Source organism: Clarias gariepinus, chromosome 8 (genome assembly GCF_024256425.1).
Source record: "Clarias gariepinus isolate MV-2021 ecotype Netherlands chromosome 8, CGAR_prim_01v2, whole genome shotgun sequence".
Classification (NCBI taxonomy): Eukaryota; Metazoa; Chordata; class Actinopteri; order Siluriformes; family Clariidae; genus Clarias; species Clarias gariepinus.
The window spans coordinates 6,573,157-6,637,500 of record NC_071107.1 but is presented as its reverse complement, the minus strand read 5'-3'; the positions used below and the strand labels follow the sequence as shown (position 1 = coordinate 6,637,500).

Sequence of the window (64,344 nt, the reverse complement as noted above, 5' to 3'; positions counted from 1 at the left end):
ATTGGCAGTGCTGAAGAAATTTACAGATCAAAGATGCACTAATAAAGAGTGTTACAGATTAAAAATGCAGTGCTGAAGAGAATTATGAATTAAACATTCAGTGCTGAAGAGATTTACAGATTAAATTTACAGTGCTGAAGAGATTTACAGATTAAAGATGAAATTATGAAGTGTTTTACAGATTAAAGATGCAGTGCTAAAGATTAACAGATTAAAGATGCCATGCTGAAGAAATTTACAGATTAAATAAATCGTACTGAAGAGATTTACAGATTAGACGTGTAGTGCTGAAGAAGAACGTTTTAAAGATGTCGTTCCGAAGTGATTTACAGATTAAATATGCAGCACAGAAGAGATTAACAGATTAAAGGTTAAAGGCTCTGAATCAGCCAGGTGTTTGTTGTTACACTTATACTCTGCCATTAGTCTCTCTTGGGAGAGTTGTTATTGTTTTGGAGAAGTCCTGTAATAGAATCTGATGACGTACAATACACGGGTCGAGGTACAGAAAATGCTAATAAATACTGAAGTACACACAACCCACCAAGTCCCTGAAATCTCCTCAGTGACGGAGCACAGTCGTGGTATGGGCTGTATTTAACTCTCCATAACCCTGTGTGATAAATGTGCTGAACAGTGAAGTTTTAATGTATTACACAGAATAGGTGTTTGTGTATGTGTTTAATTTCTGTCAGCAGAGAAAACTCATTTTAATTGCTACCATCAAATTTATAATGACTCCTGTTGCACTTGTTGCAAATATTTTCAAATGATGGTTTACACTGCCAGACTTGGCAACTTGTTTCCCAGTTAAATAGCTGTAAAGAGGGTGGGGCTAAACGATCGATTTCTATTGATTACTCAAAGTGATTAGAATTTTATTGAGTGGGGTGTGTATGATGTGATTCATCTCTTATGGTTCACAATGCTGGCTAATTATTAAAGGAATGTGTGTGTGTTTGTGTGTTTGCTACAGACGTGGTTGCAGTAGGAAAAGAAAGGGAACACCAGTTAAAGTGTGCGATAGAGTCTTTGCCCCAGAAGATGATGAGGAGAACACAGAGCACAATTACGCACCAGGTGAGCAGTGTGTGTATCTAAATCTGTGTGTTAATTGAGAAAGGCTGTGTGGTTATAAAGAATTATTACAAATTGAGTCTTTTAAGACGATTTCTCTACGTCTAAAACAACACCTGAGCACCCCCTGCTGGTAATTTACTGCAGTTGAGATTATTTTTTGTCCTAATAGTGTTGCTGTATTTCTTTTTATTGGTATGCAAGTTAAAAGAGTCATAATGTTTGTGCTAGTAAACCTATTGATTTCCATACAACACACAAACACACACACACAGACACATACACAGTTTATCTGTCATAAATGTTAAGTGATAGTGTTAATAGCACCCATGTAGAAATGCATAATGGAAAAGAGTTAAATTCTGGAATTTGTTCTTTAGTTTTTTAACACGTAAAAAGGTGTTGTTGTTGTTGTTTGCGACATGTCAGTGTCCAGGCGTTCCAGCTGTTAGTTACAAGCTGGAGCAGGAAAACATGTAATTACTGCAATTCCAACATGATGTAAGCACAGCATCAGTTCTGCGAGATCTTCTTGCTTACCGTTTAAAACACTGATGCAGGAACCAGGACATCAGCCTGCTTTAGGGAGAGAGAATGCAGCTCCTATTCTGCAAGTGTGTGTACTTGTGTGTATGTGTGTCGGAGAGAGAAAAAGAGAATGTCTGAAGCATGTAAATTAACCAGGTGTGTCTGTTTGTGTGTGTGTCTGTGTTTCAGGTAATGGTCAGGAAAAAACAGAGCACAAACAAAGATCTGGTCTGTACAGCACGGCTGAATCTGCTCAAACCTGGTGAGTTTGCGTGCGTGTGTGTGCATGTGCGTGTGCAGTTGAGGGAAGATAGCGGGTAATTGTTGGTGTGGTTTTGGGAAGATATGTGCATGTGTGTGTGTGTGTGTGTGTGTGTAGATGTGGGGGATTACTGGAATGTTGGCTGTGTGTGTTTATTGCAATGTGTTTATTATCTTTGGGTCAATGATGGAATGTGTGTGTGTGTGTGTGTGTGTGTCTTTGTGTGAGTGTTTATTACAGTGTGTAGTCATGCAGGCAGTACGTGTGTATGCGTGTCTGTATGCTTGTGTATAGCCACAGTGAAGATGATACTGTATGTTTGTGTGTGTGTGTGTGTGTGTGTGTGTGTGTGTGGAATGTTCCATGTTTATGTGGGGAATTATTGAATTCACATTACCCAGGGTTCATAAAGCAAAATGAGCGTTAAATTAAAAAGTCTCACGAACAGAGCAAAAAAACATCAAATTATAGTAAAAATGTAAACAATGAAATAAATTGACAGGGTTAGAAAATACTAAGATTTATTTTAGATTAAAAGAAAGCACAAGTAACTTTAAAAATAATTTTAACCATCAACACGTTTCTGTATAATACTATAGAACCTTCAAGTATTTTATTTTAAGAAAGTTAAAGTTTATTAGGTAATTCATGTTTTTAATAATAATAATAAAAGTAATAATATAAAAAGTCACACTTAATACACTGTTAGGGAAGGGAATCACCAGTCACCTTTTGATACAATATTATCACATTATTTGGTGCCAAGTCGATTAAAATTGTGATTCTAAAATCACAATTTTAATTTAATTTACATTTTTCTCCGATTTTGTTGCAATTTAAAACCATTAAAAAAGTTTAATGATTAACTGAATGTAGCCTAATTTTAAATACAAACTAACTTTAAATACAAGAGTTTAACATTTAAATGACCAGCCATAGTTATTATTTCTAAACAAACTAAGCAGATAACTCACTCTTAACACACAGAAAAAAAAATGTGGAAATCGTTTAGAGAGCGCCACCTGTAATATTATGAAGAAATGGTAAAGTTTTACCTCCTCAATGCCAAGTCTTGGCACAGAATCGTTTATATCTGTTTATATCTATCACTCAAAATATATAAAAATTTGCTCATATGTGACACATATTGCAAATTTATAACTAAATTGATTATTTTCCCCATCTCTATTACCCTGAAGCAAATATATCTCTGTCAGAACATTTCACAGTGATGCGTTTCAGCATCTTATTAACAAGAACTCCCATCTCAGGAGTTGTGAAGACATCGGTGCACATTCTGGACTCAAAGTCCCAAAATGCACTGCAGTGGAGTTACAGCAGAGACTCAGGAGATGTTGAGGTGATAATGGTTTTAGTGTTGTTAGTGTGAAAGCTGAAGCTTTCGAAACCCGATCTGTTTTGAACAGGGTCTACTGATGCGCAGGAGGAAGCACTAAAGCACTGGTGCATTGCTCTCTGTAGCTAGAGATGATTCAAGGGTGAAATATCACTGCACTACTATAAGCAGGTAGTCGCACGGCATCGTGGGTAACGTAGGAAACTGTAGAGCAGCATGCTAATTGTCCCTGTAAGTTTTTATCTCTAGGTGCTCAGGAGAACCATGAGTTCTTCTCTGTGCACATTGATCAGTGAGATTCAGGAACACACAGTTGTGGGATTATGTACATGGCATTGATTAATCTCTCTCTCTCTTTTTCTCTTTCTCTTTCTCCCTCTGATTACCATCATCTATCTATGCCTGTCTCTTTTTGCTCCTACTTATCTCACTGTTTCTCTCACTCTCTGTATTATTCTGTCTTACCCCGTCCTTTATTTTTCCTCTCTGTCTCCCTCTCGTTCACTCACTCAATCCCTCCCTCCTTCACTGTTTGTCATGTCTCCTGCCTTTTTGCGTCTCCCTCCCTTCTCTCACTCACTCACTCACTCACTCACTCACTCACTCACTCACTCACTCACTCACTTATTCCCTCACTATCTGTTTGCCATGTCTCCTTGCGTTGTGTGTGTCTTTCTCACTTGCCTGCTTGCTCACTCACTCACTCATTGTCTGTCATGTCTCTCGCCTTTGTTTCTTTCTCTCTCTCTTTCTCGCTCCCCCTTTTCATACTTCCCTTAGTGCTACTGAGACAGGGGAACAGAGCTCTAGCAGTGGGAGGGGAGGCGGTCTCTACCCGCCGCCCAACTGCCGAATCCGGGAAGTACACTGTGGCAATCAGGTGCGGCTGGTTGTCGTTGCCATTCGTGACATCACCAAAGGCGAGGAGATCACTGTCGACTATAATCCAAGCGAGTGGGGGGAAAACGCCATGACAAGGGTAAGCATTTATCAGCAAAGCTTTACTGATGCAGATGCAGAACTGTAAGGTATATATATTGTGTATGCTGTGTGTGTATGTGTATGTTAGTAAGCATAGAGATCTAAAAGTTAACAGATTATAGAAGGAGCATTCATACAAAGGGAACTTAGGCTACGTTTACACTGCAGGTCTCGATGCCCAATTCTGATTTGTTGCCTATATCAGATTTTTTTGACCGTCTGTTTACACGTTCTTTTAACTATGACTCATAATCGATACACGTGTTTACACTTGCCATGCCATTTGAAACATAGCGCATACTTAAAGGAAAGTTCTTGCGCTACACACTAGCCAAGATAGACGAAGGTGAAGTATGCTTGACGCTCAGCGATAAATGCAAAGTTCGCGAAACGTCACCATGGTTTTAAAACGGAGGAGGAGAAAAAAACTGCATAATTGCAGCCTGCGCATATGCTTCATTTACCAAATACTGATTTCTTATTTTATTTTATTTAGCCCTAATAAGCATTAAAAAAGGTGGAGGGGGGGCTGGGTGCTTTTCCTTTTCCATGTCATCTGCGATGTTATAATTCCACACGCGCTTCCACCGGAGAATAACATTACTTCATTAAACCAGGAAGAAGTCGCAGTTTTAATGGCGTACAGAATGCAATGCTTCAGAAAATCCGATCTGTTCGTTTACACGACAATCACATTAGCACATATCTGATTTATATATGATTTATTTCCACATATAAAGGAGGCCTGAAACCGTTCTCGAAATATCAGAATATCAGTTTTTTTCCTGTTTACACGGATGTAAAACATATCCGATATGTGTCACATATGAGCAAAAAATCGGAATTGGGTCACATTTACCCGACAGTGTAAACGTAGCCATAGATCAAATTTAAATCAGTAATCCTAGCAATTGCTAGGATATCTATAGTTATTATAAACATAAATTGGTTATATCATATGTGTAAGTAGTTGGGTTGTGCACATGCTCAGGAAACTAGCACAATGTTAGTGTAAACTCTCATGAGAATTTACATGAATAAATAACATCTATACAAAACTATGTAGTAACAGTGTTATTAATAATCTTTAAAGAGTATTTAATCACCCTGGAGGCATGATAAGATAAACTGTTGTGGCCAGCGGTCAGTCTGGTTTTTCAGCCAGTCTATTGTGTCTGGGTGTTTGTGTGTGTGTGTCTGAACATACTTTGATGATCATAATTATTGCAGGTAAATGATTGATTAGTACATGATGTGTTCTCCATGTGTTGTAGGGTTTAACTGGCTCTGGTTCTGGTGCAGCCAGAGAGCCACCTCCTGATCATGACAAGAATGTTAAGAAGGTAAACACACACCATTTATAAACCTGTAACACACAGAAAAGTGATTGTTTATTGCAAACAACTCATTATTTTTTCCACCTCATGAAACCCAAAGAGTATATTTAAATGAAATAAGTATTAAAATCGAGACTAATGCTGCATTGTATGACTGTATGATATACTCAGCTGTGTAGTTATTTTATTCAACTAGAGCAAATATTTAACTTAACTTTCCTCTATTCATGTACTTTTCACTCAATTTTATTATAATTATTTACAGGAGCACCAGCTTTGATAAAAATTAGGTAGGACTGGTAAAAAAAAAATCTCAGATCTCCTGGCCATACTTTTCAGACCCCTGTGGAACTCCACTTTAAGAACCATGGCACTAGATAAAGGGAAACAATAATTGTTCAGACAGCTGACTGCTTTAAATGTCTAATGCCTAATTCTGTTTATGTTTAGTATTTTCTTGGTAGAATAAATTGCAATAATAATTAAATGAGGGAAGTGTGGTAGTAAAAACCTCCCAACCAAAGTGCATGGTAAGTTATCTAACTAACTAACTTGGTTATTGTTGAATAGAAGTAATTTGATCCTTTATAATTTGACAAGTTTAAATAAACCACTTAAAACATAATGACTGAAATCCTTCTTTTATTTGATTTGTGAAAATCTGAGCTGGTTTACTTCCACACTCAAACCTGGCCCTCTGATGTGATGCTAGTGGACAGATGTCTCAGGTTTACATTTCTTCAGTTTGGAGTCACCAGATTGCGAACCTATAGTTAATAGGATAGTGTAACCAGAGAAGCTGGAGGAAGGGGCGGGGTCAGGATGGCAGAAGGACATGAAGTTTTTTTTCCAATATAAATAATCTCTTTTTTTTTGTCTCTTATTTTCTTTATATGCGTCTCTTCTCCTGTCTGTCCACGATCCTAGTATAATATAATATGTTTTGTTTAAGCTCACTTTTCCATCTGTGTGTTGTTTTTTAATTTTATTTCAGTTTTCAGTTTTTTCATACATGTAAGTGTATGCTGTCTTTCTCTGTCTGTCTTTCTCTCTTTTGCTCTCATTCTGTTTAGGAGGAGGAGTCTGGGTCTGGTCATGTATCGGATTATGTCACTCCATCCTGGTCTCTTTCTCCTAAATCCTCTCAGCTCTCTCATTCTGAGCTCAGCGATTCAGATGATGCAGAACCACGCAGCCGGAACCCTCGTCGTCGCAAAAAGCATCGCAAACTGTCCTCTTCAGCTGCGGCTAACAATAATACAAACTCTAATGATAAGAAGAAACAGCCTCATCCCCCACCTCACCGGCCTCCAGGTCGACCGCCATCGCAGCCCTTGCCCCACTCCCTGCCCTCATGTCCCCCTCAGCCTCCTGCACCCTCCAGGCCTGTGTTTAAAAGCCCTGCCCCTGCTGGGGTTGGAGGCAGCTCTATTAATGTCAGCGCCGGTAGGGGTATGAGCCCTGTGATGCAGAAGCAGTGTTGCGTATACTGTGGTCGCCATTACCGCTCTGTCCAGCGCCATCTAGACAAACACCATGCTCACCAGCCAGATGTACGTGCAGCCATGTTGAAATCACAAGGTTCTGCCCACCTGCCTCATCTACATGCTTCTCTGCCTTCATCCTCCTCCTCCTCTGCCTCAGGGCACAGAGAAACTATCGTTATTCCTACACAACAGTCTCCGCCCCCTCCTCCTCTTCCTCATTCTTCTTCTGTTTCTCCAACTAGAAAGAGCCCTGTTCTCAATAGCCCTGCCCATCGCAAAAGCCCTGCCCCTCCTCCACCCACTACACCACCCAGAAAGTTCGGAGGTGTTCCTGTGTCAGTGCTGAAGAGAAGCCCACCCACTCCGGTGACTCCTCCCAGAAAAGCAGGACGCAAAAAGAAAGAGAAAGAAGATTTGGATATAATGGAAAAGATGAAAGAGGAATTTGTCGAAGTGTTAAAACAGGTGGAGGACCCTAAAATGGAGGAGGAAGAGAACGAGGAAGAAGGAGAGGAAGATGATGACAGCAGTGCAGAGGATAAGAGTGACCTTTCCAGGTAAAATCTCAGACTGTGTTCCTGATTAGTCATTAAACAAAAAATAAAGGCCATGGGACAATTGGTTTAAAAATGAATTTCAGTAGCCCTTTTCATTAAAATTGTTTTAATGTAAAAAGATTTTGGCAAAAATGTCATATTATTTTTATTCCGTGTATAATATCTGTATTTTTCTCTTTCCTTGTTTATCAGTTCTCGCCGTCCTCACATGCTCCCCCTGCTCTCGTCTCTCTCCTCCCTTGTGTTGTACCTGCGGCGTCTCCAGCACTCAGCCTTCATCTCTCTGTCACGTTCCCCGCAGTCAGCTGAAGCATGGCGTCTGCTGTGTCACTCTAGCTTGGCGCTTCTTATCCTCTACAATCGTCGCCGCGAGTGTGAGGTCTCCAAACTCACCATCTCCGAGTACCAGACTCGGGTGACTCCTCAGTCCTATGCCCCGTTGCCTTCCAATGCTCTTACACCTCTTGAAGCCTCGCTTTCTCCTTTTGAGAGGCTCGTCCTGCCCCACCTTCCTCGAGTGGGCGTCCAGGGAAAACGAGGACGAGTACAGCCCCTGATTCTGCCCCCTCACTCCGAACATTGCTTAGAGCTTCTTTTACAAACTAGGGCAGGAGTTGGGGTTGATCCCCAGAACCCCTATGTCTTTGCCCGGCCATACCATTCTCCCGCCACACCTCTGAGAGGTACAGATTTGCTAAGAAATTTGGCTAAGTCCAGTGGAACGCGCCACCCGAGGGCACTCACACAAACACGCGTTCGTAGACAAGTCGCAATTCTTACCCAGTTACTGATGCTAAGTGAGGGTGAAGAGGAGGGACAGCATGGAGCCGCACAGCAGAGGTTAGAGAACTTTCTCCAGAAGGAGTACCATGTGACCCAAAGCTGTGTTACTATTGGCCAGGACCCAGGGCTCATGGGCCTGATCGGCCGTGTGGTACTGTGTGGGGAAAGAGATGGCGTACTCTTTCGAGGAATGAGTCTTCATCATATCTGTTTAGAGCTGGATGGTGAGTGTGTGTGTGTGTGTGTGTGTGTAATTATAAGAGTAAAAAAACAATATGTTTATATTTGATCAATCAATTTAGGCTCGGGTTATGTTAGAAATATTAAAGAATAATTAAATAGAAGCCTGAATAGAACAAACTGCAAAATCTAACCCATTACAGCTGTATATGAAACAGTGAAAACCTCTCTTTTTTTCTCTCTCCTCATTTTATTTTATTCTGTATTATTGAAATACTTATTATATTGTTTTGGAGAATATTTATATGTAATAAAACATGCAGTTAAGCATTAAAAAATTTACTAAAGCCTAAACTCTGCAATCTTTCTCCCTCTCTCTCTGTGCGTTTGGCCAGTGATGTCGGGGAATTCTGCAGATTCGTTGTCAGAAGAATCAGATGGAGAGCAAGAGAAGGAAAAGAGTGATTCCCCAACCATCATGGTTAAAAAGTCCTCCAGCAGTATCAAACCCCCTCGGCTCAAGAAGATGAGCTCCTCTCCCTTCTCTCCCAACCGCAAGAGGGGCTCAGGACAGCCCAAGCCAGGTGTGTGTGTATGCATCTAATAATTAACCTGCAAGCTAATGCAGTTTTTGAGGGGAAACTGGTGACCTTGTGTGTGTGTACTACAGATTATTTTTAAACAGCTCCCTGACTGTGTTTGCGATGTGTTTGCGAATGACCAATGATTAACACATCCTCAAATCTGTCCTTCCCTCTTCCCTTTCTCTTCTTTTTTTCATTTTAAAACTCTGTTTTACTGCTCAATGACTCTCACCTGTCTTTCTCTTATCTGTCTGTCCTTCAAAATCTCTCACTCTATCTTTCATTAACTTGATTTCTGTCTGTGCCCTCTTTATTTCTTTATCGTTCTTGCTTCTTCTATTTTTTGCTCTTCTTTTTCTTATTTCCCCCATTTTTCTTTTTTGTTTGCTTTTGTTTTTTTATTTCCTTTGTTTTTCCATTTTTCCCTTCTTCCTTCCTCATTCTATATCTAATTTCCTTTATATTCCTTTCCTTTGCTCGCTTGTTTTTGTTTTATTTTACTCTCTGTATTTCTTTTTTTACTCTGTTTTCCTTCTGTCTTTGTCTCTTGTTTCCTACATTTCTGTCCTGTCTTTGTTCTCTCATTCCATTCGTACAATCTCTGTTTCTCATTCTCCTTCTTCGTACTTCAGGTAAGCGTGGCGTTCTGAAGCGTCCGTGGTCTGAGGCGGAGCGGGCTGCGGTGGAGTCGCACCTGGTGCGGAACATCATGGAGCTGCGTGTCCCCGCTAAAGCAGACTGCGAGCGCTGCCTGGAGCAGTGTCCGCTCCTGGTCACTAACCGGAGAGACTGGAGAGCCATCAAGTTCTACTGCCACAACCGCATCCAACTGCTGAAGAAAACACAGCAGAGACAGAGCCCACCCACCCTGTCCGTTTGCTGAGGCGGCCAATCACAAAGCCTGCTAGGGAAAGGTAGGAGGGGTCAGAGGTAGAGAGAGGAGATGAGGAGTTTCTAAACCAGACTAAAGCTGTACAGATATGAAGGTGGACCCTGTGTGTGTGTGTGTGTGTGTGTGTGTGTGTGTGTGTGTGTGTGTGTGTGTGTGTGCGTACAATCACCAGACATTTTTAGTTAGGAAGGCTAAAAGACTTGAAATGTCAGCAACTCTGCACATTGATGAAGATATACCATAGACGTTTTATTACTGTTATTCTGATGAGTTTGTTTTCATTCTCTTGTTAATTTATGACGACTTGGGGAAAAATGTATCCTGACAATATTGTGATATTTTTGAACATCATGATACATGTGTGCCACAATATTTAATTTTGAAACTGAAATACATTGTTGTATACATGTTCTGTTTAAAAGTTAGAAAAATATTTATATAACATTAATCAACTGTATCATAATGTTCATATATCACAGTATCAGTATTCCATGACCCTATTGCCCAGCTCTACTATACACACACACAAAACAACACTAATTGTCTCTAATTGTCCCCAAAGAGGGCTTGTACTCTTTATTTAACGAGCCTTGAAGTTTCTGTGGTGCTTCCTCGTGAGCGACTCCTGAAAAAAAAAAATACATTATGCTTTAGGAGGAAAGTGTCATGTGATGTTTAGCATCTAGTCACACTTTTGCTGTCTTTAACAGATCATTATAGCTTTTTTGTTTTCACAAAAACAGTGTCTTAAAGTAAAAGAAAAGTCAGGTTTGCACATTTCCTTCTTTACATTTTTGACCTTTTTGAGAAAAAAAGACCCATGCCTGAAAAAAGTAAGGTGAAAAAAAAGGTGAAGGATAAAACCCTCATCTAATATCATTAATTATACATTTAATTTCCCTTCTTAATTCTGTCACAATTCAGAAATGTCTTTGCAATCTTGAAACTGAAAGCACAGAACATCAGCTCAGATGTTTAGAGTAATCAATTGTTATGATTCTAGAACACAACAGAGCCAGTTTTTTGTTTTCTCCCAGTAGTGTCAAGATTTAAACGCGATGTTTGGAACGTTTAGAATTTGTTTCTAGTTCTAGACCTTATAGACCAATAGGATAAAACATCAGGTAAGATCATTTAGAAATTTAGAATGTTTGGAATCTATATCAGAAGTCGGTACAGGCTCTGGATTGATAGCACATTAATTTTAACTGGGCAGCTAGAATGGGGTTCTACCCCATTAGCTCAGCCCTTCTGATAGGACAGAAAATCACCCTCATAGGTTTTTAATGTTAGAGAGTTGAGCAGAAGTCATACATGTTCTTGGATGGTAGGGAAAAAAAATTAAACAGTATGGTAAGAACAGAGTTAGTTTTCAGCATGTTGTTTCAGCTAAGAATTTTTATTGTTTAGAATAGAGTTAATTTAAATATAGTGTTTGGAACGGTGTTTGTTCTACTTCTAGAACATTGTTTCAGGACAGAGTTTAGAAACGTAGGTCACGCTTCTGACAGGACAGAGCATTAGCACATACCTTTTAGAATGTTCTAGAACAGTGGCAGGAGATTGTTGGTTCTAGATTTAGAACAGTAGCTCAAACAGAACATTTACAGCATTGTTGTATCCAGTTCTAGAACAATAGCTGGGACATTTTAATAAGGCTTTTAGAGCAGGATGTTTGAAATGGTGTTGCCTCTAACCCAGCTTAGTAACAATGTCCATTTTGGTTTTAGACCAAAAGCTGAGATATTTTAACAAGGTGTTCATTTTAAACTTGTCTTGGTTTCTGTCTTGGTCTTGGTTCTGGACAGAAGAGAATATTTAGAGCAGGGACTGGGTAGATATGTGGTCCTAGAGAAGGGGTTCAGATTTTATAACTGTTATAAAGATGTTTAGAGAGGGTTCTGGCTCTAAAGCAGTCTAACAGATGTTTTTTAAGTGGCGCCGATTCTAGACTAGTAGGTTGGTTATTTCCGACTGAATGTGTGAAGTGGGTTCTTGCTCTGAAATAGTGGCTCAGATATGTTAACAGGATATTTGATTCTAGAACAGCAGCTTGGATATTTTATCCGAATGATTAGAGCAGGGTCTGGTTCTAGATCAGTAGCTGAGACATTGTAACAGAGCGTTAAGAGCGGGTTTTCGGTTATGTAGATGCGTTTAATTGTTGCTTAACGAGGTTGATTTAATGAGCTTTACTTGTGTGTGTATGTGTGGGTGTATGTGTGTGTGATCTGTTTCTACTCTTCAGACTTTTTTATATGAAACACGTAACCACACTTAACACCTCAGTTTACACTTAAATTATTTAACAGTGGATATTATTTGTGTAGTGTCTAATCTGTAGTTAGTTTTCCACTCACCATGTACATACAGATTTATATAAAAATATACATTACACTGTCCTTATTATTAATGATTATTAATATTATTAATATGACCCACATTACTGGTGTTTTTGTCTTTATTGTTCCTGCTGTTATTTCTACTTGCTTGTTTTTTTTTCATCCTGTAAATATTGTATGTAAATATATATGTATATAAATATGAGGAACAAAACATGAAAGAACACATGAATGTAAATACATGAACTGTTTGGTGTTTTTTTTTAACTGGTCTGAAGTGACGAATAAAACATTTTCATTTGTAATTTACTTGTGTATTTATTTATTCCCATGGTAGGAGTTACATGTCATGACCACTGTGTGGTGCTGTTGGAGCTAAATCCATTATTAATAGTACAGATTTTATTAGAGTGTTGTCTCAGGAGGACAGTGTAAAGTTTTTAAAAAAAAAAATGTAATACATAACGTGTGATGTAAGAGCATCACACTTGTTTTTGCCTTTGTGCTGTTCCCGTTGAGGGGTCGCCAATGGATGCCCTTCTTGATGCTTCTTGGTACTTTTTTTCAGATGAACCTATTTGATGTAAATAATTTATTTTTTTATGAGTAACTTTTGGGATGTTAAGTGGAATTCTGTGTTATTATGTTAAATATTTAATATTTTTATATATACATTTTTAAGTCTTTGGTGTTGGGTAACCCTGCACTGGGCGATTTGGTTTATTTACAAACGTCTTATTGATGTCTCACATTTCCAAAGCTTGATATTATTCCCATGTCCAGCTTGTAGAATTGTTGGTGGAACAAGTCTACCTTATCTGGTTTAGATAAGGAGAGGCGAAGAGAGATGACCCCTAGAAATTTTTTCTATAGTTTAATAAACTATTTACAATAGCATACTAGAGTAAACTGTAGTATTTACTGTAGTAATTGACTACTCACCAGAGTAAACATAGGGACGGTAGTCACCAGGGATCTCCCAATAGGATATCATCATGATACTAATACATGAGAATAAAGTATCACAGTTTTTTTTTTTTTTTTTTTCAGATTTTGCTACAGTTCTAAACAAACTTGGCAAATTATTTTCCGCTACCATACAGATGCTGTATTGCCTGCCAATGTGCAAATAGCCAACTTAAATGCAAACATACTGTAGATAAATTAAAATTTTATTTTGTAGTCAGTGAGGCATTACAAAAGAATTGCAATACTTAACCGAATAGATTTTTTTATGATCTCTGATAAACCTTATTTTTTACGACTACACACCATGTGTGTTTGAAATGTGTGTGTGTGTGTGTGTATTTACTAGTGCTGATCTCTTAAATGTGCGTTTTGCAAATGACCCAAAATATCTAACTTCGTTGTGACTTGAGCCCATGACATGCATAGTAAATATTTTTAGCTTGATGAGATCTAGAAGTGTACCAAGGTTGACATGTATATGTGCAAGTGTGTATAAGTTATATAGCAAAATCTCCTGCGAAGGCCCAGACTCGCAGATGTCCTAATAGCAGCAGATTCCAGCCTTTGCACTTATTTTTTATGAGTTTTTTTTATTGTGCACCACACAACCTGTGTGCCTTTTGAGCACTCAGACACTGATGCTACTAAATATGACACAAGTTTAAGGCATCGTTACAGCTGGACGTGTCTTTCTGGTGCCCCCAGGTGGCGATGGCGCAGGTCTTTTGGGCCGATCATCACTGCTTGCAGAACCTCCAAAAATACCCAGTTACTGGTGTCACTTAATGCGGCCCGGTTTGGTAATCGTAATGGTGCAGGTGCTTGGGCCGCTCATTGTTTGTTTGAGATGTGTAGAATGTGTATGTAGTGTGTGCCTATGATGCACGATGATGTCATAGTGCTTGGGCACATCATCACTACTAAAACAGCATTATGAAAGCGATGGTGATGATGTCATAGTCATGACATCATTGTGCTGATGTCGTAGTGCTTGTGCCCTAGTTAAATTGTATAAAATAACACATTCACGTTACATTTACTTATCAGGCTAACAGTTTTAATAAGGAATTTACAGTGGTGTCAACTAAAACTAGTTGTTGGGGCTCAGCTGTCAAGACTGTGTTATAGATCAGAAAGTTGTGTGATCAAATCCCAGCACTGCCATGGTTGGCTAATTGAGCAGGAATTTACAACCAATCTTAGTGCGAGAAAATTGCTGTAAACTAATTGTCTGAAAACATAGCAACTGGATGATTTTTTAGAGGAGTCCAGACAGTAATTGTTTGTTAAAGCTGGAACACTTGCTTACATTAAGCAAAATTTTTAATTTGTAGAAGAACAATATACTTTTGTCAGACCTATTTGCAACAGTCACTGCAGATTGGGAAATAATATTTTTGTTTATTTGCCCTTGTATTGCAGAATCTTTAATACTTAAATCTACAATAGGCTGTGTTGCATTAGAAGAAATGATTCCCAAACTGTTCCCTTGCAATTCAATGATTTTGATGGCTTTATACAGCTCCTGGCTAAATAAAGGATCCACTACACTTTAAGGAGGTTCAACCAGATTTGCAAATAAACATATAGTATAAAAATTGTATAAAACTATTTTTGCTTAATATCTCAAAATTCTGACTTGATAAAAACATACCTTAAATTAATTAAAGTAGATTATTTAAATTATGGTAGTGAGGAAATGGATGAAAAACAATATTCTTTATAAAGCTGGTTCCAACTTGAATACCAGCTGACAGATAAGCTTTTTTACATTTTCACATAATAATCAGATGGAGGTTCGAACTGCTTTCTGATTGTGTCAAAAGAAAAGTTTTAACACTTTTTTTCTGCGGCGAGGCGCAATATCATCATCATCATCATCATCCTTATGGCGGGTATTAAGTGTGGAGACGGGAACATGCAGGTTTTATGGCTTTATGGGGAGACGTCGGGGCAAACAAATCCAAAACGGCATTAGGCAAGAGTCCATGCTAACTAACACCAACTAACTTCATGTCCTCTCTAACTGCATCCATGAATCTCCTCTTTGGTCTTCCTCTAGATCTCCTGCCTGTAAGGTTCCAACATCAGCATCGTTTTACCGATATATTCACCATCTCTCCTCTGAACATTTCCAAACCACCTCAGTCTGGCCTGTCTGACTTCCAACCTGCCTGTACCCGCCTCTTCACCTCCTTTGGGCCGTACTTAAAATCCTGCACCTTCTTTACCTCTGCCCCCTGTAGCCTCACCGTTCCTCTTGGGTCCCTCTCATTCACACACATGTATTCCGTCTTACTGCGGCTAACCTTCATTCCTCTGCTTTCCAGAGCATACCTCTACCTCTCCAAATTTTCCTCCACCTGTTCCCTGCTCTCGTTACAAAGCACAATGTCATCTGCAAACATCATAGTCCATGGAGACTCCTGTCTTACCTCATCTGTCATCCTGTCTATCACCAGAGCAAACAAAAAGGGGCTCAGAGCCGATCCTTGATGCAGACCCACCTCCACCTTGAACTCTTCTGTCACACCTACAGCACATCTTACCACTGTCTTAGCGCTCTTATACATGTCCTGCACCACTCTAACATACTTCTCTGCCACTCCAGACTTCCTCATACAACACCACAGCTCCTCTCTCGGCACCCTGTTGTACGCTTTCTCTAAATCTACAAAGACACAATGCAACTCTTTATTACCTTCTCTGTACTTCTCCACCAGAGCAAATGCTGCATCTAATGTACTCTTTCTAGGCATAAAACCATATTGTTGCTCACAAATGCTCACCTCTGCCCTTAACCTAGCTTCCACTACTCTTTCCCACAGCTTCATTGTTTGGCTCATTAGCTTTATACCTCTGTAATTGCCACAGCTCTGCACATCTCCCTTGTTCTTAAAAATCGGCACCAATACACTTCTCCTCCATTCCTCTGGAATCCTCTCACTCTCCAAGATCTTGTCAGAAACTCTACTGCCACCTCTCCTAAGCACTTCCATACCTCCACAGGTATGTCATCAGGACCACCTCATTGCCACCTCTACCTTCACCTTACTCTGCATCTCCCTGAGCTGCTGTCTACTCTCTTCAGTCCTCCCAGAGTCCCACTTCTTCTTAGCTAGCCTCTTTCCCTGTATACACTCCTGGACTTCCTCATTCCACCACCAAGACTTCTTGTCCACTTTTCCCTTACCTGATAATACATCAAGTACCCTCCTACCTGTCTCCCTGATCACACTGGCTGTAGTTGTCCAGTCAACTGTAAGCACCTCCTGACCACCCATAGCCTGTCTCAACTCCTCTCTGAAGTCTACACAACATTCTTCCTTTCTCAGCTTCCATCACTTTGTCCTCTGCTCTGCCTTTGTCCTCTTCACCTTCCTCACCACCAGGGTTATTTTACACACCACCATTCTTTGTTGTCCGGCTACACTCTCCCCTACCAACAATTTTGGTAGCACATTTGCACAAGAGCACTTTATGTTGTATTTTTCTATAGTTCTCAGCTAGTTTTGTTACTTTATGTGGTATGTTTGAAATGACAAAAGCTTACTTAACTTGACTTGAGGGGATTATATAGAAAAAAATAAATGGAGTTTCACAATCAAAAGTTCAGCTTTGACTTAAACGTCACTGATCTCTTTCAGATTACAATGTCGACACATGATGAGTGCTTCTGCCTCCACTTTTATATGTCACCCTATGTCCTGCCTCTTCTGGAAGAAAGTATTTACTACTGCCATTTCCATCCTCTTTGCAAAGTCCACCACCATCTGTCCTTCTACATTCCTGTCCTGAAGACCAAACCTGCCCATCACATTTTCATCACCTCTGTTTCCACCCCAACATGTCCATTGAAGTCTGCACCAATTACCACTCTCTTACCTCTGGGGATCATCTGCATCACTTCATCTAACTCACTCCAGAATTTCTCCTTCTCTTCTAACACACATCCTACCTGTGGAGCATAACCACTAACAACATTGAACATCACCCCTTCTATTTCCAGCTTCAGACTCATCACCCTATCTGATACTCTCTTCACCTTTAGAACATTCCCTACAAACTCCTCTCACATAATAACTCCTACTCCATTTCTTTTCCACACCATGGTAAACAATTTGAACCCTGCTGCTAGGATTCTGGCCTTGCTACCTTTCCACTTGGTCTCCTGGACACACAGTATATCCACTTTCCTTCTCTGCATCATATCAACCAACTCTCTTCCCTTCCCTGTCATGGTCCCAACATTCAAAGTTCCTACTATCACTCCTAAACTCTTGCCTTGTCTCTTCTCTCTCTGCTTTTGAACACGTCTTCCTCCTCTCCTTCGACCAACAGTAGCCCAATTTCCACCAGCACCCTGTAGGTCAACAGCACCAGTGGTGGTTGTTGTTAGCCCGGGCCACGACCGATCCGGTAATTTGGGGTTATTCTTTAAATTTACTTTTTAGTTTCCTATAAAATAAAACAAGGTGTGCAAATGGACCCACATATTAATTGCAAAGTTTAACCTTTATAATGCAAAATTATTTCTTCTACCCCTGATTGGTGTTACATTTGGGCCCATTCAAGAGATTTTTACTTTCTCTCTCATGCTGGCATTGAACCCACCAGTCACCACCACAAAGAGACAAAATCCTCCAATTGCAGTTGAACGATGGATGAAAGGTCGCCTTGAACAATAGTGAATAAAACATAACGTGTTCACATGAAAAAAGAATCACCATGCCTGCTGTTCCCCTTTACTAATATCTATCTCTCCCTTGATAGGGCGCCAATCTATTGCAGAGCGCGCACACACACACATGCATACACACACACACACACACACACACACACACACACTTTCTCTACAGGGAATTTAGAAGCACCAATTTACTTCTTAGGCTGCAATGTTTTTGGACTGTGGGAGGATACAGGAGAACCCACAGGAAACCCACCAAACACAGGGAGAACATACAAAACCTTACAAAATGTTTTGGACTCAAAGAGATCTTAACTGTAGTGCTCTTTGGATAGGCAGAATGACATTAACAAGGACATCTTCAGACTGCAGGCAAATCTGATTTTTTTTTTTTTCACAAATCTAATCTTCAGGACAGACTGTTCACACTGTTATCTGAAAGTGATCAGATCAGATTTGTCTCTGTCCAGACTAGCAGTCCAAATCCGATACATTGTCAACCTATCTGCATTGGTTACTGTAGTAATGCAGTAGTAAAGTTTATTGCCAAACTTAGGAGTATCCTATCCATATCTGATGCAGAAAAGCTAGTTCATGCATTCATGACCTCCAGACTGGACTATTGTAATGCATTACTAGGTGGTTGTCCTGCATCCTCAATAAACAAGCTACAGTTAGTCCAAAATGCAGCCGCCAGGGTTCTCACTAGATCCAGAAAATATGATCATATAACACCTATATTATCATCCCTGCACTGGCTACCTGTTCAATTTAGAATTAATTACAAAATAGTACTACTTACATACAAGGCTTTAAATGGTTTAGCTCCCTCATACCTAACCAGTCTTTTGATACGCTATAATCCACCACGTCCCTTAAGATCACAAAACTCCGGACTTCTGGTAATTCCCAGAATTTTAAAATCTACAAAAGGGGGCAGGGCATTTTCATATTTGGCTCCAAAGCTTTGGAATAGCCTTCCAGACACTGTTCGGGGAGCAGACACGGTTTCCCAATTCAAAAGTAGACTCAAGACGCATCTCTTTAATCTGGCATACGCGTAACTCATCCCATAACCTCATAGTCCAGTACACCTATCCTGAATGGCAACTACGCTAATTCTCTCCATCTTTTCTGTATTTTTCTACCCATCCTCTGGAGATTGTGCCAGCTTCAGTAGACAAAGGCCAACCCTGCAAGGTTTCTAAGGCATCTTGAGAAGGACCTGCTCCAGCTAGATTCTGCTTTATGATGGCTGGAGCTACACATCCTGCTCCTGTGCTTCCAGTGATCTGACCCCATCTGCCCTCTGCACCTACTGCTGAACTGAATCTACACAACTTCTGATATATTGAACTTTCACCTGCACAACACACTTGATGTTATTTCTATCTGTTATCACCCAGATGAGGATGGGTTCCCTGTTGAGTCTGGTTCCTCTCAAGGTTTCTTCCTATTGCCATCTCAGGGAGTTTTTCCTTGCCACTGTCGCCGTCACCCTTGGCTTGCTCATCAGAGACATTTCATTCATCATTCATTCATTTAATTATTATCTAGACACATTTTTCTCACACATACACACTTCCAAATATTTTCTTTTCTTAAAAAAAAAAAAAAAAAAAAAAAATCTTTATTTTTTTTTTTTTTGTGAAGCTGCTTTGGGACAATGACCATTGTTAAAAGCGCTATATAAATAAAATTGAATTGAATTGAAAAATTGAATAATGACGCAGGAGGCTCACACACTATATTTCCTCATATAGAGGTAATGTTTCTGTACATTACCTTCAGCTTTGCCTGATCTGAAGAATCCTCCTAAAGTGCTATCAGACTTAACTCCATTAACATACTTAGTCAGTCTTCTGGAAAACATGGTTAATTTAGTTGCACAGGGAAGCAGCTTTTACTTACTTGGGGGTGATAAGCCAAAAGCAGATAACGGCCCTTTGCAAACTCTTAAACTAAGGCAATATAACTTTTTAAACCGCGCATCCATGCCAATACCATGCGATTGTGTGGATTTAAACCATGTCAGGTTGCGAATGACATAATGCACAGTTTGAAATCCGACTTTAAGTGGGTAGAGCCTCCAGACTAAGACACACCTTTAGGAATCTGATTCAAATCTGATTTCAACCACCTCTGGATGTGGTTTATATTGGATTTGCAAAAATCAGATTCACTGTGTTCAGACTACATGAAAGCAATTGGATTTCAAACTGATTCCAAATTGGATATACTAAAAATCAGATTTAGGCTGGCAGTCTGAACAATACCTAACTCTGTCCCTTGTCAAATAATTGAAATCAGCCAATGTCTCTCTCATAAGTATAAAAAGGGGATGATTGGTGTCTCCTCCAGGCATACTGAGTTACCCCGTGATGATACACAAGCAAGGCATCTTGTATCTTGAATGAAGAACATGTTAGCCCTTACATTTCTGGATTGCTGCACTATATAAGAAACTAACTTGGGATTGAATCAGGGATGCATCAAGAACAAATTTTGGGACTCATAAATACCAGGATTAAAACAAAATGACTATAATGTTGCATTTATTTCTGTTCTCCTCTGTTTCCCTGATTGAAACAGTGGATATAAAATGCACAAATTAATGTTCACACCATTAAGCTACCATGCTTGTTTAATTTCACCTGACACACGTTAGCATTTTCTACCCAATTTAATGTTCAAGATGTTTCATGTTTATGTTTTAAGGCATCACTTTTCCCCCTCTGGAGGAATTATTTTGATTTTAATCTTTAATCATGAAGCATATCCTGATCTCTGTCGTGACATGTCCCTGTTCCTTGGCGTGATAGAAACAAAATCCCTCCATTGTTTTTTCCTGTAGTGGGCAAAATGACTCACACTACGATGACATCGGGATTTCATTAAAACAGACTGAATCCTGCGTACGTAAAATCATCCTCAGGGATAAACATGATGCAGTAAACACGAGTGTTACAGTCACGCCCTCAGGAGAAACTGAAAAGACAAAAACAAAAACACACAAGAGTTGGATAATAGGCATGAAATGAGAAAATAAGAAAACCAGAATCATTCCGCACTAGAACTCAGGTGTGTGTGAAATACATAGTAAAGGTTTACAACATAACCATAGTGTTGCGTAAAGCTTTATTCCTCCTTCAGATTTGTCCAGATGCTCCTGAATGCTGGGTTCTGATTGGTCAGAAGGGGTGATTTAAAACAGGAAATTAAGTACGTAACACCTTGTAAGAGGAATAAAGTACTTCAAGAATATGCTGTTATAGATCACAACACACTCTGTACACAATCCTTAAATAATCCAAAACAGACTTGTGCGATAACTTACCACAATGAAGGTAAAGATTTTCAGCATGTCTCTGAAGCAATTCTCAACATTTTCTGTAGAGGGACTATCGAGAGCATCCTGAGCAGCTGCATCACTGTCTGGTTTGAGAATTGTACCGTCTCAGACAGAAGACAGAAAGAATATCCCTACATCACAGACATCTACTGTACACTACACGCTGCATCTGCAAAGCCACCAGCATTGTGGCTGATCAGACAAATCCCTCACACATACTCTTCACCTTCTTGCTATCGGGAAAAAGCCACCGAAGCGATCGGAGCCCTCGCATCCAGACATCCCAAAAGCCATTCAACTAATCAATACAATGGGACTGGACTAATAAATATACTCACTCAGATGAACACCATGGCAATTTTTTTTGGCACAATTGTTTTTTTGCTAAATATTTAGTGCTTCTATTTGCACAAAAACTTTTTCTTTGCTGTTATTACAACACGAAATGTTTACTGCTTTTGCCATCTCATAGACAAATTATTTACACTGTCTCAATCTATTTAAAATTCAAAATCAAATTCAATGTCACATTGTGACAGGGTATTTATTATAATGTGTCATGTTTGTTACTGTTTGCACATTTGCACAAGAGCACTTTATGTTGTATTTTTCTAAAGTTCTCAGCTAGTTTTGTTACTTTATGTGGTACTGTATGTTTGAAATGACAAAAGCTTACTTAACTTGACTTAAGGAGATTATACAGGGAAATAAAGGGAGTTTCACAATCAAAAGTTCAGCTTTGACTTAAACATCCTCACACACAATAAGCACAGCTTCCACACATTTCATTTTTTTGTTTGTTAAAAATTTAATGTAATGTAATTTAATGTAAGACGCCTTAAAATAGACAGAGAATTTAGGTAGATCAGCCAGTTTCTTCTCCATCATGTCGTCTGGGTCTTGTGTACAGACTTGCTTTATCCATGCTAAACTGGTAGCTGTAAGCTCTCATTAACGAGTAGCTGCTTTAGCCTGACAGATCCAGACATCATTTAAGACAAGATTAGGTCCAACTGGCACAAGAAGTGTGAATATTTCTCTTTTAACCGAAACTATAAGGAAAAAATGCATCAGAGTCTTTTATCTTATTTCCATTATAGTTTGTGTTAAAATGCTAATATATATACTGTGAGAAGATGGATATTGAAAATTCCCCCCTGCACACACAAAATTCAGCTTTTAAATATATATATATATATATATATATATATATATATATATATATATATATATATATATATATATATATATATATATATTCTTTAAACTCCTTATTAATCATTGACTCTTTTAGTTTCCCAAATGTCCAGTTTGTGAACTTGATATATTTTTCCAATCCCCCCCAAAAAAAAACACCTCGTGTGCAAGTTGGCTCACATCAAAGTCGACTCGCAAATGGCACATCATTGTTAAGAATTTAAACATCATCCAGTGATCAGTAGTGTGAATGCACCTGAGATAGTGTCACAATTTTAAAGGTTTGTCATGTTAGTGTCTTCAGCACCTGAAAGTAAGTATACAACGCAGCCAGACTTGTTTGCAGAAGATACTTTTTATGTCTAGTGTAAATTATTAGCCATAAATCTATCTATCTATCATGTTGATTCTTTGCAGACAGTGTACCATGACACGAGAGAAAAACCTTTCTCTCAGATATGTTAACAAAAAAAAAAAAACACAAATAAAAAGAATTGTATTTTTAAGACGTTTGTGCTTGAACACTGTGGAGAAATCTGATGTTTAGTAAAGATACTGTGGTAATACTGCATAAACTGTGCTAAACCCATAGAAGCTTCAAGTGTGTTTAACTGCAGCATTTCTTTAAGAGTTCTGTGATCTATGTGCTTTGATCTGGACATTTTGTTTCCGTTTCCTCACTCGTCACGTTCCCTGTGCTCTCCACTGTTCTAGGATCAGACAGTTCTGTGCAGTCCTCATTACACACCGACACATTGGTTAGGTCTCTCTCTGATCCGTCCTGAATATCAGGACTGTCCTCAGAACATGTGCCTGTAGCTCCGCCCTCTTTCCCAGCATCTTCTGCTTCTTTTCCACCTGTGCTCCCATTTTTCCACGTTGCCAGATCTTCATTATCGTTTAATGTTTCTGGCTCGTAACCATGTCTCACTCTCTCCACAGGACTCTTCTGAGAGCTGGTGCTGGTTTTTGTAGTGAGATGTCTGCTGGATCTGGGTGTGTGCGTATTTTCTAAGCAGAGCGACGTATGATGATGATGATGTTGCTGCTGCTGATGATGATGATGATGAGGTCTGGAAACATCCTCAGCAGTGAGAGTCGTGTCTTCTGTCACTTCTTCTCCAGTCACGATCTCCTCGTCGCCTGCAAAGACATGATCACCGTGTGATATATATGAAGATCTCAAGTTTATATCACAGTGTTCATCTTATAAATGATCGTTTCTGTAGTAGTAGTTAATCAGTAAGGAGGCGCTTATGTAACTTTTATGTAAGGCCTCTCCAGTGTCGGTGCTTCGTGTAAAGAACACATGTACTAAATAATTACAAACAGTCTCATTACTAAAACTCCCAGACGTGCTAATTTGCACACTTTCAGGTTCAATAAAAAAATCACTTTGCAGATACAACATGATCTAACCTATTATTCTATAACACTTAGTTCCAACAAAGTAATCTGTTTGGACGAGAGGCATTCCATGGGTGATGATGTACAGAATAACAGCACTGGGCCACTTAACTATATGCATCACTCTGTGTCCCAGGTGTCTTGAATCTCGAATCCCTCTCTGTGTGTGGAACAATAGATTGCACGCTCTACATAGTCGACATAGTCTTTGCATTTAACGTCTTGTGGGATTCAACCCAGAAACCCGGGAATTTAACGGAGCTGATAATCTAAAGTGAAATATGTGGAAATATATCCTGTAAGTTTCTCAGGACTTTCCACCACCTCCATGGTTTATTCTCCTCACTTTTTGACTACATAGTACAGTGGAACCTTGGATTACGAGCATAATTCGTTCCGGAAGTTGGCTTGTATTCCAAAACACTCGTAAACCAAATTTAATTTTCCCATAAGAAATAATGAAAACTCAAATTATTCGTTCCACAGCCCAAAAAAATAAATACATAAAAATAATTAACACAAAATATTAAGTAAAAATAAAACAAATCAACCTACCTAAAAATAAATCCAGACAGATAAGCGTTTCCGTTTATGCGCGCAGGCGCTGTGTGTATGTGTGTAAAGTCCCTCCAGTCCCAAAAGAGAGTGTGTGTGAACCGGCACAGTGTCAAATTACGCGCACGCACACACAAAAGCGAGGCCGAGGTAGAAAATGGATTTTTAACCTTCTAATAAACCTTTATTACACAGTAAACTTTTCTTATTTAAATTTCACATAAAACACATTAACGGAAAGACTGTTTTGTTGGAAAAATTAGCAAAGGATTATCGCTAATGACACTGATGTGAGCGCTTAATAACGGAATCACTGCTGTAATGTAAAACAAACAAATGAACCTGCACTTTACACTGCACTCGTTAACCAAGACAATGCTCGTTTTTCAAGTCAAAATTTATTACAAATCTTCGCTTGTCTTGCGGAACACTTGCAAACCATGTCACTTGTAATCCGAGGTGTCACTGTACCAGCGAGAATATGAACTAGAAAAAACTACTTTCCCCCCTGTTAATTACACTAATTGTCGGTCACTAACTCGAGGTTATTTAGTTCCACCAGGGGCAGAACGATATGTGTTGGTGAAGCAAAATAACTAGTTAAATTTTAAAAGCAAATCATAATCTGTTGATAATAAATGGTGTTTGTTCAGGACTAGCGAATGGCCTCACCTACAGAGCCGGACTGTAACTGCAACACCTCTCCCACCGACGTCTGGACCTGCTGGTGTTCACTCAGAATGATCACATCTCTTCCTCCTGTTAATTAATCAATTAATTAATCAATTAAACTTTACTAATTCTCACCACTAACTACAACTGCAGGTTAATATAGCAAAATTAACAAGTTAGACATGGCAGGTTTGCTAATAAACATGAACTTATGATCAAATAAAATAAATACAGAAGCAGAAGAGAAAACATACTCCCAAGTCCAACAGACACGTTATAGGTAAGGCCTAGGTTTCATCAGGACAGGAAAGGATAGAAAACAAGAGAGAATACACGCGGGTTACAAAAGACATGACAGTCACAGGACAGAAATCATATCTCAAAAAACATTCATTCATAGCACACAGCTTAACTCTCAACAACTCTTAGCATTTAACAGAATTTTAACAGGTATAAAATTATATATGTACCAGATGCGATTACAAATAACAAAGATTAACACAATTAAAGATATAATGCAAAATATGCAGTTCATAGTATTTATCAGAAGCCTCACTGATTGTACACGTACCAGGCAAACTCCACACACCAGACATCTCCAGTGCTTTCAGCTTCCCTTCCAGTTCTGCTACTCTGTTACCCAGAATCCTGTACACCACACACAACAAACAAACAGTCACTTCACACATTGTCACGCACCAGGAACATGTTTTATTTATTCAGCCTTTGCCTGGAAATAATACAAACAAAGAAGTGTAATAAAAAGTGTCAATATCAGTCAATATGGGTGTCAGTCATCACCAAAATTTCTGAATAAAAACTGCCCCAGTTCCTCAAAACCTTCTTCAATTTTTTCAGACACTAAATTTAGCACTGGAGTTTATCTATTTAAGGACAGAAGCCACAGACACTCTGTATCTCATCAGTTAGGTAAGGATACTCACTTGTTGGTCTGGCGTTGGTGCTGAATGACCATGTTCTTCTCGTGAATCGTCTCCAGCAGTGCTGTGGCTAAAGACTTCAGGTCACTGATGGATTGCGGCGTCACGGGCAGACTACACCCATTCTCCTCGGACAGCAGCAGCTCCTGAACTGCACACAAAAATGTGATGAACGCCACTGTAGTATACCACTACCTGAAAAAAAAAACATGATGAAGATTCCTTAAGGATGCCCTTAAGTATGAGAAAATTTCCATCACTACCTGGGAGAAAATGTGAGGAACTGTCTACTAGGATGCCTCTGCCTGTGATGAAATGTAACGAAGTGTCTTTGAGGATATCTCTACCTGTGAGAAAATGTAAGGAAGTGCTCTCAAGGATGCCCCTACCTGGAAGGATGCAATTTCATAAGTACCCTCTAGAGTGCTAATCCATGGAGAAGATGTAATGAAATGCCTTAATTCCTGCCTTTCAAAATTGGAGGAACACGATCAAGTGCCCTCTAGGGTCCCCTGTATACGCAAACTAATTAGATGACATGCCCTCTAGGGTGCCGCAACATGCAAGAAAACATGACAAAGTGCTTTTTAGGGTTCCTCTTCAAAAAAGCATATGTGATGGTGTCCCAGCTACCATTTCTTTAAGTGCAAAAAAGAAAAACTCTACATGACCTCCAGTGTTTCTATGAGACTGGGCCTCTTCCAGTGGTGACAATAATATGCAGTGCCCTGTGGGTTCCCCTACATAAACAAGTGCCCCTTTAAGCAAAAAACATGATGAGGTACTCTGCAGAGGTCCTTTACACAACCAAGATCATGTGAAGTGCACGCTAGACTCTCTGGGGTCTACCTGCTTATTAGTTATTTGATTCTGTATAATTCACCTTACAAACAGTGTGTATAAAGTAATCACGATAGATGAAGTACTTTGTCTCAGGCTGTGTCTAATTCAGTACCTTGTTTAGCTGAGAGCACTCCTGTTAGTGCACTGCTGTTGGCCTTGCCATACACTTTACAGTTCTTCTTACTCTCCAGTGCACTCTGTGAACAAACATAAGCAGGAGAAATAAGAACAACGAATGTGCTAATTATAAGTATGTCTCATTATTAGTGTTGGGTGTAATGCGTTATAAAGTAACGAGTTAGAGTACTTGGATTACTTTTTTGATGTAACGAGTAATCTAACTTGTTAGGTCCATCATTTAAGTACTCAGTTATTTAGTTACTTTTTTAAAAATGTAATCCGTTATTCCAACAATTTATGCAATCCGTGAGCCAGACAGCAGGCATTCCCAATCCGTTATTGTGTGCGTGTGTGTGTGTGTGTGTAAGTCGTCCTACAAGCCCCGTCCCCGACAACCCGCCCGCCTCTGTTATTCCTGCTGTTATACCCCTATCTCACCTATGCGGTTTGACTATGCGAGGACCAACGCGTTGAGAGATGTAAACCTAATCACAGCGCCAAAACTCGCGGTGAATCATGATGAACCGTACTTACGGCCACTGCGTGAAACCGCGTAGGTGAGATAAGGGTATTAGTAGTTAACAGATTATGGGCCAAACTTCGCTGAATGATGATGGTAGAATAATTATAAAGGTCTAAAACAACATGCATGAGGAATCACAAAGGAGTTTTTATTTTCTGCAATGGGAAGTACTCTAACTAGTTACTTTTATCAGAAAGTAACGCTGTAATGTAACTGATTACTTTTTAATGATAGTAATTTTGTAATGTAACAAGTTACATTAAAAAGTAACGGCCCCCAACACTGCTAATTATGTTGTAATTCACTTACTTTGTACTTCATTAAATTAGTTTTGAGGAGAGAGACTTCATCCTGAAGCTGTACAAAGCGCTCATGAAGGTATCTGCAGAACACAATCAAGACTGATATCACTGGTATGTGCGGTAGCCTCATGTTCTCAAGATGGCTCTTAGGGTGTTTTCACATTAGGGCCGTGGGATCGTTTCCGAGAAAACTTGACCCCAATGTCTGGTTTACTTTGATCAGTGAGAACACAATCAAATATGATGAAAAAGTCTTTAGATATGTATGGAGTACTTGTGCATGCATCGAATCTGATATGGAAGCCAATCGTACTTGCCGTTTACACAACATCATCAGTTTCGTCTGTTTCCTTCGAAATCTCCATGTGAGCGTAGCACATGCTAATCTCATTTTCTGACCTACATAGCCATAGCTGGTGAAGTAGGAAAGCATACTTTACTTTGTCCATACTGACTGAACTGATAAACTGAAGTGAACTAATAAAACACACATGTGGAAACCCACTGATCAACAACCATCTAAAAATTGTACACACCAACATGTAAATGCTTTTTTGCCCAATAATTACTTGTTACTTGCACAAAACTATTTTATCTTTGCTGCCACTTACAAGGAATGTTTACGGTTTTTCCTCCCACTACCTCAACTCATTACCTCATCACCATGAAGTATTGAATTGTGTCATGTTGTCGCGGTCACTTTGTCGCTCGTCTGCACATTTGCACATGCACTTTATGTTGTCCCTTTTGTATAGAACTTAGATAGTTTTTCTGTTAACTTAAAAAAGTTAATTCGTCTTGTCTCAGCTAGTCAGCTAATTATGTTTCTTAGTTAGCTAGTTAGTTTTTGTTCATTTATGTTGTTTATTTATATTGCATGTAGCACCTTGGTCCTGGAGGAAGGTTGTTCCGTTGGACTGTGTACAGTACTGTACAGTATATGGTTGAAATTACAATGAAAGCCTACTTGAACTTGAAGCACGCGAGAGCGTTACTCTTGGTATTTTTTTTTCCAAGATATCAATAATGTTAGGTGTAGAACAAAGGTTAACCTCCTCATTTTCTTCTTCATATGTGTTTTATAGCGGTTCACAAAACAAGCAGGTGCATACTGCCATCTGCTGTATCGGAAAGTGTAAATATGTACCACATAATGGAGAACAAAACTAATGTCAATGCTGGCCAGTGGGTCAGAGGGAGCAATCGTGGCCAATGTGAAAACAGCCTTAATGGTGCGTTGTTACCATCAGTGAACGATGGAATAGCATCAGAAATATCATATGATGGAATTGCATCAGAAATAGCATCAGCTTTATCCTGTATTCAGGGTCGCGCGAACCTGAACCCTATCCCAGGAGGCTTAGGGTACGATGCAGGGTACACCCTGGACAAAGTGCCAATCCATCGCAGGGCACACACACATACACTCACACACGCATTCACACACTATTGGCAATTAGCCTAATTAGCTGCATATCTTTGGACTATAAGAGGAAAGTACCCGAAGGAAACCCACCAAGCACGGGGAGAACATGCAAACTCCATGCACACAGAGACGGGAATCGAGCCTGCCGGGGAATCAAACCCGGACCCTGGAGGTGCAAGGCGACAGTGCTAACCACTACACCACCGTGCCGCCTATCAGAAATATAACTTAAACTGAAATGTTGATTTTGGTCATGACGTTGTATTAGCAATAGAGATGGGGAAAAGAAAATATCACCAGTTTTTTTGGCTTGATAAGCAATGAGTGATCACTTTGAACATAACCAATTCTGTGGGGAGTGCATGAACTTCCTAGTGGTGCAACAGAAGCACATTTTTATTGAATCATAAAATCAAAAGTCAAAAGTCGCTTACGGTAAAAAGCCTCCGTTAAGTTTTTTTCTCAGGACTCTACGAGCGAAGTAGTCCTAAAACCCACTTATTACACACGCTTACACCAGACAAAAAAACACCACGAGAGCAAATTACTCTCGAAAAATCACTATAAGGGCATTAGAAGTGCACTTAAGCTGCATTCACCTGCATACTTAATTTACTTAATTACTCATGTTTAGTTCAGTTATGAAAATGTAGGATAAAGCTAAGGTATAAAACTTTTAAGTTATTACAACTTTTTTAAATGTTCAAGGTTTTCAAATTGTAACAAATAGTGATGTTTAGAGAATTGCAACATAAATCGAATCGGCACCAAGGTATCGTGATAATATCGTATCAGGTGATGATTGGTGATTCGTTCCCTATATAGCAATGCCAAAACAGTTCAATACAAGCAATAAAAAAAGGCAGCGTTCTCCATTTTGTGGTTGTTTTGATATGATAAGCTCCCACAGCAACAGACTAGCTATAAAGCTATAACTCCATGACACATGAAGCATCTGTTCGAAGTAATGCATCACAGGGCAGCATAAGACTGCCCTCTTCCACATAGAGGACATGGGCATAGAGATTCTGTGGATGTTCTGTAGATTCGAACTGCAGGTGATAGGTTTGCTTTCCTGTTCTGATATTTGTCATTAAAAAACGTTCCCTTATGAGGGTCTACAGCACGCATCTCTCACCACAGCGACACTCGCCTGTTTTCCATACACAGAGCGTCCACATCCATGACTCGGCCATCGTGGTGTCTCAGGATGTGGTTAAGCTCGATGTTCAGACGATGAGCTTTCTCCTGATAGACGTTTCTTTCTGCACGGACATCCTGCAGCTCGTCTACCGCCGCCTTCAGGCTTTGCTCCAGCTCTGAGTTCTGCACAAAGCCGTGGTGTGTTCAAAAACACAAAAAAGAACATGGCCAGTTTATGAGCAGATCTCGCTCTTTTTTTCCCACTCCTTCTCTCTCACACATGCACCAGTGATGTATTTTCACAAGTTACAATTTCACTGTAATGATCTTCTACCTCAGACCTCATATGTTTGAGAAGATGGATGAGTCTCACCTGCTCTTGAGCTTTTTCCAACTGCAATACGAGGTCTTCTCTCTCATGGGCCGGAAAATGGCGAACTCCGACCTCTCCGACATCACCGAGACGCTGTTTAGCGATGGTCATCCTCAGCAGCTGTGCACAGACACGCTCAGGATTAGTTAACAAAGAATTGCTTTTTCTTCACCCGCCTTTTCCTTACTTGACTTGATTTGAGTTAGAGTTAAGTTTAAATTAATAGAAAGTGTGTGAGCAAGCATGGGTGATTATGTGCTGTTACTGAGTGCTGAATGTGGAGTGTGTACCTTGTTGTCACCTTGAACCTCTACTAATCGCTGGTTCAGCTCTTTCAGTTCATCACTTAGATTCCTGTTCTTCTCCTGAGCATCACGCAGCAGTTGTGCCAAATTCACCTACAGAACATTCACACACCACACCGACTCCATCACGAATGCAAGGGCATTAACTACAGAACTGTTATACAGAATTTTACTGTAACTAACTATTATCAGCTTCTTAAAATGAGGCAGAGACGGACGATACACACTTGGGTCCTTTTTTCTGGGGGTAATGTCAGGTCACCATCCTGAAAAACAAAAGAACACTGTGAGTCACTACATCTGTAAACCTGTGAATCAATGCAATGTGAAGAACCACCAAGGCAGGCAGTAGTGAAATGTAAATCTGTGCACTAAGAAAATATTCATGTAGTTGTTATGTATTGATATGATGATAAGATTTTTTTGTTCAACTGACATATTTTACTTGAGGGGAAATTCTGCAGCTAAATACGTGAATACTTTTTTTCAGAGTGCCAGAGCAAACCTCCATATCAGTGCATTAGTTCATTAGTGTGCACTGGTGAATCATATCAAGCATGAAACAATTTTTTAGAGAATCAGCACATCAGTGAATTAGTAAGTCAACTTGTCAGAGAATCTGTGAATCAACGTATTAAAGAAAACTGTATATCGATGAACCAAAGTGTCAGTACATCAGTGAGCCAGTGAATTAGAACATCAGTAAATCAGAGAGCCAGTAAAGTACTTACACTGGTAAGTCAATGCAGCAGATGAGCTGTAAATCATTCCGAAATATATTAGTGAATTAGTAAGTCAGTAGGTAGTTAACGAGTCAGTGTGTCAATACATCAGTCAATCACCGAGTCAGAAGAACTGTGAATCAGTGCATAAGTTTATCGGGAAATTAGTATATCAATAAAGTGGTGTGTCAGGATAATTATGAAGCAGAGAATCAGGGTGTCAGTAAATCAATGAGGCAATACATTAGATCAGAAAGTCAGAGCAGAATGTCAGCATGTTGGGTGAGCTCAGAGTCAGCGCGCCGGGTGAGCTCAGAGTCAGCGCGCCGGGTGAGCTCAGAGTCAGCGCGCCGGGTGAGCTCAGAGTCAGTTAATCTATAAGTCGATGCATGTTTTTTTTTAGTAAAACCACAGGAGCACAAGTGACTCATACACATCTGTGAATTAACAGATTTGCATATAAACTTGACTTACTGTGTTCTGTGCATTTATTTTTAATGTTAAAATGTAAATGTGATCTTAAGACGATGAATAGAATAAAGCTGAATCACTTACGATCAGCTCTCTGTATTTTTTTTTCAGCCCTTGGTGGCGCTCTCGCAGCTGATTGGCCATTAGTTTAAACTGATCGCGCTCCTGCTGGCAGGTATCCAGTTCTTTGGACAGAATCAGCAGCGCCTCTTTCTTACTCTCCAGCTTTCTCTTACACACCAGGAACTGAGGGCAGAAGGGAAGCATTCAATTAAATAGCAATTATCCCTCAGGGCAGAACTGACAGAAACAGGAGAACAGTTACACACACACAAACACACACACACGCTGGCCTGTGTTTCTGTGGAAGAGTTGTGGCTGTTCATTATGTGACATGAGCTGAGCAGGCAGGTGTATGTATGTTATGGCCTCAGGGTTCAACAAGACCCATAATGAATAAAAAATACACTGTAAAGCTTGAAATAAAGAAAGAAAATAGAAAGGGGAAAAAAGACAGAAAGACAGATACTTTACAGATATTAAAAAAAATCCAGCAGTGATGAGGATAGTAACATAAAGGCAGGTTTGTAAGTATTAGGTCTGTAAATTAGGTTTGTAAATCAGGCTGTGTGAGTTTTAAAACATTATCCAGGGACTTTTATACTATATTTAACCCTAGCTCATGTCCTGATTTTTTAATTATACAAACATGTACCACACATGCAATACATTTTTATCTTGAAACGATTTAAACAAACTTTAGTCATTTTTTATACTTTTACATTAATCAATGGATCCACAAGCTTCTGTATGTGTACTATGTTTAAATCATAGGTAACATTATTTAATTCAATCAAACATGGTAAGCGGATCTCTATCATTTTTACCGCCTAGTTCTAAATGTTTATACATACTAAATTTCAGTTTGTTTGAATTTAAAGAAATCGCTACAATGTAAATGATATATGAAACAACTAAGCAAGGAACAATATGGTTGTATCAGTGTAATGAGCTGATTTTTACTTTTTATTAACCAATCAGATTTTACCATTATTACCGTAAAAGCATTTTTACTGCAATGTAACTCCTGCATGGGATTAACATCGTTTATCATTAACGAGATCATTAACGTTACCCAAGATGTGAAGCAGATGAGCTAGATATGGTTTTAAATGTGTCTGATGTGTTTATTTGGATATTTTTTTGTATCCATCAGTAAACAAGTCAGTTTTTTCCCCCTTCTCATAATCCGGGTGCCATAAAGGAACATCTTTTGTAGGAATTTGTATTGGACCTTTAAAGCCTTACTCACTCACTCATCATCTATATTGCTTTATCCTGTGTACAGGGTCGCAGGGGGCCCTGGAGCCTATCCCAGGAGACTAATGTGAAGCAGGGTACACCCTGAACCATGGTGTCAATCCATTGCAGTCCATAAACCCGCTCATTTACACACTACGGGCAATTCGGGAACGCCAATTAACCTAATCTGCATGTCTTTGGACTGTTGGAGGAAACCAGAGAACCCAGAGTTAACCCATAAAGCACAGGGAGAACATGCAAACTAAATTTACATTTAGGCATTTTGGAAGACGCTCTTATCCAGAGCGACTTACGTTTTTATATCATTAAACATCTGAGCAGTTAAGGGCCTCTCTCAAGGGCCCCAACAGTGGCAACTTGGTGGTTGTGGGGTTTGAACCTGGGATCTTCCGAACCGTAGTCCAATACCTTAACGACTGAGCTACCCCAGGCCCAAATGCACACAGACCCCAATGCAGGAATCGAGCCTGGACCCAATATGTGCAAGGCGACAGGCATAATCACTAAGCCAACTTGCTACCACAAGCAATTCAGAAACTCCAGATAGCCTTCCTGGCATGTCTTTGGACTGTGGGAAGAAACCGGGGTTCCAAGAACAAAACCCACCAAGCACAGGGAGAACATGCAAACTCCATGCACACAGACCAGACGGAAATCGAACCCGGAGCCTGGCGGTACAATGCGACAGTGCTAGCCACTAATCCACCATGCAGCTCTACTTTGAAATATATATATATTTTTTCTTTTGAAGAAATTACCCATTTCAAGCAAGGTGTCTGCATTTTATAAATGAACCCCAGATCAATGAAAAACCATAATCTAAATGCCTTTTTTTAATCATTTAAACATCATCTTCTTTTAAGACCATAGGTACAACAGATTTGCAGAAGAGTACTTCAGCTCCTTATGTGTGTGTGTGTGTGTGTGTGTGTGTGTGACTAATAGCCATGATGGAGATTTCTATAATCTGCTTCAGTGGCTTTTTTTCCTCGTTTCTCTGTGTGTAATCAAAATTTTCTGTTTTTGTGCATGTCTCTATGTTGATGATGATGTATAAAGTCGTGATGCAGACAGACAGACAGCGCTGTGCGTCACCTCTGCGTCCTTAATAACATTACAGGTGTAAAACAAAAGCAATTAAATGTAGCAATTAAAGACATCGCCGTTTTTGTTGGATCTGATGTCGTGATTAGTGTATAATCCGATCTCCCTGGCTCTGTCTGTAAATAAATAACTGTTTTTATTCCCAGTGCCCAGCTGACTGGCGGCGGCGATGCGCACTCTCCTCCGCTCTCACCTCGTTCACTAGCCCTTGCCAGTCGCTCTCGGTTCTTCTAGAAGGATCCATTTCACCTCCTCGATTACACCCCGCGTGTAGTAAAACCCCAAACGTGTCGCCAGGTGAGCATCTTCATGTTTCACCTCCCGATTTATAGATTTATCTCCGTGTACTGCATCACTTCCTGCGATCACGAAGAGCGCGCCCTATTTCGCACCCGCGCGCACACTTCTCCCCTACATGAAAAGCCGCGAAAAGCCCTAGAAAACATGGGCGCGTCCCAAACCGTAGAAATACACTTGGTGGTTATTGTGCTTTACAAAAAAAAAAAAAAAAAAAAGACAGAAAAATAGTATACAGAAAGAACCTTTAAAGGTCCTGTGTAGAACCGCACAGTGATCTACACAGGGAAAGTCATCAGTCCTATTCAGAAGGGATTAGTTTTTCAAGTACAAATGTGATGTAATTATTAGCAGAAAGATTTTCTTCTGGATCAGAACTTTGTAACATATTTTAAGGAGTCGCTGAGGTGACATTAGGCTGAGTTTTATTATATTGTTATATTAAACTTTCAGCTGCATAACACACATGATGTTATATAATTTCTATCTGTTATCACCCAAATGAGGATGGCTTGATTACTGCAGAATTGAATAGAATTGCAGATTACTTTTTTTATTTTTACTTTTTATTTTGTATTCATTGTTTTTATAGCTATGTATATTTTCAGGTTGTGGAACGAATAATCTGATTTTCAATTATTTCATATGGGGAAATTCGCTTTTCACAATCCAGGGTTTAACTGTACAGTATATACAGTGGGTACAGAAAGTATTCAGACCCCCTTAAATTTTTCACTCTTCGTTATATTGCAGCTATTTACTAAAATCATTTAAATATTTTCCCCCTCATTAATGTACACACAGCACCCCATATTGACAGAAAAAACACAGAATTGTTTAGATTTTTGCAGATTTATTAAAAAAGAAAAACTGAAATATGACATGGGCCTACTGTAAATATTCGGTCCCTTTTCTGTGACACTAATATATTTAACTAAGGCGCTGTCCATTTCTTCTGATCATCCTTGAGATGGTTTTACACCTTCATTTGAGTCCAGCTGTGATTAGGAAAGCCTGTCTATATAAGGCCTTACAGCTCACAATGCATGTCAGAGCAAATGAGAATCATGAGGTCAAAGGAACTTCCTGAAGAGTTTAGAGACAGAATTGTGGCAAGGCACAGATCTAACCAAGGTTACAAAAATAATTTGCATTTAGCAAATGGCTGCAATATAACAAAAAGTGAAAAAGTTAAGGGGTCTGAATACGTTCTGTACCCGCTGTATTCTATATGTATACCCCCTTATGAACATTCAAGTAACAAATTTGCACAGATACGAACGTACCGCGGTTAGCACCTAACATTCGTAGATGCGAACAAACCACAGAAGTAGCTCACATGTATTGTACAAAAATAGAAACTGCAGTGCATCAGATACCAATATTTACAATTATGTGTGTAAGTGAATATATAAAATGTCTAAAGTTCGATATATTGTATGTGTTTGCGTTTGGGGGTGTGGGAGAAATGAACCAGCCTCACCGGTTTCAATGAATCAGTCCGGGAGCACGACGATAGAAAAAGGCTATCCTTTAAAGCTGTTCTAATAGCGAATAATTCTAATTTTGGAAAATCCTGGAAAATTTTGGAGTTCCTGGTTCAATACAGTGAAAAACTTTGACAGAATGGCGTCCGGGATTCCCCTCCTAAACTTAGTTTGCAGTCTAAGCAAAATCAACATTTGTGTGTGTGTGCGCGTGTGTGTGTAAAATGTCTTCCTACTCAATTACTCCCCCCCCCCCTCTCCTGTCAGGTGTGTGTGTTTGTGTAATGCATTGTCAAGTTATGAACCTGGACAGACACCACATGTAAAATATGCATTTGTATAATTAATAATATATGACACATATTTTAATCAATGTATATTTTAGCAGTTGACAGTTAAGGGCCTTGTTAAGGGCAGCTTGGAGGTGATGTGGTTTGAATCCATGACATTCTGAGCAGAGAAGGACAAGCTGCAGCTGGATTCTGCTTTATGATGGTTGGAGCTACACAAGCTGCTCCTGTGCTTCCACACAGGACTTTCAGCTGCATAACACACATGATGTTATATAATTTCTATCCATTATAACCCAAATGAGGATGGGTTCACTGATTGAGTCTGGTTCCTCTCAAGGTTTTCCTTCCAAGTTTTTCCTTGCCACTGTCACCGTCACCCTTGGCTTGCTCATCAGAGACATTTCATTCATCATTCATTTATTCATCTCATTATTATATAGAAACATTTTTCTCAAACATACACACTTACATAAATTTTCTTTTTTAAAATTTTTTTCATTTTTGTGAAGCTGCTTTGAGACAATGAACATTGTTAAAAGCGCTATATAAATAAAATAAAATTTAATTAAAAGTAGTCAAACAACTTAACCATTACGCCACCCCTACACCTTTTGCTTTTATTAAGATAAAGAGAATTTGATTGTATAAAACAGATTCAATTTCTGTTTATGGAGTTTCCTTTTATGATCAAAGCTTCTTGTTGTATTTTATTAACACTTCTCTTTTCTGCTGATTGGTTTTTACCTCTTTCTTGTTTCCTACTTCCTCTGGTAAATCTTGCTGGTTGAGGATTCGAGTCTGACCTTTTGGGTCTGTGCGCATGGAGTTTGCATGTTCTTTCTGTGCATGGTGGGTTTCTCCCAGGTTCTCCAGTTTCCTCCCACAGTCCAAAGTCATGTAGATTAGGCTACCTGGCACTTCCAAGTGCCCTATGGAGTGTGTGTGAGTGTGGGAGGACTAAATTCTGTAAATGGAGACTGGAGATGGTTCTCCATAGAAGGGAACCAGACTATTAATGTGCAGATAGAGTTGCTAAAAGGAACTAGGGCAGTGGTTCTCAACTTCAGTCCTGAAGGACCACTTCCCTGTATATTTTTGTGTTTCCTGCTCTACCACACCCACTTCCATTACAAAAAGGTGGTTAATTAGTTAAAGCTGGTGATCAGGGAGCTGAAAAACCATACAATGTGAACCACTGAACTAGGGGACTTCTGAGAAACATTAGGAATGATGTGACATGACAGAAATACAAACCTCAAACAACAAAAAAAGCTGCCCAACAGTGTTTTTTTTTATTTTTTATTTTTATGCACAGTTAATGCACATGACTGCTGTGAGACAGTCAAAGCAATTTCCTTTACACAGAAGCCATAAAGGGGATGCAGCATCAATAAATAAGGCATTCATTCTCTACAGGAAGTATTGCTAGTGCTTAATGTTCATATGTCTTTGGTCAGCATCTCTACAACTACTTGCATAGCATTAAATCAGCATAAAGTTATTGCTCCTCTTAGCGAGAACCAGTCTGTTAAACCAAAAAGGTCTTGAGCTCCGACACGATAAGCAGCAAGACTCAGCTTTCCCAAACATATAGATTTGGGTTCAGATATTAAACACACTGCACGTTTAATGCTTTGCGAAATCTGATTGATAAGTAATATAGAGTAACAGTTAATGTTGTATAAATGTAAAACCATTGCATATTGGGGGGGGGGGGGGGGGGGGAATAGAGACATGCACCATGTTTACGCCTCTTCCAGGCAACACAGAAAGGCCATAGTATTATTTTTTTAATTATTATTATTATTATTATTATTATTATTTGCATACTGTATATTTATAATATTGCACTGGCCAAGAAAAGGGTATAATGCATACACGTTTATCAGGAAGAGACTCAATGTATGTCAGTCTCGACAGTGTATTAAAATAAGACTAGAGCTGGGCGATAAATTAATTAAATATCTAAAGGCTAATGCATACTTTCATAGCAAAAATACTAAACAATCACTTGTTTGATATAACAGAAGAACAGTCATGTTCAGTGTTATGGGGTGCACAACTGTGATCTTGAATTTATTTTTTAGCAAACACTTTGGTTAAAATTGTAACTTTGGTCATATTTTAAGGAGTCGCTGAGGTGACATTAGGGTGAGTTTTAAAATCTATTTTATTTTTCTCACTAATTTAGTCATTCGGTTCTCACCAATCTTTAGGGCGCTCCCTCATAAAATGATAGCACCCGACCTAGGTGTGCTGTCTAAGAAGTGCCACGTGCATCTTTTTAAACTGCTGAACATGCAACTTGGGGGGAAAAGTGCTATTTGCCCACTTTTTCCTGAGTGAGCTCACAGATGCCTAGTGACATGTCACAAAGGCTTACAATCATTTCTGCCCCATGGCTTGTCCTGATTTAAATGCTAACAATAATTTAGTGAAATTATCAACAAAACTAAATTCAAGAAAATAATAATAGCTAAAACAAAAAATAAAAATAAAAGATTTTGGAATCAGTAAAACTTGATTATCGCCCAGCTCTACTAGACCCCAGTGCTGTTAGTCTCAGCTGTAATCGACTGTGATATGTTCAAAAACCTTTGTTTTCCCCTTAAAACTGGTGGCGAGGAGAAAATCACGAGATCCCGTCGATAAAGGAGTAAAAGATCGAGGCCACTGAACATAAACCTCCCTAAATTTGATGAAGACCTTCTTCTCCTTGTCCCATCTGAAGATCTGAGAGAAGGAGTAATCACTGCTCAGGATCAGATACTGCTGATCTCTGAAGCTAAATGGCTGGAGGACCATCGCACCACGCGACGGGAAGCCCTGCACTTCCTCAAAGCTTTTCCCGGTCCACTTAAGAACCTTTGAGTCTCCGATGTAGCATGCCAGAGCCAAATAGAGGATGCGGTCAATTTTGAAAGTCTTCACGCTCACCATGTCGTCCATGTTGGGTATGTCCTGAAAGAGAACAAATGTCTGAGTGCTCTTGTTCCATTGGTAGATGACAGGGACCTGAGACCGACTGGTCAGGATGAGCACAGGCTTCCCATCCAGGTCGACAAACTCTGCATCTGTGTCGCGGAACCACTCATGGAGAAACTGATATGGGAAGAAGCCAGTGTTGTTCCACTTGAATAGGGTAGACATTCCTGCTTTGGAGCTGTCCACTATTAGGAAGAACCACTCGTCTCCGAGTCGGAACACCTCAATGTCATTTGGCTTAGACACATTGAGCATTTCAACCGTTTGGAATTTAGTGAACTGGTTCTGCTCCTGGTCGAATTTATAGACACGTGAGCCGTCAAAGAGCTGAGCGACGATCACAAATGCCTGCTCGTTAATCAATACCGACCTGCAGCCGATCACTGATCGTCCTGCAACGACACAACAGACACATCACATTGCAACTTCCTGTCATCCAGATTATTTAGATAAATAATCATATTTATATCAGACCTGTGATATTATCAAAAGGCCTGAAGTGGGTTTCAATGTGATCCCACTCCATGATGATACAGCTGTCTGAGTTTGGCACGGCCAGCGCGACATACACGTCTTCTTTGAAGGAGAAAATGTCTGCTGACATGGACTGAGTGTTTATGGTCTGATGAGGAATAAAATCTGTCAAACAACACAGTAAAGATTGACGAGGTTAGTTTGTAGAGCTAGTGATTAGAGATATGTCAGATCACACACCTGTGTGTGTGTATGTGTGTAGGGTTAGGGTTAGAAAAAAGGAATCTGATGCTACAGAGTCTAGTTTTTGTGCTTTTCAGCTCATCCAGTTCTGCAGATTCTAAGAGCTCAGCTTATATATAAACCTATATATGTATAATTTTATGCATTGCTCTGCTGCCACATGATTGGCGGACTGGATAAATGCATAAATATGCCCATTTACAGGTGTTTCTAAGAAAGGACTGTCCATCAAGCTCTGTATAGTACAGGGATTATAGAGGCAGTTACCAGTGGAGACACACTTGGCATGTTTCTCGGGGAAGTCCTTCAACAAGACGCCCTTTATCTCCTCAGGTTCTGCGCAGTAAACTTCTGAAACCGTTGCATTTGTCTTCTTCAGCCATAACATGAGCCACATAGACTGACACTCACACTGAAACTGGTTTCCTCTCAAATCTCTGAGAAAAAACATAAAGGATAACATTTCAGAGGATCATATGGCATTGTGTATGGGCTGTGCCTATTAAGTATTATTACAGGATTTGCTGTGATAAATGATAATCAACCGATTTTGCAAAATGTGTACCTTTTAGCCAGTAGTGGTGTTGTGTTGAGTCATGGTATATTCTGTAGTACTACTTAGGCAAAATGTTCAGCTGAGGTGGGGGATAAGCTACTGTATATGGTGCATCAAGCTCAGCTGAGTCAGCAGTGTTTCCTGAGGAAAAGAGACGATCAGGAATACTTACAGCTCTATGAGAGAGTGCAGGTCCGAGAACAGGCCTTTGGGTAAACCTTTCAAATTGTTATTCGCTAAAGACCTGCAGAAGGGAAAGGAGAGAGGAGGAGATGAAGTGTGTGGTCAGGGGATAGTAAACCCGAATAAAATACTATACACAGAATGTGTATAGTACCGAATAAAATACCAAATAAAATACAGTACACAGAATGAACATGTACAGATATCAGCTTCAGGACCTGTGGGATCTTGTGGGACAAAATGTAATCATTTCTTTAAGTAACCTTACCTGCCTGGTCAGGGGTGCAGTGCTTTAAATAAAGTACTAGTTAGTTTATACTTTGGAAAATGTGTTAAGTAACATTTCAGGCAGATGCAAACTAAAGAATACATATGTGATTGGAAGTACTTTTACTTACTTTTACAAAACAAACAACAACAAAAATGAATGAAGGTTTATCTTCCAACATACCAATGACCCAAAACACACAGTAAAACTGATTATACAGTGACTAAAGGAAAACGAGGTGAATATTCCTGCAAGACTGCAGTCTACAAACGGTCAACATCAAATTTAACTCGACTTGAACAGTTCTGCAAAGAAGATTGGGCAAATATTGCAAAGTCTAGACGTGCAAAGCTTTGTGTGCCATTAAAAAGGTGATTCACTTTCTTCTTCTTTGTCTTTCGGCTGTTCCCTTTCAGGGGTCGCCACAGCGAATCATCTGCCTCCATCTAACCCTATCCTCTGCATCCTCTTCTCTCACACTAACTAACTTTATGTCCTCTCTCACTGCATCCATAAATCTCCTCTTTGGTCTTTGGCAGTTCCAACCTCAGCATCCTTCTACCCAGTGGTGAAATGTAACGAAGTATTTGTACTTAGTTACTGTACTTAAGGACATTTTTACATATCTATACTTTACTTGAGTAAAAAAAAAAAAGCATACTTATACTTTTACTCAAGTAGATTTTTTACGCATTATTAAAATGCGTGTCGTTACACCCTTCCGAATCTTGCATAAAAGATTTTTGGTCGACTGAAGTTTTGGCGTTGCTGGCCAATGCATGGTGAAACAGATCGGAGATCTGATTGGTCAAAGAACTCAAGCTGAAAATAGTGAGCGCGCGATTTGAAACAACACAAGCGAAACTGATGTAAATCGAAGAAAAGGACACCAAATATCAAACACAGACAAAGAGCCAACAACGTCGACTGAGCTTGAGCCTGTGCCCTGCAGCTCTGATTCTGAGAGACAACCCTGGCCTTTTTTAAGCAAGTTATTTGAATTTAAAGGTTCAAAGAATGACTCCTGGCGTTTTCAATGTGTCAAGTGCCTACCTCAACGCAAAGAACTGTTGGCGTTTAAAAACTCCCCTTCAAATTTGAAGAAACATATAGAGGTAAGACATGCAATGCTAGTTATTAATATTTAAGTTACTAACTTGCTATGACATGGTGCTATGACTGTTATAGAAAAACGGATGTCAACATAACAAAAATATCACACCAGTTTAATATTTTTTTTTTACCGCTCTTAATAGTATAGTAAAAAATAAAATAAATTGTATGTCATAATTGGCTTAGCTTAATTATTATTTAATGAGTAATAATAAGTAAATACCTAGATTTTTACAGTGTGTCAGTATTGCTACTTTTACTTAAGTATATATTTTGCAGGGTAGTTGTACTTTTACTTAAGTACAGTACTAAACTTAAGTACTTCCTCCACCACTGCTTCTACCGATATATATTCACAATCTCTCCTCTAAACATGTCCAAACCACCTTGATCTGGCCTCTCTAACTTTATCTGCAAAACATCTAACATGGGTTGTCCCTCTGATGAACTCATACTTGTCACACCCAAAGAGAACCTCAACATCTTCAGCTCTGCTACCTCTAGCTCTGCCTCCTGTTTTTTCTTCCATGCCACTGTCTCTAAGCTGTAGAGCATTGCTGGTCTCACCACTGTCCTGTACACCTTTCCTTTCATTCTCGCTGATACTCTTTCATTACACAACACACCTGACACTTTTCTCCACCCATTGCAACCTGCCTGTACCCGCCTCTTCACCTCCTTTGAACACTCTCTGTTGCTCTGGACCGTTGACCCTAAGTACTTAAAATCCTGCACCTTCTTTATCTCTGCTCCCTGTAGCCTCACCGTTCCTCTTGGGTCCCTCTCATTCACACACATGTATTCCATTTTGCGGTGGCTAACCTTCATTCCTCTGCTTTCCAAAGCGTACCTCCACCGCTTCAAATTTTCCTCCATATGTTCCCTGCTCTCGCTACAAAGCACAGTCATCTGCAAACAGCATAGTTCATGGAGACTCCTGTCTTACTTCATCTGTCATCCTGTCCATCACCAGAGCAAACAAAAAGGGGCTTAGAGCCGATCCTTGATGCAGAGCCACCTCCACTTTGAACTCTTCTGTCACACCTACAGCACATCTTACCACTGAATTAGCGCTCTCATACATGTCCTGGACCACTCTAACATATTTCTCTGCCACTCCAGACTTCCTCATACAACACCACAGCTCCTCTCTCGGCACCCTGTTGTACGCTTTCTCTAAATCTACAAAGACACAATGCAACTCTTTATTACCTTCTCTGTACTTCTCCGCCAGCATCCTCAAAGCAAATACTGCATCTGATGTACTCTTTCTAGACATAAAACCATATTGCTGCTCACAAATTCTCACCTCTGCCCTTAACCTAGCTTCCACTACTCTTTCCCACAGCTTCATTGTATGGCTCATTAGCATAAAAATCGACACCAATACACTTCTCCTCCATTTCTCTGGAATCCTCTCACTCGCCAAGATCTTGTTAAACAAACTAGTCAGACACTCTACTGCCACCTCTCCTAAGCATTTCCATACCTCCACGGGTATGTCATCAGGACCAACAGCCTTTCCACTCTTCATCCTCTTCAACGCCCTTCTCACCTCACTTTTTCTAATATTGGCTACTCCCTGTTCCACAACAGTCACCTCTTCTACTCTTTGTTCTCTTTTGTTTTCCTCATTCATCAACTCTTTAAAGTACTCCTTCCATCTTCCCATTACCCTTCTGGCATCTGTCAGTACATTTTCATCTCTATCTTTAATCACTCTAACCTGCTGCACATCCTTTCCATCTCTATCTCTCTGCCTCGCCAACCTTTCCACCTGGTCCCTTGGATACATAGTATATCCACCTTCCTTCTCTGCATTAAATCAACCAACTCTCTTCCCTTCCCTGTCAGGGTCCCAACATTCAAAGTTCCTACTATCACTCCTAAACTCTTGCCTTTCCTCTTCTCTCTCTGCTTTCGAACACTCCTTTTCCTCTCCTTCTTCGACCAACAGTAGCCCAATTTCCACAGGCACTCTGTAGGTCAACAGCACCAGTGGCGGTTTACACTTGAGTTTACAAGTCATTTTTAGGAGGGGGTGATCCTTTTCCTAATCAGTGATTCATGTTGGTGTTATATCTATTACTTGGATGTTAAAAGTTACACTGAGTAAATACAGCTGGATAAAACGAAAACGGTGTCTGTCTCATTGCATAATGTGATTATTTTTAATGGGGTGTTTCCTATATATGATCTTGGTCTCAACTAAGAGTTTGTAGAAATGCAATTTCTCCACAATTATTTTTAAAGGAAAAACTTGTGCACCATACTGTCGCTTGGCTTAAAACATGATGGAAAGCTTTATCTGTCCAGTTCAACATATAGGGGCTTACAGCTGACCATGATTGGCTAGAGTGTCTGTGATTGACAAAGAGTGAGAAAGTATGCCCCTTCCGTAATAAACGATATCTGTTGTACCACTCAGAATCCCCACATGTAAAAAATCTAAAAAATTAATTATTTTTCTAAAAACCCTATAATGTCATTAGTATCAAGTTCAATTTATGACCTCTGTTGTAATTGTAATGATTAACATTTGTAAAATGGTTTTATAGCATCTGTTCCATGTCTTTTTCCCTCTGATGGATAAATGATGCAATGAAGTAGGGTCTAGGTAAATTAAAAAACAAATTCCAATTTTATCCAGGTTGGGGAATGCCACAGAGGGTGCCTTGTGATCTCTGGGAATGGATCCCATAAAGACCTGGTGTATCAAATCTGCTTCAAATTATTTTAAAAGGTGCCATAATGCCATTTAATTTTAAATAAATGGCCATAAAGAGCTAATTATTGATATAATACACATGACCAGAGACCAAGAGACCACGGAAAGATTTCACCTAAAAGGATTTGAATTTGATCTTAAATGACTTATGACTCAACCTTGGCTAGTCCTGGTCTTGAATTCGTTTGGAATTAAAAAAGTTAAAACCCCTCCTTCCAGTTAAGTCCATGTCCCCTTACATCAAATAACAGCAAGACATATTTAAAACATAACACAGATACAAATAGCATCACTGTCTTACACTGTATTTAATCATGTAAGTGTTAAAATAGAAATGGCAACCATAGAGTATTATAAAAGTGTCTGTGTTCTATGAACATGTGATAAACATGACTCACAGATGTGTGACGTCTCGAAGTCCTCTGAAGGCGTATTTGCTCATCTCCTCTATCTTATTCCCCTCGATAAATCTGAGATATAAACACTGGGTCAGCACTTAGTGAAAAACAAAACCACTCATATTTCATATAGTAAATGTAAAAAAAAAACATAATGTGGTTTCACATAATGTGCAGTTTATAGATTTTTGTCTGTCAGGCAACTGCATTAGACTTAGTGATACACTAGAAAGCTTTCCATGCTGTTGTAATCGATATATTCCAGTATGAGTACGATTATAGATTAAAAAATTTTTATTGAAAAATAGGTTTTTCTTTAAAGGAACCTTATGTGAATGACCATGTTTTTAGACATTTTATATGTTCTCGTTTAATATGGTGTTATTTTCATATGATTTGTAAGCGTTTGATATATTAGCTTTCATGTGTTGAACATATTGAAAGATTTTATTTACACAAATTATTTTTAATTATTTAATTTATTAATTAATCTATTCATCTATTCTCATATTGTCCTGTCTATTACTAAAATGGTAATATTACAATATAAAAAAAAGTAAGTTCATGTAAAGCACCCTTGTAAAGCAATGATGTGTGTTCATTATAAAACATGATTTATTTTTATATTAGTGTTATGAATACTCCCAATGAAAACCATTGTAATGATCATGCTTTTTAAGGTTGTGTGTATGTGTGGGTGTGTATGTATGTGTTAGGGTGTATGTGTGTGTGTTGGTCGTACACTCACAGGTACTCGAGGCGAGGTAAGCCGGAGAAGGCATCATCCTTTATGATGGAGATGGAGTTGGAGTTAAGCAGACTAAAACATGAGAGAAGGTTTATTTTATTACATATTATTTGATTATATAAAATTGGTTTTCTGCTTCTATTCATGCCACTAATCAGTTATTTAACTTTTTTATTTTTAGGAATATCTAAAAGCAGTACTGTAGGATATGAACATGTTAACAAATCCTTATTCTGGTTTCTAAATTTAAAATAATGTCTTCTAATTTTTTTTTTTACATAAAATCCTAAAGTAAATTAAAAAAAATAGTGAACAGCTTTAATTTTGTAAGTGAAGATCAGCTGCAACAACCTTAAATTGTGTACATTTTGTACACATTGTTAATTATCTTTCATGTTGATGAGAAAAATATTAAATATTTAAAAAATGAAAAAATGAAAATATTATCATTTAGACCTGGTATAGTGTGTGAAAGTTGTGACAGATGTGTTTGAATAAGAATTCTATTCTAATGTATATTTGGATTTTATCCTAAAATCTCACATTATGTAAAAGAAATCAATAACAGTGTCTAGTTTTGGCCAGAAATCCCAGATGCTGCACTTTTAGCCTGTTTACCATTTAGAGTTTATTTTGAGAGTGGCTTTTGTTTAGGGTTGTATATACATACTGTTTTTATGTACTGTAACAGCCTTCAAATCATACATTTACTGTAAATTATAATCTTTTATAGGCAACATCTACCACACACCTACCAAGTTTAAAACAAAGGTAAAAAAAAACAACCCTGAATGTTCAAAATGTGAATCATTATATTCAATATAATCAACATTATATTCAATTCAATATAAAATTCATATTCAGATATTGTGCTTTATATGAATGTTACCATACATTGTTTTTTTAAATTTTTTATTTATTCATTTATTGGTTAATACTTTAGCTTTTTAATTTATTAGATTTTTTATTTATTTGGGAAAACAGAACTTGCGATAGCTTGATTTACGATTTTTCAACTTTAAAATGTTGTGCTGATAATCCTTAACTATAAATAAATAAATAAATAAATAATTACTTTAAAGTTATAAGAATATTGTTTTTTTAAATAATATAAAACAATACTTTGTAATGACACTGGGCAGTGCCAGTGAGCCTTGAAATCATGATAGTACGCAACCCATACTCTACAATGATTGGCGAGTGTTGCTTTGACAGGTGCTTGAGAGGGGTGATGCCCCTCCTACACAGAAAACACTCTTTTGGGAGACCCACTCTTTTGGATCCCCAACTACAGATCTCTGTTGTAATCTCTGGACGAATTTCAAAATTTTATTAGGCGATTTAAAAGGTGCGTATTCTACATATTTTTTACAAGTTAACACAAGCCTCAAATGTCCCCAAAATGTTTGTCAATATTCTTTCTGGAATGAAACTCAGATCATGCATTTTGGTTTTTCCTGAATTTCCTTTTGTTTAAGTCTTATTTCAAATGCTCTGTTTCAGTGTTTGTAGCTTTAAATGCAAATGGGCTACTTCTACCTACTCACCATTACGCCTTATGGTGAAAGTGCATTTTTGTATCCAATCCCAACACAGGAAATAAGACTTTACTGAAAATGATGCCTAAAGGTTGAGCAGGGGGAGGCTTCTCCTTTGGCCCTTCCCGCCACCCCACTGTCGAGAATTACATCATACCAGGCAGGAAAGTTGAATGGCAAGTCAGAGCACATTTACGGATGAAAATTTTTGAACTTTTTTCAAAAACGAAAAAAGGGAATGTTTTTCTTATATTTTGTCTGAGCACGAGACCTATTTAAATATTTGAAAATAATCAAAAAAATAATTTTGCATAATAATAGCAAGGGGTCTGAAACAGTCCTACAGTGCTCTTATGTATTGCCCAACTGCTGTTCAGTAAAGAGCTACTATCCTGGGGGACAAAAGAGAAAATATTTTTTAAAGAGACTTAGTGTGTCTTAGTTTAATGATAAAGCTGATGCCTCAGTTGAGCCATGACACATAACTTTTGCACAGAATGAAGGCTGTGTATTCTGTCTCTTATTGTTCCCAGTGTTGTCACTCTCTAAGTCAAAACATTCAGGGTGGAAAGTAAGACAAATTACACCAACATACTGTAAGACGAGCTTGTAAAATCCTGAAATGTATTCTTTAAATAGAAATCCGAAATGTATATATTCATGTCGAAATTAATGTATAATATACAGTGTAAAATACAGTACACAGGATGTGATGATAATGCTGCATAATCCAGGATGTGCACTGATGAAAACTGACTCACAGCAAGTGCAGAGATGGCATCAGGGCAAATGTTGCTTCTCGGATCTCTGGAAAAGTGCCATTGACGATACTCCTGCAAAAAATTAATGATGAAGTCATCATTTAGCTGAACAGGTGGGCTGCATTTTTATCTGTCTAGCACATGCAGTTTGTTAGAGATGCTTTAAAGACTCTTACAGAGAGCTGATGTCGACAGGGACTGTCCGGGGGATGAAGGATGATCCGACGCAGATGATGGTCTCGGGGGTGCAGGTACAGCCTGAAGGACATTTAAACACACGCTTTCCTCCAGAGCAACTTACACAGCATGAGAAAAATAAAATGAGGAACACATAGTGTCGCACAGTAGGAGAGGGAGCTGCGGCATGCATCATGGATGCTGAGGGTTGAGTCTGAGCCCCAGACAGGATGAACGCAGCACTGCAGCAGCTTTCAGATCTCAGATCAGCATGACTGGAGTTTTTTTTTTTTTGTAATGAAATGCGCATGCGTGAAGGTTTGAGTGCTGTAATCAGAACTATTAACCCTTTGTGGTATGCACTAAGAAAAAATTAGTATTTTTTTTTAACCATAATCTATATTCGTTTGCAAATTGTTATTTGTTTATGACCTTGAGGGTGATATTTTTTCTATATGCCAGTTCCTCAAACACCATTTAATATCAACAGATTAAGACTTGTTTCTTTTTTTAACCAGTTATTTTGCCCTGGACAACACATATCCTTAGATCTGGCGGAGCTGGCGAACAATATTTAGTGATTAACTGTAATCAACAGGGTTTGAAAGTAGTTTTAAATTCTGACCGATACTATGTAGCGAGAAGACAGTGGATATTAGTGGACATTACTGAGAAACTTAAGAGATTTACTTTATATTTCTGCTTATACTTCTTTATAAAAGGTTAACTTCCGGTGTTGAATCCCAAATAGGGTATATAGTACATAGTACATAGTACAGTGGAACCTTGGATTACAAGTATAATTTGTTCGAGCTCATATTTTAAAACACTCGTAAATCAAAAATTTCCCATAATAAATAATGGAAACTCAAATTATGCATCATTCCACAGTCCCCCCCTCCCAAAAATAAATAAATAAATAAATAAAAATAATTAATACAAAATATAAAGTAAAAATAAAACTAATTAACCTGCACTTCACCTTTAAAAAAAGTAAAAATAAATCCAGACAGATAAGTGTTTCCGTTTATGCGCGCAGGCGCTGTGTTTTTGTGTGTGAAGCTAAAGTAAGAGGAGAGGAGGATTCGGACCTTCTCCTCTTCTCGTCTTACACAGTAACACTTCCTCCCTACTTATTTGAGTTTCACACACATACACACATGCTAACGGAAAGACTGTTTTATAAAAAAAAAATAGCACATCGGAACATCGCTAATTTAATTAAATTTTATTTGTATTGTGCTTTTACAAATTGACATTATCGCATAGCAGCTTTACACAATCAAAAGAATTATTTGTGTTTGTGCTAACAACTCTCGCGTGAGCGCACGCTAACGGAATCACTGCTGTAAAGTAAAAAAAAAAATAAATAAAATTAACATGCACTTTACCTTTGAAAAGAATCGCGACAGAGCAGTGTTCCTGTGTAGAGCAGAAAGAGTGTGTGTGTAAAGGCAAGAGGCTAAGGGGGTGGGTGGGTATGTGTGTAAAGGCGAGAGAAGGAGTGCGTGTGTGAAGGGGGCACAGTGTCAAATTACGCGCGCGCACACATAACAACATGCTGACCCAGGGAGTGAATGAATTAATGAGAGTTAAATAAATCGTAAACCTCTCTTATGAGACTTGCTTTTGCTTTACAAGCATGCACACACGCATACAAACACAAAATAAAAGATGTTTTACACGCACACACGTGGTCACAGTGTTATAGTAAACAGTAAACGCGTTCACGGATGATGATTATACCAGTAAGAGGCAAGCACTGACAGAGCAGAGAAGACGATTACTCACAACTCCGCAGCACAAGAGAGAGAAAAACCATTAGCTCACATGTGGTCAATACAAGAAGCGCATGCATGATACATGATACTTAGTACTTGTAAAACCGAGACTTGTTCGTTTTCAAGTAAAAATGTGTTACTCACAATCCGAGGTCCCGCTGCATATAATGATCCTTTCTCTGATTAGTGGTTAGAAAGGGATTTGGGATTTAGCATTGCATTAGAAGCTATTTAGCTTTAGCTCAACTTAGGTGTGAATAAAACAACACACAGCCAATTCGGAACAACTTAGAAGCAATTATCATATAGACAGCGTGTTGTTTAAGATGATAATGTTATCAGAATTGTTAAAAGGGCTTCTATGACTGGTTTTGAATGTGTATTTTGGCAGGTAGCTGATCTTTCCTCAGTCCTACGGACCGTACAGACCTACTTTAACCTATGTTGCGACCAGCAGTTAGCGTAATTAGTCATTGTAGAACCCCCGGAACAGGGAGTGATACATATAGTTAAACTTCCCAGTGATGTTATGCTGTATTATGATCACACGTAGAATGGCTTTCGTCCAATCAGATTACTTTGTTTGAACTAACTGTATAATGCTTGGTAATGCTTTGTACAAAAAGTTATTAATCTTAGAATAAATCACAACTGGATTTTTTTTAAACTCACATTTAACAAAGATTCTATCATTAAATTAGTTTAGGAGTATTTATTCTAACAGGAAATACTTTTTTTTTTAAATAAAGGATGGATTAACCTACATGTTCTCTAGTAAAAGTTTCAATAAATTGATTTTTTTTGTCAGATGGATTAAATCAGCGATAAACTTTCATGTCCATTAAGTTCTATAATGGTTGCTCTGCAAGCTTTCATTAAATATTCAGAATGAGATAAGTATAAGAGGAGAGGTATTAGAGGAAGCTTCTAATGTTACTCTGGGAAACCTTTCAGAGTAAACACTGCTCACTGGGACTTAGTTTTCACTGATGCATGTCATGGAGGGGTGCCAAAAACATTATGCAAACGGTAGTTATACATTTACAATCTGACTGGTAGGATGTTCAGAGCTGATTTTTCTAAAAATATTAAAAATTTATTTTTCACTAGCTTGTATTAGTATTTTTATAAACTGTAGCCCTAAAACATGATACTGATCATAAAAAGAAACCTTTCGAAAAATTTTAACCCCACACCAAACCACCCACTCATTCTCCATAGCGCTTATCCTGTAGAGTCACAGGGGGTCCAGAGCCTAGTGCAAGGGACTCGGGGCACAGTGGATGGGTGTCAATACAGTTTAGGGCAGAAAAACACACTTACTATTGAATTTCCATCTATCTATCCATCTAGAAATCTCCTTTCAACTGGCTGTAGAGTCCAGTGGGGACCATTGTATTTATTCGCATGTTCACGACCATGGTAGGCCCTTCAGTCAACATTCACACACACATTTAAACACTAGGTGAAATATGGGATTAGCCTAATCTGCATGTCTTTGGACTGTGGAAAGAAACAGGAGTACCTGGAGGAAACCCAGCAAGCACAGGGAGAGCATACAAACTCCATGCACACAGACCTGAAGGCAGGACTCAAACCTTTGACTCTGGAGATGGGTGCTGTTGCACCAAAAAGGGGCTTAAATAAAAAAAGTAATTAAATAAGAGAGGTGAAAACCAATCAGTAGAAAGCAGACAACAGGAAGCTTTGGCTATAGAAGGAAATTTAACCAAATAGTAACAAACAGTAAAGTAATAAAAATCTATGACTCTAGATATTTTGTTTGTATCATCATTTTTAATATGGGTTGAAACAATGCCACAAAACTTAATTTTTATTTCTTAAAGTACGTACAAAATAGGGTTAGCTTTAAGCCACCTTTTACCTAAGTGGGAAGTTTTCCTTTGTCTTTCCTTTGAGAAGCACGTCCGTACGCACGAATACTGCGTCGTGACGTCACGTTCCTTTTTTCCAGCACGTACGCGCGAGCGACTTCCTGTGGTTTGCCATTTTCGGCTTTTTGACAGAGCTCCGGCTTTCTTTTCTTGTGTTCCTTACTCCGGCGTGTTTGTCTGTTTGTTTTTATACATTATTATTATTTTTATTTTTTTTTACTGGATTTTTATTAGAAAACCGGACAGCAGTTCTGCTCTATAGAAACGCTGAGAATCTTGAGTTAAACCGTAGGTGTGAATGAGAGGACAGTTGGTGGAATTGGTGTTAGCGGGTTGCTAGCGGCTTTTGTTTAGTCAAAGAGGTTAGCATAGCGCTTAGCTTAGCTCAACTGGCACTTTCATTACCTTTTCAGCTAGTGTAACTTATATTAAAGTAAATGACAAGGTCGTGTGTCTGAGTTCAGGCTGGTTAAAAAGCTGTGGCATTGTATTTTTATTTCAGGGTTTGTTGTGAGATTTTGTGCCATACTCAGGGTAAGGTGTGTGTGTGTTCAGGTGTGCGTGTGTGTGTTTGTGTGTGTGTGAACCGTTTTAAAAAAGAATTATACAAAACGGAGCAGTTTAGTGAGCTCAATATGAGTTATAAACCCATCGCTCCGGCACCTGTGGGCTCCAATCACACACCTCCAGGTAAGCTGCTCTCACTGCTACACCTACATCAGGTTCATGTTCAGGTGATCACTGTATGTAAGGACACTCTTGAGGAATAAGTGGATCGTTACCTTTCCAGGAAGTGTGTCATTATGTAATTGTCTTCATAGTGTCTTAAAGTCACGTGACATTAAGTTTTTTTTTTTTTTGGTAATTAGGTTAGATAGACATAGACAAATCTGATTTGTTCTGATGCTCTTCTTGGCTTACTTTCTCACAATACTTTTACTTACACTTTTCAAAAACAGCTCATGTCGCTCTCTCACTTTTCTTGTTTTTTCTTTAGTATTTATTCTCACCTGCATCCTGTTGAGTTGTACAACTATTTACAAACGTGTGTCCTAGGACTTTAATTTGCAATCCGATCACGCTCAGTAATTGTTAGCCTTTCGGACACTCCCATTGAGTGGTCGCCACACTGGACCATCCGATTCACACACAACTTGGCACGGGTCTTATACGTAAGCCCTTCCTGTCGAAGACCTCCCATTTTATTCAGGTCTGGGACCAATTTGGTACTATACAGTACTTGGTACTGTCTTTTACAGTCTCTTCAGAGTCTCTGAGTTTCTTCTTGATGTCATCCTTGGGAGTTTTTACCCCACGCTGCTGTCCTATCAGATCTCATTTAAATGCTGCATGAAGGCAATCATCCGGCTTGTTTTGTACAAACCAATCTAACAAAGTGCTGATACTGGAGACTTTTTCCTAAAAACATCTGGATTCATCATCTTTTCTAGAAAAATAGAATTGATATTTTCAGGCCGATTAGAACCCAGAAATTAATACCGCTAAATCTTTCACCTCTGCGATGGATTGGCACCCTGTCCAGAGTGTACCCTGCCTCATGCCCTAAGCCTCCTGGGATAGGCCCAAGGTCCTGCGACCCTGAATACAGGATAAAGCGGTATAGAAGATGAGTGAGTGAGTAAATCTTTGACAGAAAGGACTGTTTATAGGCATCTGTTCCTTTTGTCATAATCAAATCTTTATTTATCTTGAGATTTTTTTTATGTTTTACTCTAAATATAATATAGATGTTGTTCTTCGGGCTGCTCCCATCATTGGGTCACCCCAGCCGACCATTTGAACCGCATACATGGAAAGATGCCCTTCCTGACGCAGCCCTCCCATTTCATGCAGTCTTGGAGGGCATCCTTAATGCCAGTCCCATTACATGGTTGGGTTTGAGGCATCAGCTGAGAACTGAACCTGAGCCGTTGGCATGGCAAGCGAGAAGCCTACCAATGAGCTAGAAATGCCTTAATAAATAAAACACAAAATAATAACATACTGCACGGTGCTCTGATTTCGTGCCTGAGTGTGTCAAGTGATCAAGCTTTTCTAGAAGCAGCTTTGAATAAGTGGTGTCTGCTAAATGCCCTAAATCTCAAAAATAAAATGGTTAAAATCCATTGTATATTACAGATATAACAGCAATAATCTGAACAGATTATCAAATATGAATTTGAACAAGTTGATCTCTACATTAGTCTTTTGTCTTATGCGTAAAAGTAATAGTAGGGATACATGGTTTCCTGAATTTTATTTCTTTATTTTTTATTTTATTCTCACTTACTTGGTGAAAGTTTTTTTAAATGTACAGATTTTTACTTTTAACATTTACACCAGATTATCATATTTCTTGTGTAACCTCTCATACAGATGATTAACATAGTAATTTTTAAGTAAGGTGCGGGGTTTCTCCCCTTTCATGTGATACTACACATCTTTACTTTATTATTTTTTTTATTCATTAATTATTTTGGTGTAACATGATTTTTGGTTTTGGGTTGCGTGTTTGCACTGTGTGTCTGATTGTCCGAACAATGAATAAAACTGTGTTAACATTCTCACTACTTTAATTTTCTGTGTCTCAGGGTCATGTGGCTCATCTCCGTCTCTGCCCTCGGCCTCCACCTTTAGACCAGCATTCAGTGACTTTGGTCCACCGTCCATGGGCTTTGTACCGGTACGGGAAAATCTCACAATAACTGCAGTAGGATATCCTTATTATAAAACTAATATAGCTAAAAAGACCATACGATTTCCCTTCCCATTTTCAGATCAATGTTTCATATTTAGATCTTTATTGAATGTTAGGGTTTTTTAATGTAAATATTATATTTATTTTTTAATAATAGGCTTGGCTATAAACTGACAGGCAATAAGGAATGTTTTTTTAATCATTTAAAACGGCAAAATAAATGTTTTTGTAGACTATTAAAGCATTTATTTGTTGTAATAATGTAGTGCTGTATTGCTTTTTAGCACTGGTGTGATTTACTTCTAAACATAGAGTCTTAATAAATAACTAAAATTTAATAGAAAACTTTCAAAACTTTGTTTTTGTTTGTTTTATTTTGAAATCTCAGCCAGTGAAAGTGTCTCAGGGCTCCACCTACAGTGAGCTGCTCTCTGTTATAGAGGAGATGAGTCGAGAAATCAGGCCCACGTACGCCGGCAGTAAAAGTGCCATGGAGAGACTGAAAAGAGGTAACACGTTAACACTTTGAATCTTAAGAATGAATGATTTTAAGATTCTTAAGAATTAAAGAATGATTTAAAAATGACACAACATACCTTTTAATCTGTTTAGAGTTAAAATTAAATAAGTTAGTTCCTGCCATGTTACAGGAGTTATAAATGTTCTATTAGCATTCTATAAGTTTAGTCAGGGTGTAATGCCACGCAAAAATCCTGCTTCTGTTCATACCTTGGTTTTAAAGTCAGTATTTATTAGGGATGCACCGAAATTTCGGCCACCGAAAATTTTCGGCCGAAATAGCATTATCGGTTTCGGCCGAAACGTAAGAAAGCGCCGAAAATAAAAGCCGAAATTGTCGCGACGCCTCTCCCATCCTCCCGTCTCGTTCGCGCTGTCATTACGCATCAAACACGGAGTATGTCGGCGGTTTGGAAGCACTTCAAAGTTTCAGATGAGGACAGCAAAGTTGCAATAATTTTAATTAATTTGTAGTTTTTTTAATACAAACAAAAAGAAAATATTTTAAACATGTTTTTTTAATGAAGCCATTTTCGGTTTCGGTATCGGTTTTCGGCCAAGTGCATCCAAAAATTTCGGTTTCGTTTTCGGCCCAGAAATTTCATTTCGGTGCATCCCTAGTATTTATATTATAGTACACTATAATATAATCATTTCACTGCATATCGTACTGTGTATGTGACAAATAAAAATTGGAATTTGAGTATAATGTAGTACAGCGCAGTATAGGAAAGTGTAGCAGAAAGTGCTTATATTGTAGCCAGTATGATAGTCTAGTACAGTGGAACCTTGGATTGTGAGCATATTTTTTTCTGGAAGTGTGCTTGTATATCAAAACACTCATATCAAATAAATTTGATGAATTTTTCCCATAAGATATTATGTAAACTCAGATGATTTGTTCCACAACCCAAAAATATTAATATAAAATAATTTATACAAAATATAAAGTAACAATAAAACAAATTAACCTGCACTTTACCTTTGAAAAGTGTAGTAACGCAGAGCCGACGGTTTTGTAACTTATGCCTTTATTGACAACAACAGAGAGGCATGAAATAGTTATAACAAAAACTAATGAAACGCATGCTCTTTGCTTTCCTCGTTGTTTGTTGTTCGCTCTTTTTAAACATGCAAATTTTACCATTACTGCCATCTAGTGGATAGGTGAACAATAAACCCACTTTCCTACAAAAAGAATTCTAGCTGCAGTGATTGAGACCAGAGAGAGGAGAGGAGGAAGGGGATGCTGTAAGCACACCCCATCCCGCACACACACACACAGACACCTCTGGGCGATCACACGCGCGCATACACACACACCTTAATGCAAGCGAGCCCCCCCTGAGGAAACGCATACCCACCCCCACCTCTGCGCGAACACACACCCACACCCAACCCTGCGTGAGCGAGAGCACACACAACATAAAAGAGGCTTTAGAGAAAAACTATTGGCTCAGTTGTTACTCTTGGTGTCAAAAAAAGAAGCGCATCCGTGCCCTCGATGATATTTGGGACTCGTACATCAAGACTTACTCGTTTAACAAGACTCGGAACACTCGCAAACTGGGTTACTCGCAATCCGAGGTTCTACTGTACAGTGCAGCATGCATACAGTTACAATCTAAACGTTTTTGAGCTGCACTGTATTATAGTTCTACTATAAAATTAACACTCAATTGTGACCACAAAATTCATTTTCAATTCACTCTCAAGTGAACAGAATTATAGAATTAACTGCATGTGCTCATTCGAACACATCATTATGATCCCATGTTTTGACCTAGGACCTTTAATAAATATTGGAAATCGCATAACGAAGCAGGGGGGAAAAATGTGTAACACTTATTTGTTTGTGTTACAGGAATCATCCACGCCCGAGCTCTAGTGAGGGAGTGTCTAGCTGAAACTGAGCGCAGCGCTCGCACATAACATACACCTACACCTCTCTGTACACTCTTTCTTTCTCTGTACACATTTCCTTTTCTCTCTCACAAAAACACACACACACAATTTTACACACCCCTCTTCCTTATAGTTACTTTTGTAATTTCAAACTTTTTGCAGTTCTGTATTTAAATGCAAATAAAAATCCGGTTTTGCAATTAAACATCAAGGAGATTTGTTCTTTATGTGTTTGCTTTCTTGATATATAGAACAAAAAATATGGTACTTAAATTATAAATCAGTGCATTATTTCATCAAGGTTTCAATTGGATGAAATATTTGTTCAATATAACATACAATAGAAGAATCTTAATACAATTATATAATTAAATATAATTGACAAGCAAGAATGTTAAGTCCTTGTTGTATTTAATTTGATTTTATGGATTTAACAATTAGATTTACCAGCAAGTCACTGCCTGTTTAAGTTATGTATGTTCTTTTTTCCATTTTGTTAGTGTTGAGTTTTACTAATACCACTGTGACCTGTTGTAGGTATCTGCAATTTAATTTAATGTCCTAATGATTTAAATATACATTCGCTGAAAGCATATTAGTTGGAATATAAAAAAAAATTCTCGACCGAAATTTTATTTAGGACTTGCTTATTTTAACTTGGTAGAATTAATTCAACATAGAATCTTGTTTTTTCGTATTAGTATCTCATTAATTAGTCTTAATTAGCCCCACCTTGTATAAGTTTAAGTAATTAAGTATATATGGTTAAATCAACTCAAACACTAGCTACTATAATATTAATATAGTATAGTAAAGTGACAAAAAGTAAAACTAATTTCAGTGAGTCACATCATTTAACTCTGCTCAGTAGAAACAGATTAAACTGTCTGATGCCAAACTGCTCATTAGATCTTTGCCTGAATTTACAGAGAGAAATATTTATAAGCAACATGATGTATCCACCCAAAGTAACTTTTATTTACTAGGGCTATCTGTGAAACTACTTCACCTAAAAATAGGCTGGTCTGTCATTAAAGGTGCCATGAACATCTAAATGAAAGCTGAAATTCTGATTTATTGTCTTACTGTATATTCATGGTTTAAACTCCCAATCCAAAATGTTGTCAGTGTGTAGTGCAAATAATAGAACGGGCCTTGCTGTTCCAATAGTTTGAGACGTGAGTCGATGCTTACTCATTTAAAAGAACCAGAATGACATATATCAATAATAAGATTACTTAAATTTTTATTTGGGTTTCTTTATTTGGCTTTTGTTACAACATAAATGCAGCGTTGTCTTTCACAGTAGCGTTTAAGACAAAAACACATATACACGTTCACGTGGAGTAAAGAGTGCAGGTTAAGGAAAGTTAAGTAAAAAAAAAAGTTTTTAAAAGTCTGGAAGCAGTTTGTAAATTATAAATGCTTTTAAGGGTAATGATTCTTTTGGTAGTAATTTCATAATGATTAAAAATATATTATGTATAATTATGTGCTTGTAGATGACAAAAGCAATGTCTGTATATAGCAAATCATCCACCCTGACTTTAGGTCCGTGTGTGTGTACTTCTATTACAATACAATATCTGTGAAAATTTTTACAATTTCGGTCAACTCACACGTGCTGGTTTAGACATTTGAAAGAAATTATACAATATGAGACAATAAGTACAAAAACAATCTAATGTAAGATACAACGGGGTTAGAACCAAAAAAAAAAGGAAGGACTTTCTACATGATTGTCTCTCTCAGGGGGCGTGTCTGTCCCACAGGGGATATGTCCCATTAACACGTCCTTTCATTTCACCAGGGTCTGATACGTCAATTCTATACAATCGGGCAAAATTAAAGATGTGTTCCTTCGAATTAGCATCTCACCTCCTGTACAGGGTGTTTCCCAAATGCTAGAGGTCACATCTAAATCTCTAACATGGTGTAACAGGGCGTCCTTTACCATGCTGCCTTTAGTGTTTGGGATACAGCCCATGGTACTGAGATTTATTTTAATTTGTGTCTGTGTGTGTTGAAATAGTGTGAGGGTATTTGGTGCTTGTGAGTGTGTGTGTGTGTGGGAGGGAAATGAAACGTGGAAGCTGCACGTGTTGAAATGGTGAACAGCTCATCTGCTCAGGTGTTGCAGCGTCTCAGGAATGGAGCATTTCTTCAGGAGCGACTAAATGAAACGTCCGTGCGGGTTTCAGCTCTGAAACAGAACACATCTGATTATTTCCCTGTAACAGCACAACACATGGGGCATCTCTTTTTTACAGAATTGGCCTTTCGGTTGTTTTTCTAAAGATAATAAAAGCCTGTGGCTGGGACTGACCGTAGTAGCTGCTGCTGAAGTGCTGCTGGAGGTGAAAAGATTTCTGTATCGTCCTTTTTCCTCTTTTTTCTTCTCTCGGATGCGCTCCTCCATGGCTCGGATCTCTTTGGCCACGGCTGGCCCCAGAGACGGGTCTAGCTGCAGCACCTTCTCAAAATCGGCTCGGGCTTCAACTTCGTTCCAGACGGCCGCATGAGCTTTTCCCCGCTTGAAGTACGCCTTCACGTTATCTGCAATTGGGAGGGAGAGAGGGAAATAGTGTGCGCGTGTGTATATAAAACACACACATACATACATACATACGTACACACACCTGAGTACAAATGAGTGACACACTCTTCTGCTCACCTTCATACTTGTTGAGCAGAGATGAGCAGTGGTCCAGCACCTCGTAATACTGACCCAGCATGAGTTTACACTGGCAGTAGTTCAGCAGCAGAGGTGTGATCATCAAATCCAGCTTAATCCATGGCTTATCACCGGGCTGCTCCTACACATACACACAATGATTTTTATTGATACTAGACTGGCTAATAAATAAGGTGGTTATTACACATGTACACAGATGTAATAACAAATGGTTATTTTACACAATGGTACACAAGGAAATCTGTAATAATTGTCTGTCTCTCTCTCCCCCTCTACCTCACTATTTCTCTGTCACACTCTTTCCCCCTCTCTGTCCAACATTCTTCATCTCTCTCATTCTTTCTGTTTTGGTCACTTTCTCTCACTCTCCTCATCTTCCTCACACATTTGCTTTTGCTGTCTCACTCGCTCTGGCTCACTCTCATCTTGCATTCACCATCACCCTTTCTCTGTCCAACTCTCCTTATCGCTCTCTTTCTGTCAACCACCTTCTCTTACTGTCCAGCTCTTTCACTCTCTTTCGCACTCTCCTATTCTCTCTTTCACTATTCTGTCTTTATCTCACTCTTTATCTCCCTTTCTTTGTTTCTGTCTCTTTTTCTTTTCTTTGTATCTCTTTTACTGTGTCACATTGTCACTTTTATGCTCTCCTTCTGTCTCTCTCTTCCTTTTGGTCTCCCTCATATTTCTCTTTTGGTAAATTATTAATCAGTCGCTCTGTCCATCTGTTTTTTTTTCTCTTATGGTCTCTCCTTCTCTGCCCCATGTGTCTGCAGATTTTACCTTCATCTGGAGGTTCTTCAGGCAGGCGATGGCGTTGTAGTATTTTTCGGCGGCCCCCTCCATGTCTCCCTTCTTGAAAAGCGCGTTTCCTTCCTCATGGATCCCTGGCACGGCGGCCAGCTTCTCCTCATCCGTCATTGCCCAGGTCTCCAAACTGAACGAGCCTGGGGGCAAAACCTGAAAAAGACAGGCACAATGGTATGGTTCTGTTATAGGACCACTCAAGAAGTCTTTATCTATCTATCTATCTATCTATCTATCTATCTATCTATCTATCTATCTAATTCCGTCCTCTGCGACACACATAACCACACACACCTCCAGGAGCTCCATGGTGAAGACGAGGGGTTGAGGGTTGGCCTGGAGCTGTTCCAGGTCTTTGTGTCCATGTGAGTGGTGAGAGTGGACCTGGGCGATGCCACAGCAGTGTCTCTGTCCTTCCAGCGGGTCTTTACCCACACTGATGTTCCTCAGTGACTGAGACACCAGCGGGTACAGAGCCGTGTGCTACAGAACACACAGAGGAAGCAGAAGATACAAATAAACAGCTAAAAACAGACTCTGTGATGCTTCACAACACTGAGTTATCAAATCTCACAACCAGGAAGGACAAACCCTTGAACTCTGAAGTCTGCATTTTCTATCCCGAGTTTTTTTATTTTTATTATTTTTTTTTTCCAAACAGAGGTGCTTCTGTTCAAAGTTTCCATCTCAGATGATGTTACTGAAAAAAATCTCTGGCAACCTTGTGGGTGTGACCTACACACTCAGAGCACCCAGAACAGTCCCCATGATACTTTTGGACTCACCAACTGAACTGAAGCGAAGGTTGCACCACATACCTTGACGTCGCAGATGAACTCTGCAATCTCGCCCGTTCTCATGGTGATGAGGATACGCTCCCACACGGGCAGCTTAAACTTCTTCCCCAGGATGAGCTCCATGGGTTTACTCTTCCCTCCCATCATCCTGGAGTCGTCCAGCACCGTGCCATCACACAGGCTGCTGCGGTAATGAAAGTTTATCTGCAGAAACACAAACAAACACACACAGATCTGTAATCCCTGTATTTCAATCATATGCAGTCAGCTTCAGAATTGTTGGCAGCCTTAGTGAAGCATTAAAGCAGACAATTGAGGGCTGCTGGAAAATGAAGAAAGTACTAAATCCATGGGTGCAAATAACAAAAAAAGGCATGTACAGGAGATTAGGACACTTTCACGCTTAAAGTTGACCATGAAATGTCAAGAGTCAAATTAACAACCCAAATAAGCTGCAGTTTAGTAAACTAGTAAACAGTGACAAGTTTAACGAGTTTTGTAACCATGGTGGATTTCTTGCAGACCACCTGCCTTACCATGTTTGCTATTACATCATGGAGAGCAAATTAAAACAAAAAGCAAATGTGAAATTCTGCAATAAACTGGTCAAATCTGCCACAGGGTCATTTGACATGATTCGGCAAGTTTACGGCAATGCTGCAATGAGTCATTCGAGGTGTTTTGAGTGGCAAGCGCGCTTCAACAGCGGAAAAACATCACCGGAAGACGATGCGAGATCAGGGAGACCCTCCAAGAACTCAACCCGCAAAAATGTTTATCCATTGAATAATCCATTTGACTACTTGTGCATAACAGAGAACAATTCACAACATTGCTGACATTGTCGTGTCTCATACAGAACACTCTGGGCAATCCTCACCGAGGTGTGATCTAAAGATGCGCCGTGTTGCTGCCAAGTTCGTCCCCAGGCTGCTGACCCAGGAGCAGAAGAATATAGTGTCAACGTCTGTCAAGCACGTCAGCATACCGCAGATAACCCTTCATCGTCTTTCATGGGTGCATGGGTACGACCCTAAGATGAAGCAACAGTCTTCACAGTGGAAGGGCCCATCATCTCCATGACCAAAAAAGGCGAGGCAGGTCCGCAGCTCTGCATTGTGCATTGAGAATTCGTCCCCAGGGGCTAGACCATCAATAGCGAATTCCACTGCCAGGTTTTAATGTGAGAGAGAATATCTGGTGACCGCGACAGGATCTTGAAACTTTCTGATACCCCCTTATATGTAAGGAACATTCAATTGGATGAAGACATACCTAGTACACGATGTGGCAGCAAAGGTTTGTTTGTTCTTCCCAATAATGACAAACTATAAAATAAATTCAAAAACTTTATATTTTTCCCTAGATACAGTTTATTACAGGATTTGTGTCAATAACACCAAAGAAAAGGTGCAATACACACTAAAACATAATTTTAGATTTTTCTGTGTTAATGTAATATAAAGTGCAGGATTACGATTATATATAAAATGCACATAAGGACAAATAAAAACAAATTCCTAGCACTAAGCAAATCTCGAAAACAAAATGGAGCAATAGGGGTTCCAGCATCTGATGTTTATCAAGCTAACATTCATTGGCATCACTGCTAGCTTGTTGATCTTAGTATTTTACAGATCTCCGAAGCAAAAATACATCCAAATTGTAATGGGAAAACAATCAGAACTATTTTGTATTAAATATTCTGGTGTGTACAGGTCGGTCGGAAGGCCAAGAGCCGCTAGCTAGGTTAGTTAGCCGGTTAGCTTTCCAGGTGCTAAACATAAAGAACGCTTGCGGATGAAACCTTTTAATTGTTTTAAATTGCCCCCTTAAATACCGCACCGTTTTATTTTTTACCTTCGTGCCATCCACATAGTCTGGGATTTCCCCTTTTCCTGGAGAAATCACTTTTTTCTGGATGCCATCAACGCTGAGCGTCCGAGCAATTTCCTCCATTCTCGGTGGTGAAAAATCTATGATATCGAGCCAACACACAGGGGGCGCTAGAGATCCACAAGCAGCCTTTAGGAAAGATCGGAGAATTGATCGGTAACCTTCGGAAATTACTCGGGAAGAAGCGAGAACATTCGCGATGTTTTCGGGAAAAAACGGATTTTTCCGGGTCAGGAGTGGCATATATATATATATATATACATAATTTTTTTAAACAATGTGTGAAAATAAAATAACAGT

General features: G+C 38.9%; 5 protein-coding genes across 5 annotated transcripts in view; 2 read left to right on the top strand and 3 right to left on the bottom strand.

Moving 5' to 3' along the window:
• Window positions 1-12,672, top strand: part of si:dkey-117m1.4 (uncharacterized) — an 18,555-nt gene extending 5,883 nt beyond the window's left edge. Inside the window, exons 2-9 of the mRNA XM_053502128.1 lie at window positions 977-1,080; window positions 1,795-1,867; window positions 4,005-4,203; window positions 5,480-5,548; window positions 6,616-7,586; window positions 7,779-8,593; window positions 8,945-9,133; window positions 9,766-12,672. Coding sequence (XP_053358103.1) covers window positions 977-1,080; window positions 1,795-1,867; window positions 4,005-4,203; window positions 5,480-5,548; window positions 6,616-7,586; window positions 7,779-8,593; window positions 8,945-9,133; window positions 9,766-10,016 — 2,671 coding nt within the window. The 3' untranslated portion in view covers window positions 10,017-12,672. The remainder of the gene's footprint in view (window positions 1-976; window positions 1,081-1,794; window positions 1,868-4,004; window positions 4,204-5,479; window positions 5,549-6,615; window positions 7,587-7,778; window positions 8,594-8,944; window positions 9,134-9,765) is intronic.
• A 10,372-nt stretch (window positions 12,673-23,044) lies between these two features.
• ccdc149b (coiled-coil domain containing 149b) lies at window positions 23,045-35,120 on the bottom strand. Its single transcript, XM_053502827.1, has 13 exons — window positions 34,996-35,120; window positions 32,460-32,621; window positions 31,410-31,448; window positions 31,168-31,275; window positions 30,878-30,997; window positions 30,515-30,687; window positions 27,943-28,015; window positions 27,103-27,187; window positions 26,151-26,298; window positions 25,778-25,854; window positions 25,461-25,493; window positions 25,207-25,293; window positions 23,045-23,715 (listed from the first exon to the last, which is right to left on the bottom strand). Exons 1-13 carry the CDS (start codon window positions 35,044-35,046, stop codon window positions 23,213-23,215), a joined length of 1,659 nt encoding a protein of 552 aa, XP_053358802.1. The 5' UTR covers window positions 35,047-35,120; the 3' UTR covers window positions 23,045-23,212.
• A 3,074-nt stretch (window positions 35,121-38,194) lies between these two features.
• Window positions 38,195-49,472, bottom strand: lgi2b (leucine-rich repeat LGI family, member 2b). The gene is made up of 8 exons (XM_053502826.1): window positions 49,051-49,472; window positions 48,875-48,946; window positions 46,576-46,647; window positions 45,828-45,899; window positions 41,310-41,381; window positions 40,849-41,018; window positions 40,339-40,503; window positions 38,195-40,256 (listed from the first exon to the last, which is right to left on the bottom strand). Exons 1-8 carry the CDS (start codon window positions 49,359-49,361, stop codon window positions 39,442-39,444), a joined length of 1,749 nt encoding a protein of 582 aa, XP_053358801.1. The 5' UTR covers window positions 49,362-49,472; the 3' UTR covers window positions 38,195-39,441.
• Window positions 49,473-52,824: 3,352 nt separating this feature from the next.
• cdk2ap2 (cyclin-dependent kinase 2 associated protein 2) lies at window positions 52,825-58,054 on the top strand. Its single transcript, XM_053501378.1, has 4 exons — window positions 52,825-53,417; window positions 55,319-55,410; window positions 55,814-55,934; window positions 57,809-58,054. The coding sequence occupies exons 1-4, from the start codon at window positions 53,363-53,365 to the stop codon at window positions 57,874-57,876; spliced, it is 336 nt and encodes a 111-aa protein (XP_053357353.1). The 5' UTR covers window positions 52,825-53,362; the 3' UTR covers window positions 57,877-58,054.
• A 1,015-nt stretch (window positions 58,055-59,069) lies between these two features.
• On the bottom strand, window positions 59,070-64,137 carry aip (aryl hydrocarbon receptor interacting protein). The gene is made up of 7 exons (XM_053503044.1): window positions 64,009-64,137; window positions 62,170-62,352; window positions 61,646-61,834; window positions 61,328-61,504; window positions 60,524-60,665; window positions 60,176-60,405; window positions 59,070-60,052 (listed from the first exon to the last, which is right to left on the bottom strand). The coding sequence occupies exons 1-7, from the start codon at window positions 64,105-64,107 to the stop codon at window positions 60,047-60,049; spliced, it is 1,026 nt and encodes a 341-aa protein (XP_053359019.1). The 5' UTR covers window positions 64,108-64,137; the 3' UTR covers window positions 59,070-60,046.
• Window positions 64,138-64,344: the final 207 nt, after the last annotated feature.

What these genes read in the sequence shown, in the direction of transcription:
- ccdc149b (XM_053502827.1), bottom strand. Translation starts at nt 35,046, where the DNA reads ATGGATCCTTCTAGAAGAACCGAGAGCGACTGGCAAGGGCTAGTGAAC. An exon ending in AAAAATACAGAGAGCTGATC is followed by an intron (nt 31,449 to 32,459) that starts GTAAGTGATTCA and finishes TTTGTTTTTCAG; the next exon opens with GATGGTGACCTGACATTACC. An exon ending in TGGAAAAAGCTCAAGAGCAG is followed by an intron (nt 30,688 to 30,877) that starts GTGAGACTCATC and finishes GGCTTTGTGCAG; the next exon opens with AACTCAGAGCTGGAGCAAAG.
- lgi2b (XM_053502826.1), bottom strand. Translation starts at nt 49,361, where the DNA reads ATGCGCATTTCATTACAAAAAAAAAAAAACTCCAGTCATGCTGATCTG. An exon ending in ATGCCATCTCTGCACTTGCT is followed by an intron (nt 46,648 to 48,874) that starts GTGAGTCAGTTT and finishes CTCATGTTTTAG; the next exon opens with TCTGCTTAACTCCAACTCCA. An exon ending in CTTCGAGACGTCACACATCT is followed by an intron (nt 41,382 to 45,827) that starts GTGAGTCATGTT and finishes TCCCTTCTGCAG; the next exon opens with GTCTTTAGCGAATAACAATT.
- cdk2ap2 (XM_053501378.1), top strand. Translation starts at nt 53,363, where the DNA reads ATGAGTTATAAACCCATCGCTCCGGCACCTGTGGGCTCCAATCACACA. An exon ending in CGTCCATGGGCTTTGTACCG is followed by an intron (nt 55,411 to 55,813) that starts GTACGGGAAAAT and finishes TTGAAATCTCAG; the next exon opens with CCAGTGAAAGTGTCTCAGGG. An exon ending in CATGGAGAGACTGAAAAGAG is followed by an intron (nt 55,935 to 57,808) that starts GTAACACGTTAA and finishes TTTGTGTTACAG; the next exon opens with GAATCATCCACGCCCGAGCT.
- aip (XM_053503044.1), bottom strand. Translation starts at nt 64,107, where the DNA reads ATGGAGGAAATTGCTCGGACGCTCAGCGTTGATGGCATCCAGAAAAAA. An exon ending in TGAAGAACCTCCAGATGAAG is followed by an intron (nt 60,666 to 61,327) that starts GTAAAATCTGCA and finishes GTGTATGTGTAG; the next exon opens with GAGCAGCCCGGTGATAAGCC. An exon ending in TCTGCTCAACAAGTATGAAG is followed by an intron (nt 60,406 to 60,523) that starts GTGAGCAGAAGA and finishes TCCCAATTGCAG; the next exon opens with ATAACGTGAAGGCGTACTTC.